This window comes from Chenopodium album, chromosome 3, assembly GCF_948465745.1.
Source record: "Chenopodium album chromosome 3, dcCheAlbu1.1, whole genome shotgun sequence".
NCBI classification, from domain to species: Eukaryota; Viridiplantae; Streptophyta; class Magnoliopsida; order Caryophyllales; family Amaranthaceae; genus Chenopodium; species Chenopodium album.
In genome coordinates, this window is record NC_137836.1 from 68,069,905 (window position 1) to 68,141,993 (window position 72,089).

At 37.8% G+C, this 72,089-nt stretch overlaps 1 protein-coding gene, 1 long non-coding RNA gene and 1 pseudogene across 2 annotated transcripts; 1 reads left to right on the forward strand and 2 right to left on the reverse strand.

Moving 5' to 3' along the window:
- Positions 1 to 35,974: 35,974 nt before the first annotated feature.
- LOC145615157 (uncharacterized) lies at positions 35,975 to 42,987 on the reverse strand. The gene is made up of 3 exons (XR_014107240.1): positions 42,326 to 42,987; positions 38,027 to 38,912; positions 35,975 to 36,149 (listed from the first exon to the last, which is right to left on the reverse strand). It is a non-coding gene; the product is annotated as an uncharacterized LOC145615157 (long non-coding RNA).
- LOC145615146 (translocator protein homolog) lies at positions 36,553 to 37,252 on the forward strand. Its single transcript, XM_081670221.1, has one exon. It carries the CDS (start codon positions 36,587 to 36,589, stop codon positions 37,148 to 37,150), a length of 564 nt encoding a protein of 187 aa, XP_081526347.1. The 5' UTR covers positions 36,553 to 36,586; the 3' UTR covers positions 37,151 to 37,252.
- A 5,399-nt stretch (positions 42,988 to 48,386) lies between the features above and the next one.
- On the reverse strand, positions 48,387 to 50,239 carry LOC145615165 (xyloglucan 6-xylosyltransferase 2 pseudogene; annotated as a pseudogene).
- Between the last annotated feature and the right edge of the window lie 21,850 nt (positions 50,240 to 72,089).

Sequence of the window (72,089 nt, forward strand, 5' to 3'; positions counted from 1 at the left end):
GCTAACTACAGGGGGCGTATGAGATAAGGGAAGCCACTATGATGAAATATGTAACCAAAGTGAAAGAGCTGGCAGCCCAGCTAGTCCTTTCCAGATAGACTTGGTCCCCAGAGCAGGAAACTCTCAGGTTGACGCCATATCTAAGTTAGCCAGCTCCACCTTACAAAGCCTCACAAGAACAATGATGGTCAAAGTGTTAGAGGAAAGCAGCATCGCTGAAAAGGAGCAGGTAAACTGCGTCAGTAGTCAAAGAGCCTGGTTCTCAGACATCTTAGAGTACAAACTTCATGGCTCGCTACCCGATGATGAAGTACAGGCTAAAAAGGTGAAGAAAGACGCAAATTGGTATGTAGTGTTGAATGGAGAGCTTAACAAGAAAGGCTTCTCAAAGCCGCTGCTGAGGTGTATTCCAGAATGGGAGCAGGAGGGCATTATGGAAGAAGCCCACTCCGGAATATGTGCCAGCCATATCGGCGGGAAAACATTGGGAGTAGAGGTCCTTAAAAGAGGGGTATATTGGCCAACTCTCACGCAAGACGCACTAGCATATGTCAAAAAATGCGACAAGTGTCAAAAATATTCACCAGTCATAAATCAGCCAGCAAACGATCTGACTCCAATCCTCAGCCCGATCCCGTTCGCTCAGTGGGGAATGGACATATTGGGACCTTTCACCACTGGGTCAGCGGGCAGGAAGTATCTCATTGTGGCAGTAGATTACTTTACAAAGTGGATAGAAGCTGAGCCCACCAAGTACATAAAGGCAACCCAGGTCAGAACATTTATATAGAAGAGCATCATCACTATATTTGGGGTGCCACGGTGCATAGTCTTTGATCATGGGTGCCAATTTGACTGTGACACCATAAAGAACTACTTGGGGGATATGGGCACCAAGTATGCAAGTGCCTCAGTCTGCCACCCGCAGAGCAATGGCCAAGCAGAGGCAGCGAACAAGCTGATCCTGAGAGCCCTACAGAAGAAGCTGGAGGAGTACAAGGGCCTGTGGGCAGACTTAGTCCTAGAGGTCTTGTGGGCAAATAGGACCACTGAGAAAGAGTCAACCGGTAAAAGCCCTTTCACCCTGGCCTACGGGGTTGATGCAGTCGTCCCTGTGGAAGTGCAAATCCCCAGCCTGAGGATACAGCACTATGAGCAGCAAGGAAATGAAAAGCGCATGCTAGAAGAGCTAGACTTCCTGCCAGAAGTAAGGCTAAAAGCAGCCCTTAAGCTGGCAGCCCAAAAGAGCAGGATCTCAAAAGCTTTCAAAAAAAGGGTCAAGCACAGGGAGCTCCTGCCAGGAGACTTAGTCCTCAAGAGGGAAGCAGCAGTTGGAAGAGGAAATCAGCATGGAAAGTTGTCAGCAAACTGGGAAGGCCCTTTCATCATCCACGAGCAGGTTGGACCAGGCGCGTTCCTCCTTGCAGATCAAGAAGGTCAGGTCTTAAGAAACAGTTTCAAAGCTGAGCCCTCATCCACTAGGGCAAGGAAACACTCAGCGGGTAAAGTTAGAAGATCACAAATTCAAGTTAAGCTGGACAGACCCAGCAACAAAAGAAAAAGTATTTAGAAAATCCACAGAGAAACATAATCTTTGGCAGCTATACACCCCAAAGATAGTAACAAAAACTACCTAGTTACAACAGATCTGGGTGAGGGAAACACAGAGGAACCACTGGAGTAGGAGGGTGACAGCCGCCATAACCTTTATTGATCATCAGTCAGAGACTCCACTCCAATAGCTTCAGCAACGTTAGGGAAGAGAGGCACCTCCAAGTTCAGCACGACCTTGTTAGGGATCTTGCAGCCAGCAGCGCGAGGGTGATCAGCGGGAAGATCGAACAAACCAGCCTCACCGGCAGCTTCAACCTTAGCCCAGAAGGCATTAAAGCGAGCCTGCTGCTCTTCACCCTCACCATAAAAGCTGCTAACGCATCGACCACAGCTTCCCATCCTCCATCATGGCGGTCATCCAGGAGCTTAGCAAAAGCAGGAGAGAACGCAAAAGACTTGAGAGCCTCTCTCCTAGCAGCCTCCAGCGCAACAGCATGCGCAGCCTGTAAATCTGCCACCTCCGCCTCTAACGTCTTCACCCTGGCCTAAGAAGTCCCCAACTGCTCCTCGGAGTCCTTCAGCTTGGTCTGAGTGAGCTGATATTCTCCCAATTGGAGCTGCAAGGCATCCGCCTTCTCCCTCAGCGGAGTCACCTCATTGGCCATAGCATCCCTCTCAGCTTGAGCCTGCTGAACCTCCAGAGTCTTCTGGGAAAGAGTTATACCCTGGTTCTGATATTCCTTCTCCACTAACAGCAAGGCATTAGACAAATCCCCCACAGACATAGCAAGCTGCAAGAAAAGCAGAAAAGAAGAGTCAACCAAAGTGGGAGTTAACAAAAGAAGTTAACAATAAAATATATATATATATATATATATATATATATATATATATATATATATATATATATATATATATATATATATATATAAAGTATAATAATAGGTAAAACAAGACAGCAGCAACAAAACAAGCAGAGAAAAGCTGAAATAAGAAAAAGAAAAGCCAAAAGCAGAGACTAACCTTCTGCAAATCATGGCAAGCAGTAGCTGCTGGAAGGCTGACTGAGCTGTGCGTAGAATCCGCAGGGAGACGAATCCCCTAAGTCAGGCGGTATCCTAGAGTACCACCCTACTGAGGGTCGTCTACAAATAAAGACTCATCAGCCCTCACATTCATCAAAGGCCGAAAGGGAGCGTTCTCAGCTCCAGAAAGACAGAGTATTGGGCGAAGATGAATGTCAATAGGGACCTCAGCAAACTCAATGGCCCCAGTAGGGCGAAAAGTCCTCCCAGCAGAGAGTGAGGACGCAGAAAGAGGATTCTCAAAAGGCATCACCCAAGAACTGATGAACGCAGCGGTTAAGCTCACTGGAGTTCTGAGTGTCTCCCCCACCAACGTTCCCACCTGGAAATCTAATGTTGGCAGACGTGGAAGCAAGAGGGTCTGGGCCAGGAGAAGTGCGAACCTTTTTCGCCTCTGGCTCATCCCTAGCAGGGGCAAAAGACACAGGATCGTCCTCCAGGTCAATCACTGGACGATCCTGCTGGAGAGAGCCCGTAGCTCGGGAGAGCCCACCCCGGGTAGCGTTTCGGAGCCGCCCCCTTAGCCCGTAGGGAAGCGGCGGAAACCTTGGAAGCTCAAGAACAGATTCATTAGGGAGCTGAAAATCAGTAGCTGCAACAGAAGGAACGGCAGTGCCTTCCCCGGCAGTAGTATCATCAGTAGAAGTAGGAAAGAGCAGAACATACTCAGTAGAGGAAACGGGTTTTTCACCCGCAGCAGTGGTCTCAATCCCCTCAAAAGGAAACTTGAGAACACTGTCAGCAAAATCATCGGCAGTAGCCATTGGTTCTTCAAAAGCTTGTTTACGTGGCCTTTTGGCAGCAGAAGTCTGAGGTGCCACCCAGCCGAAAGCCGCGACAGACTGCTTCTCAAGGGAAGCAGCATGCGCCACTAACGCCTCAGAATCTGAAGCCACCTTTTGAGAAGAAGGGCGAGTATCACGCCTGCTCCCAACAGTAGAAGACGAAGGCTCAAGCTCAGCGCGGCTGGACCCAGCACGCTCGCCAGTAGCCATGGTGCCAACAACAGCCCGTAGCTCAGTAGGAGCCAAACGCACCTTGCCCTTCAGAGAACCTGCAAACATCTCCAGCGTATCAAAGAGCTAAGGAGGGTTCAGGAATGGCAGTCAAAGGGTCCTTCCAATTATCGGCCAGCCCGAGCATGCGTTTGTCCAACTTGTCATAGCCTAAAAACACAAAATGACAAAAAGTCAAATAAGGCAAAAAAAAAAAAAAAAAAAAAAAAAAAAAAAAGAGAGGAAAAGGTAGAAAACAGAAAAAAGGCAGAAGGCAGAAAAAGCTTAACAGAATCATGTGTACGGCACAAACGCATGGCAGAAAGCTGCTCATTACCCACGATGTAAATAGAATTGGGCAGCCAGACCTTGGGAAACTTGGAGTCACCTGTCCCCGCTCCCTGCAGAGCTTCAAAAGCTTCTGTCTCACGAGCACGTTCAGAGGGAGAGATTGTGACCCCAGCCATGTTAGTGTGAATCTCTCTGAAGTTACGCGGAGCAGCAAAATTAGAAGGCACCCTCACCCAGAAGAACTTGTCAGACCAGTCCCTAAAATGCCCAAGTTTTGGGTAGGACAAGACTCTACTCTCTTTAGAAGCGACATAGTACCACCCTGACTCAGTCCCAGAGGCTGATCTTTTTAGGCTCATGAGAGACTTGAACAAATGCAGAGACTCAGGGTACCTTCGAAACCTCAAAAACCACAATAGACAAATCAGGGTATGAAGGGAGGCAGGGTGCACCAGAGATATGCAGATGTTAAAAGCACGTAGCAGCTTCTCTAAGGTGGGGTCCAAGGGGAACCTCAAGACCGAGTCTAGCTGCGAGGCTAACACAGCAATATAACCTGCGGGAGGGGCTGATAACTTCGCACCATTAGCAGGCAGAACCAGCTCGTAGCCCTCCCCAAAACCGTAAAACTTCTGCCCAACAACAGTCATGCCCAGTCTCTCAGCGTCCTTACGCCAACTGGAATCTAGCACGTAGTTCATAGGCTCATAGCACTTGTCATCAAGAAAGAATTCAGTCTTGCCCTCCTCTACGAGCTCAGCAACATAAGTGGGCTGACAGTCGAAGTATGAGCGGTCACCAGGAGACTCAGCCGTTGTACTTGATTGAACAGCTGGGGAAGGAGAAGGTGATGGAGTCCTAGTATTCCCACCGCGCACTACATAATGATCAAACCGATCCATGTCGGCCATGTCATCAAGCCAAGCAATACTGTTTAAAGGCTGAACATGGGGAATGGGGCTAACAAGAGACACGTCAGGGGTATTGGACTTAACAGCATCAGCCAACATTTTATGGCGCATTACGCGCAACCTCAGGCAAGTAAGATGGAATGAGGGAATCCCATCCAGCGTAAGCACTCGCTCACAGTAAGGATCAAAGAAGTCAGGACGGGGACTACGCTAGAAAGGGCGAAATGCACTACCCTCAGCGGGACGACTACTGCCTGACCCAGACGCAGCAGCAGGAGTCGCGACAGTACCCATCCCGCTCGCAGCGGGGGAAAGATTAGGAGGCATAACAGTTTGTAAAGGAGTAGGAGAAATAGGAGAAGTGTGCGCAAGACGCTCACCTGAAAAAGAAGATCGAGAAGAGGAAGAATCCGATCCTGTGGCCGTTTGAGGCTCACTCATGTTCTGACTATCAAAGGCGTCAGACATTATGAAATCTACAAAGGAATACAGGCCCGCAAAGGAAGGAAAAAGCAATGGGGCATGAGAAAATCAAAGAATCAGTGTAGAAACAATGAAGGAATAAGTAGAAAAAAGCCAAGAATGCAAATTCAACAATAAACGAGAAGAAATGGGAATAGCGACAATTGGGAAGAATCAAAAGGCACAATCTTGCGAAGAAAAAGTAAAAAGAAGCAAAATTGGGAAAATACAAACAACAAAAGGTACAAAGTAAGTACCTTTAAGGAAAAAGTTGCAGAAGCAACAGAGTAAAACAAAAATGGCGGAGATAAAAGCCCAAGCAAGACAAAAGTCCGAATCTGCAATTAAGAAGAACAAAGAAGGAAAAAGTTAACAAAAGAGCAAGAATTAAAGGAGAGAAAGCAAGTAAAGCGAAAGTCAGGAAAAAAATAAAGACGAAGAAGCAATAACTTACCACAGCAATGGAGGGTCAGAGACGCTTGACAGAGGAAGAGCAAATAGCGAAAATTTCAAATTGCCAAAGTAACGAAGAGGGAAGATGAAAAAATTGGAGGCGTAAAAGAAATAAGTGAAAAAGGGGTACAGTGAAACTAATATGGAGTAAATGGGCAGTTAGACACAAGGCAAAGTCAAACCGCCATGTCACTTCAGTAAAATCAAACTGACAGCCCGGATTGCCAACACGTGTCCCACTCATGCAAACGCAATTCCCGCCTCAAAAAAAGAAAAAATTACATACATATATATATATATATATCAATCAATCAATCAATCAAAGCCTTAATCCCAAAAGTGGGGTCGGCTAACATGAACCAAATTTGATTATTCCGTGTAGTCATCAACATAAATCTTTCTCCTCCATCCCTTACGATCCAAAACTTCATCCTCACGTAAATCCATGCACTTCATATCCTTCCTCACTCCTTCCAACCAAGTCATCTTTGGTCTCCCTCTTCCTCGTTTAATCCCTCCATGGTCCCACTCTTCCACTCTTCGCACCGGTGCACCCTCGGGTCTCCGTCTTACATGTCCAAACCAACGCAGACGATTTTCCCTTAATTTATCTACAATGCCCGCCACACCTACTTTCTTGCGAATAACCTCATTTCTGATTCTATCTCTTAAAGTGTTTCCACACATCCACCTTAACATGCGCATTTCCGTAACCTCCATCTTTTTAATATGCTCTTTCTTAGAAGCCCAACATTCTGTACCATAGAGCAACACTGGTCTTATGGCAGTCCTGTAGAATTTTCCCTTCAACTTTAAGGGAATGCTGCGGTCGCATAGCACTCCCGTGGCCGCTCTCCATTTAAGCCACCCTGACTTAATCCTGTGGGTCACGTCTTGATCAATGTCACCATTCTTCTGGATGATCGACCCTAGGTACTTAAAACATTCACTCATGGTCAAATCCTTTCCATCCAAACTCACCACTTCATTGCTTGTCCCCCTCTGAGTGCCAAAACGACATACCAAATATTCAGTCTTACTCCGACTTAGCTTAAACCCTCTAGATTCCAACCTTTGCCTCCATTGCTCCAACTTGACATTAACCCCATCCTTAGTCTCATCCACCAAAACGATATCATCTGCGAACAGCATACACCATGGAACCTCATCTTGAATTGGTCTAGTTAATTCGTCTAGAACCGTTGCAAAAAGAAAAGGGCTTAATGCAGACCCTTGATGCAATCCGATTGTAATAGGGAAATCTTTTGTCAACCCTCCGCATGTCCTCACATTTGTTGACACATCCCGATACATATCCTTAACTAGGTCTACATACCTTCGTGGGATACCTTTCTTCAACATTTCCCACCAAAGTATCTCTCTTGGCACCTTGTCATATGCCTTCTCTAAATCAATAAAGACCATATGAAGATCTTTCTTCTTTACCCTATAAAACTCCATCATTTGTCTTATCAAATGGATTGCCTCCATAGTAGATCTCCCAGGCATAAAACCAAATTGGTTATCTGAAATATAATAAAAAAAAATTTGAGAAGAGAGCACTTCAGCGGGAGTGATCGAAAATCCTCTTTGCAAGCTCGTCATTTCTCAGACTTCAGCGGGAGTGATCGAAAATCCTCTCTGCAAGCTCGTCATTTCTCAGACTTCAGCGGGAGTGATCGAAATTCCTCTCTGCGAGCTAGTCACTTCTTAAGTCTGGAACCAATGTCACCATACAATCAATAGGGCAACGGACTCAGCAATAGCAATGCTTGACCTCCCAATCCTCTAGGGCGCCTCAACACCTTAGAGACTTGAGGGGCTAGGAGTGTGCAGGTTATTTCAATCAAACGACCCGTTGAGTCAGGGCCGATAAGGCTACAAGCTCAGAAAAGCTAGCTTGAAAGAACCTCACGCCATCTCTTGATGGGCTAGTTGTAGGGGATAGCTCTTGCTAAGCTATTCCTTCCAGCTGGACTCAGTTGAGAAGAACATTCTTACAGTCTAAGAGTCAGCATGAGTGACCTTATACAACCTCTTGAGGGGCTAGTTGTATAGGATAGCTCCCGCTGAACTATCGCCCAGCCCCCAGGGTGCACACTCACCGCTGAATAAGCGACTAAAGGAGGGATCGTCAGCTATGGATCCAAGGGTTCTGCTGGGTAAGCTGGGTCCCGTCAACAACCTACACACGGCAGCACACGTAAACTGCCCTCAGGGGTGGCTCGAGGAACCCCCCTCCGAAGCTTAAGTTAGAGAGTGTTTAGAGAGAGAAAGTGTACTTAGAGAGATATAGAAAGTGTAATAACTTGAGTGTCTAACCTCCTTTCCGTTGTACTTTACCCTCTATTAGGCTGACTCTGCCGGGCTGACGAGCCCTCCTTTAGTCGCTTATTCAGCGGTGAGTGTGCACCCTGGGGGCTGGGCGATAGTTCAGCGGGAGCTATCCTATAAAATACTCCAAATTGCTTCGTGAGAAGGAAGAAACGCTTCTCTAAGATGGGGCGCCACGAATGGAAGAAGGTTTTCGAGTCTTATAATTTTTCCATCAAGTGGGTCGTCCCTTGATGGAAAATTAAAAAGATGGTTGGTGTTAACAAGCAACCTTTCTGCCGTCTTCCAAGCTTGTCCCGAATGACTTTTTATCATCCCTGCAGGGTAAAAAGACACTACGGCCTACTTCAAAAAATTCCTTCCGGGGATCTTCGTCGTCCTTATGGGTTCCCTGTCTCTCAGAAAGTAGACAAATTTGATGCTTATTGGAGCGCTAGACCTTTATGGGAAGTGATTACGCAAAAGGTTCCTCCTTCCTTGCCCAATGATGTGAAAAAGTGGCTTCTGAAGAAACCTTCAAAGGACATGAAGAAAAATCAGAGTAAAACTGATGTAAAGAGTCGTCTAGGTGACAAAGTGATTCCTGTTAAGAAACGCTTGGGTGAAAAAATTGAGTTCCAAACACCTACAATGCCTAAGAAGAAAAGTTCTGCGAAAGATAAAGGAAAAAGTAAAACTGACACCACAGCAAAGAAAGCTTGGGTAGAAAAGAAGCATGGGGTCCTTGCGAAGGGAGAAACTATTTACTCCAAGATTGAATGTAGGTCCTCTAAAGGATGCCTACTAGCTAAGGTTATGGATGGGGAAGAAGACGCAGACAACAACTGGAAAAGGGCTAAGAAAGAGAAAGAAGATTAAGAGCATTGCTTAATTTTCAATTATTAGACTTAGTTTTTTTTTTAAATTCAAATTTAATTTATTTATTTAAATTTCATCAATAATGTAATTTATTTTATTAATGAAATTCCAGCTTTTTAATTAAATTATTTACTTTAAATTTAATTTATTAAAGCAATAAAAATCGAAAAAATTAATTTTCTAGAAATTTTTCGAGTACGGAAGTCGAAAATTTTCCGAAAAACAACGAAATATTCCCATATATTTTACAGTAGATTGGCGTTATGATTCTGCAACAGGCGCCAGCTGCGGCAGTTTGGCGTCAGGCAACGAATGCTGTCTTCTGGCGCTAATGTTCATCGGCTGGCGCCAGAATTGCTTCTATGACGCCGATGTTTTGTCGATCTTCTATTGAATTTTTTATTAAGTCTGGGATGCGAGATTTGAAAAAAAATAAAGTGGTCGCACCCTTAAAGGGTTGTCTACGTATCCTTTCTTAAGGAATCAGGCCAACTGTAGCTCTCTTGAGTGCCCTACTCAAGTGATTATGGGTTGTACTTTTTAAGTTGGTCAAGATTTGTCATGTTTGAGAACTCATTGACATCCATGTCAGTTAATTTTGCTGCACCTCCTGACAAGATTGATTTGACAATGTAGGGTCCAGACCAATTAGGTATGAATTTTTCCCTTGGATCTAAAACATTTTTCCTTAATGCTTTTAACACCAAGTCTCCTACTTTGATGTTTCTAGTCTTGACCTTCTTATTAAAATGCCTAGCCATACGAGTTTGGTAACATTGAGTATGATGTAGAGCTTCTAGTTGTTTTTCATCAAGTAGAATTAGCTCCTCATATGTTGCCCTAGTCCATTCAACTTCATCGAGTTTGCTCTTTAATGCGATGCGTAGAGATGGAATCTCCAGTTCGACAGGTTGTACGGCATCCATTCCATAAACTAAGGAAAATGGCGTATTTCCTGTTGATGTGCGAATTGACGTGCGATAACCCCACACTACGAAGTGAAGTTTGTCAGGCCAATCCTTGTAATTTTCCGTCATTTTCTCGATGATAGTTTTTAGACTTTTATTAGCTGCTTCCACTGCTCCATTTGCCTGAGGTCTATAAGGAAAATAATGATGATGTTGAATACCATATTTCTGTAGCAATTCTTCACATTCGGCTTGAAAGTGAGTTCCATTGTCACTTATCATTTCATGTGGGACTCCATATCAACAAATGATATTTCTTTCGATAAAGAGTGCTACATGTTTTATAGTGAGTTTCGCGTACGATTGTGCTTCGACCCACTTTGTGAAGTAATCAATTGCCACTAAGATATATTCATGACCTCTTGTTCCTGGGGGAGTGATTTTGCCAATGATGTCAATTCCCCATGTAGAGAATGGCCATGGCGACGTGTAGGTGTAGAGCAAAGATGGAGGAACGTGTTGTAAATTAGCGTAGATTTGGCACTTAGGGCATTTTTTTACGTATTGATGGCAATCCCTATTCATTGTAGTCCAATAGTATCCTTCTCACATTATCTTTTAGACTAACATCTTGCCATTTACGTGAGTTCCACAAATTCCTTCGTGGACTATCCTCATTGCTCTTTGGGCATCCTTTTTTCCTACACATAAGAGAGCTCGGCCCTTATGTACCCTTTTATGTAGCTCATTATCTATGAGTACGTATTGGAAGCCAAGAGTCTTAATGCTCGTTTTGCTCTTTTGTCAGCATGGGGAGGGTATTCTCCTTTGGTGACATAATTGAGTATATCCGTATACCACGGTTCTTCTTCCCCTTCTTCTTCATCCTGGATTACTTCATCATCTTCTATAGCTTGAATATAGGCCGGTTTGTGCCTTTTTTCTATAGTTAGAGGCATTTGCTCGATTTCCGTAGGAATCCTAACCATTGAGGCTAGTCTTCCCAAGGCATCTGCAAATTGATTTTCTTCTCTAGGTAGATATGTGTATTCTACCTTCTCTAAATGATTAGTAAGGGTTTCCAGATAGGTTTGGTATGAGGCTAGACTTTCACTCCTTACTTTCCACCTTTTGGATATTTGGTTGATGATCAATGAAGAGTCTTCGAATATCCGTAACTTTTTTACTCCCAATGCCAAGGCTGTTTCAAGGCCTACCACGCATGCTTCGTATTCAGCAGCGTTGTTGGTAACGTCGAAATTAATCTTTATGCAGATTGGAACATGCTCTTCTTTAGGTTATACTAGTAATACTCCAACGCCAAATCCCTTTTGGTTTGAGGCTCCGTCGAAGTACAAGGACCAAGTATCATCTTCAGTGACCATCAAGTCTTCATCTGGAAATTCATTGTCGTGTATTGCCGTCGAGTCTTCTATTGGAAAGTCTGCTAGAAAATCCGATACCCCCGATCCTTTGATAGCTTTTTGTGGCATGAACCTTACATCGAACTGGGCTAAGTTGACTATCCATCTTGATATATGCCCATTGAGTGTAGATTTCTCGAATAAATACTTGAGTGGATCTAATCGGGAAACTACAAAGACTGTATGCACGATCATGTAATGTCTTAACTTGGTTGTGGCCCACACCAATGCGAGGCACAATTTCTCCAGTGGTGTATAGCATGCTTCATATTCGAGCATTTTCTTGCTTAGATAGTAGATCACATTTTCTTTGCCTTCTACTTCTTGCGCTAGCATGGCTCCCATTGTCTCTTTCGTAACTGTTAAGTATAGCCTAAGAGGTATACCCGAAAGTGCTGGTGCTAATATGGGATGATTTGCGAGATAGGCTTTTATCTTTTCATAGGCTTTTTGACACTCGTCATCCCATATCACTAGTACATTCTTTTTAAGCTTTTTAAAGATTGGTTCACAGTACATATTGTCGTCAATTTTGATATGAACCTGCTTATGTATTGCAACCGGCCAATAAATCCTCGAATTTGGTTCTCAGTTTTGGGCGGTGGCATTGACATGATTGCCTTGATCTTAGTTGGGTCTATCTATATTCCTCTAGAGCTTATGACATAACCCAAAAGCTTGCCTGAGGTGACTCCAAAAGCACACTTAGATGGGTTCAACCTCATATTGTATTTTCTTAGCCTTTCGAAGAACTTTCTTAAGGATACTTGATAGCCTAGGCAATCTTTTGACTTTACAATCATATCGTCCACATATACTTCAACTTCTTTATGCATCATATCATGGAGCAAGGCAGTCGCTGCACGTTGGTAAGTAGCACCCGCGTTTTTCAACCCGAATGGCATTACCGTGTAGCAGTAAGTACCCCATGGTGTTATGAAGGTTGTTTTCTTCATGTCTTCTTCTGCCATGAGAATCTGATTGTAGCTCGCGTATCAATCCATGAACGAGAGAAGTGCGTAATTTGCTGTGTTATCCACCAGAATATCGATGTGTGGTAAAGGGAAGTCGTCCTTTGGACTTGCTTTATTTAAATCTCAATAGTCGACACACATTCTTACCCTTCCATCCTTTTTCGGAAATGCGACGACGTTGGCGACCCATTCGGGGTATTTGGATACCTTGATGAAACATGCAGTTATTTGTTTTTGAACTTCCTCTTTTATTTTAAGAGCTACGTCAGATTTCATTCGACGTAACTTTTGTTTTACAGGTTTCATTCCTGGAATTAGTGGTATGGTGTGTTGAGCTATTTCTCTACTTATGACTGGCATATCTTCGTATGACCAAGCGAATACATCGATGAATTCTTTAAGCAAGTTAATTAAATCGGTTCTTTCTTGTTCATTAAGTGTTAGTCCGATTTTAACTTCTCTTTTATTAGTTGAATCATTTGAGATATCAACCGTCTTAGTTTCTTCAATTATCGGTGTTTTCTTTTCAATTGTTTCCATTGCTTTAATAAGTTCTTTATCTTTTTCATTGTTAGTTAAGCAATGCTCGTCATCTTGGGTTAATGAAGAACACAAGGAGTACGGAGAAGAAGTTATATTATTAAACTCTGAGATCCTTACATCAAAGAGTGATATGTCCTCAGGGACTTGATCACTAACTATTCTAGGGGAAGGGATAGAAGGAGGAGGTGCTATAACTAAGGACTTAGATGACTCTATAGGGAGAGACTCTGACTCTGACTCAGACGACTCTTCGAACATCGGTCCTTGCCCCGTTGTGATGGAGATCTTCCTTCCACTTGGAGTAGTCACTTTGACGGTCTTGCGCCACCCTTGTAATGATCCTTCCGCTGGAGTGATTAGCTTCGAGGGATCGAAGCTTTCGCTTTGTAGGACTATCTGAATGAGCGAGGAGTTATCCCCTTTGTATGTTGGCTCATCCTTTTCTCGCCCAAATAATAATCCCATGACATTAAAGTCAAAGCATGGGGGTGCTTTCTCCTTATGGACAGGAGTAGGGATTTCGTCTATGAAATAGCAATCTAAGAAAATTTCAAATCCCGGTTGCCTTATGCCGTTTATGACAAATGGTTCGGGAAATTCATAGCATGGATAGTCCTCTCCTTCTTTTATAAATTGTCCATTAAGGGTAAGAGGATACTGATCCATTGGGATTGCTTTCTTTTTGATGCGAGCGTCCCTACGTGCCTTCGACTTTTCCTAGGCTCGCTTAAGATCTTTCCGAGTCGGTTCGAAACCAAGTCCGAAAGTGTCTAATTTAGGGAGGCCAGGTGATTCCAGCGGTTTTGCTATTCCTTTCTTCTTTCCTAGGGTCATCCCAGGAAAATGTCCTTGCTTCTTCAGAATAGCGTTCACAATCATATTGGAGTGGGGGTCGTGGCAGAGAGGGGTCCTTTCATCCTCCTCGATTAAGGAGACCTCTTCATTAAAGCACCACAAATCTTCATCATCTTTGTCATGCTCCACATTAATTATTGGATTCTCTATAGCTTTAATTCTCATAGGTGAAGCATCGATGGTAACAGGAATTCCTCCAACTATGTCCTTTAATTGTTGGTGGAGAGATGAGGGGACGACCTTTAGGTCATGAAGCCAAGGGCGTCCCAACAATAGATAGAATGAAGCTTTAATATCTACTACTTGGAAAGTAGTAGCGTGTTCTATCGCTCCCGCCGTTATATTCATAGTAATCTTACCAAGAGCTTAACGACGAGTGTTGTCATAGGCTCTTATTCCTTGCGTTGACGGGGTTAAGTCTTCATCCCTTATGCCTAACATTCTCGCAGTTCTAAGTGGAAAGACACTAATGGCTGATCCATTGTCTACAAGAGTCATAGGGACGTTCATTCTCTTGCAAACCACTGTGAGGTTTAATGCCTTATAATGCTTGTCACCTTCTAGGGGCAAATCCTTGTCGGAAAAGGTGATCAAGTTGATGGGACTAGAGAGATCACTCGTGAGGAAATTAGCCAACCGCTCAGGAGTGGTGTCAGAATCTATCCCTATTTTATCCAAGGCATTCATTACGGCCAACCTATGTTCTCGAGACGTTGCCAGAAGCTTCCATACGTTCATTTCAACTTTGGTTTTCTTGAACTGTTTGACAAAGTCATTATCTTCTATTATATGTATGGGAACTTGCTGTGTGGTTGGCATGGGTTGTGTCAAAACAGGAGGTTGCATTATCCCAGATCTTGTGAGGACGTCTATTGATGAATCTTCTTCAACCCAAAAGTCATCCATGGCATATGACACCGAAGGTGGAGGTCCTACCATGTAGAGCTGTCAATTCGGGTAAATGGGTCGGGTTTGAGTCGGGTTAGTGCGGGTCGGGTCATCTCGGGTCGGGTCAGTACGGGTTAATGTCGGGACCTATGCGGGTCAGGTTCGGGTTGAGTCATGCTTGAGTCGGGTCACGTCGGGTCATACATCTTATCGAGTTTGGGTCGGGTTTAGGTCGGGTCAAAAAAAGGTCATGTTACATTCGGGTCGAATGAAAAACATGTCGGGTTACATTCGGGTTTTTACGGGTTTAAACGAGTTAGGGTCCTGTTCGGGTTTGAGTCGGGTTCGGTTCAAGTCAGCTATTTGCGGGTTATAGTCAAGTCGGGTCTTTATCAGGTTCGAGTCGGGTTCGGTTCAAGTCAATAATTTGCGGGTTATAATCACGTCGGGTCATTTCCTAGTCGAGGCATTCTCGGGTTCGAGTCGGGTTCGGTTCAAGTCAATAATTTTTTTTTTAATTTTTTTATTAAGCTCCAAATCAAATAGTATAATTTAAATCATTTAAAAAAATATTAAAATAAACAAGTGAATACTAAAATTTGAAAAAAGGATCAATAAAGGATTATAAGTATTTATATGGAAGTTTATTTTGAAGATAAATTTAGAAAAAAAAAATCATTTGGCTGATTTAATTAGACAAAATCACTATCATTGATTCACCTCACTCACCTCATATAGCCTCAAATACGTTTAAATTTGGGCTAGTAATAGGTTGAGTTTAAATTCAGGTTAGTAATAGGTCGAGTTTAAATTCGAGTCGGGGCAATAATAAGTCGGGTTGAATTTGGGTCGGATCAATAACAAGTCGAGTTTGTAACAGGTCGGGTATAAATTCGAGTCGGGTTAGAACGGGTCAGGTTGACCTCGGGTCGGGTTAGTAACAGGTCGGGTTGAATTCGGGTTTTGACGGGTTAAATCGGGTTTGGGTCATTCTTGGGTTCAAGTCGGGTTCGGTTCAGGTCAATAAATTACGGGTCACATTCGGGTCGGGTCCTCTCTAAGTCGGGTTATGGTCGGGTTCGGGTCTCAAATAGGGTCTAGGGTTGGTTTCAGGTCGGGTTCGGGTCACCATTTTTTTCTGGTTCAGACGGGTTAGGGTTAGGGTCGGGTTAGGGTCGGTATTTTGGTTCGGTTCAGCTTTTGACAACTCTACTACCTTGTCTTTCAAATAGACGTCTTCTTCATCGCTGTCCCAATTCCATTAATATTTGCATCCTCTTCTTATGGAACTTGGACTAGCTTCTTGTCATCAATCATTTTCTGAATTAAATTCTTGAATTTAAAACAGTTTTCGATAGTATGACCCCCTAATTGATGATATTGACAGTAAAATCTATCTGTCCTTTTTAATGATTCAAATGGTCTCGGTTCGAGAGGTTTGATCTCGCCACTCTCAAAAGCATTTTGAACATTTGTGCGTATGGAATCCCAATTGGAGTGTAGAGTTTATTAATCTTCTTGGGTTCATCGATTACTTGCAAGGTGTAGACACCCATTTGTGTCTCCCCAAAACCAAACCCAGTGATGAGTACCTTTCACGTCGAATCATAATCGAATGAAGCGCAAGTGTGGAAAGTCTAGTGTTGCGGAAAGTTTTAATTTCTTTTCTCTTCTCTCTATTTTTGAAAACTTATTTTTAAGAAAACAGCCAATCCAGTTTGGTTGGTCCATGATATGGGTCCAATAGTAGTGTAGTTGGATGGGGCTTGCAAAGAGCTTTCCAACGATATATTATAAGCCCAATTCCGATGAATATTGAGGAAATTATGGCCAATTTACTAAACTGGGCCCAGTTTGAGCTTTATATGCGGCCCAATGATCTAGGGGAGGGCCTAATATGATTTATCATTCCTAATGCAATTAGGAATGGTTTTAGTTTTCTAGAATCTTCTAGAAGGTTCTTTTCATTCCTAATTCAATTATCATTGATAAATTGACTTTTGTTGACTTTTCAGAGTTTTAATCAAAATCAAATAGCATTTTCGAAGAAAATATATGATTTTATCATCCAGTACGGTAAACTTATCGGATTTTCAAAAACGCGTTGGTATCAGGCTTGGCGCCTAACCCAAGGCCTTGGCGCCTGGAACCAGGCCTGGCGCCTGGCGCTAGTGTTGGTGCCTGGCGCCAGCTAGCCAGGGTTGGCGCCAGCTTTATTTTCTTAGCGTCAGACTCTGTTTTGTTTATTTATCTTTTTTGGCTGATTTTCTTTATAAATATCGTATTAAAAACTCCGTTTTCATTCACCAATTCCCACCAATCATCATCTACATCTATCATTCACCAATTCACAAGTTTTAATTAGCATTCTTTAATTCATTCATCTCTTTCTTTCTTTCTCAAAAACTTTGCTTTCCATACAAAATTCCGCATTCATTAGATCTAGAAACACCTAGCCATATTCGAAGTTGCCTTCGCCCTAGACGTGAAAGGTTTAATTTCTGAGGGTTTGGTCCCAAATCTCTCTTTCAATTATTTAATTTAATTGTTTGATTATTATTTTCCTTGAAGTTACTAACGTGTGTATTTTGTTATTAGAAAGAGGTACGAGGCATCAAAGTAAGTACTTTTATTGATTTATTGATATTAAGATGTAGATATCATGTTTAAATTGTTGTTATGATATTCCTAGTATCATGTCTAGGGTAATTTTAATATTAAATATGATTTCTGCGATGCCTTTTATGTTCTTCTTAATATTTATTATTGTTAGTATCATGTAAGAGTTAAAGATTTCATTTTTATTGCTTAGTGACATGCTAGGGTTTGTTATTAATCTTGTTAGTATCATGCCTAGGATCTTGCTATGTTTATTATGCTTTAATATTAACATGAACATGATTATGATTATAATTGTTATAATTTATGATGATTATGAATATTATTATTATTATTATTTTAATGATGATTATTTTATTTATGATTATTATAATTATTGTTATTATTATGTTACTTGATATTTATTGTTATTGCTAGATCACACCTTTTATACATGTTTAAAGGGAATTTGTACTTGTAATCACGCTTAATAAGGTAATTAATAATCTTGTTTAGGGTTAATTGTGATTATAATTCAAGTGATCGCCAATAATAGTTTATTTGTGCATTAAATTCAACCAACATAGAATAAACAGGTTTAGGGTTAATTCTATTGATTGCATGTTAGTCAGAAAGCGCACATGAATACGATCAGAATAAAGTAGAGGCCTATTATTAGGGCAGGTTCAACCTCTTTTAGGTTGGATTTGTACCATCATCCCCGAACCCTTATTTGGTTCATGACCTTATGGAGTTGACGATCTCTTGGATCGTTAAGGGGTGTAACCTTCACCTCGTGAACGGTTTACAAGTTCCTTAAAAACTTGTTGGCGACTCTTTTACTCTATCTTCTTCCCTTTTGGACGCCACCGTACTTTAGTGTATGATCACAGTGGGGTTCAAGCTAGTGGGATTTAAAGGCTTGAAATTATTCCCTACAGTTTTTGGCGACTCCACTGGGGAGGATTTCTATTTTAATTCCTGAATTTGTTTCGGCAATGATTTAGAATGAGTGGATGAGACTCGAAAAGTTCTAAGTATTTCATGTGCGTAATTTTGATTAATATTATTGTCATATGCATAAAAAATATCTCATTGAAAAGACCATCCGTAATGAGTTAAAAACATAGGATTTTACACGTAGGAAATTTGAGGAATGTCTTTCACAACTAGGACCGAAATAACACCGCGCGAAACTGGAAAATTTTATCGAGCACAAAAAGCTGCTGAGGCATGTGGGAAGTAGCGTCAGGGGCCAGAGCATTGGCGCCAGCATTTTAGTCGTAGCGCCAGACGCCAGTATTGGCTTCAGGCGCTACAGTTAAAAGCTGGCGCCAGTCTCTGTTTGTTGGCGCCAATTTCCCCCAATACCGAGCCAGAAATATACGTTCTAATTTTGACCGGTTTTTCGTATTGTTTGCTCGATCCTACTTCCTGATTGAATTTTTTTTCTCACTTTTCTGAAACCCATATGTGTTCTACATATGGACATAACCCTCTGGGAATTCATGCTCCATCTACCCGATTGAACGCTCCGTGCAACAAAGGGTACATCCGAGATGTTGAATTCACCAAACCATGGAAGCGAGTTTTTTCTAAAACTCGCGGTGTCCCATCCACTCGCGCCAACCCTTCACGGTTAGGCTTCCGCGCGGTGCATCCGGACAATTAACCATGGACCCTTTTTAACTAAACCATATCCCGAACTTTAGAGAACTAGAGCCATGGTTAGGTTGCGAACTCATTGCATCATATTGTGCCTACTTGACTAATTGTGCATCATTTGTTGTGCATATATATTCTATGTTTCTCTTAACCGTTTGTTGACTTGTGTTGAGACTAAATAAATTAATGACTTAGAGAACTTTGCCTAATCAATTAATTAATTAATTCATTTGAGTCAATAAAGTCTAATGTTTTAATCGGAATTGACCTAGTACGACTTTAGGCATACCCCATTTGACTAATAACACCGAAAACAGTCCCAGATCGAAGCTCCAATATTGGCGCCAAGGTCTGAGCTGTAGCGCCACACTATGGAGTGTAGCGCCTGATGACAGCTATGTTGTCTGGCGCCAAGCTCCACAGTGTAACGCCAGTCCTGTCGCTTGGCCGATAGTTCGGATTATTGGTCGAGTCATCGCCTAGGGTTTAATTAACCAGTTTACTAATTAATTCGGTTAATTTTCGCTGTCAATAAAACCTTGTCAAGTCATTAATCGAGTCTTGGTCACATAGTCTAGCCACATGGTCATGACACAAGTTTTAACATGTCACCTACACTCACTACTCTTAGCACACGCTTTGTACATACTCTTTTCACACCATGACCATATCCTAGGTTCATGCATGAGTCGGTCTTTTCCGTCATTTGAGTTGGGGGGTAAATTCTATTCCTAATTCTTCATATCCCTCCACCTCCATCTACATCATTTTTCCTCCATATTCTATTCCATTTTTTTTCTTCATTTCCTCCATCCATTGCATGTTGAATAAAGTTTGAGTCAAATAATTAACAATAAGTATCCCCAAATTCCTTTTCCACAGTACTTGGTCGAGGAGAGAGGGGCGATTAATCAAGGACAACCTCTTTATTCAAGTTTCACTTTTTGATAAACCGATTCGTCAAAAGAGGAAGGCTAAGAAGATAATGGCAACTCAAGAAGAAGTCAATGATCTAAAGAACCAACTGGCTACTGTGACTGAAACACTGAAGCTTCTCGCACTTAGGGTCGATGACCCCGTGAAGCAACAACAAATGAACCTCATGCAAGAGAGTCTAAGCAAGCTATCTAGTGACTATAAATTTCAGGGCATGAGTTCACAAGGGTTCTCGCTGGACAAGGAACTTCTTCCACATAAGTTCAACGTCACTGACATACCTAAATTCAAGGCAACAGATAACCCTTACTTCCATCTAAGAGCTTTTGAAACTATAATGAGCATTAAAGGTATCGATAAGAAGGTTTTCCCCTCTCTTTTCCCACTATCTCTTGAAACTGTTTGCCAACAATGGTTCTTCTCCCTTGAAAAGGAGAAAATCTCTACCTGGGAATCGATAGTAAACGCTTTCATTGATAGGTACAAGTGCAATATCCAAGTTGAAACCGACCATAGACAACTTGAGATGCTAAGACAAAAAGAGAATGAAGGCTTTACTTCTTTCTTTAATAAATGGAGGGAAACTTCCGCCAAGATGATTGAGGTCCCCACCGAAAAGGAGTCTGTGAGGATGTTTATCAAGAATCTTCAAGAGAAGTATTCAAAGCATTTAAAATATCAACACAATTTGAATACTTTCAAGGTCGTTTATGACATCGGAATTGAAATCAAAGATGACCTTGCAAAGCAAAAATTTACTAACAATACTAACCACGGTGGCTGGAAAGGAAAGAAGAGCGACAATCCTTCTTCTTCCGAAAATGCCCACTCTAGTAATAATGTTAGTACCTTTGACCATAATGATGTCTTAGCCGTGGACAATCAAGGATCTAAAAGGAAACCCAGGCGAGAGTTCAGACCCATTGGAATTACCTACGATGCTGCTTTTGATCGTCTCTATGATCGAGGATTAATCAAACTTATTGGCCCTACCGAGGATCCAACACCAGAAAATCGATCTTCAAGATGGAATCCGAATTCCTATTGCAAATACCATCGAGGAAACGGTCATACCACTGATGAATGATACAGGTTTCAAAATCTCATTCAAGACCTCATAGAAGCAAACAAGGTCCCATTGCCTCTAGCTAGCGAGAAGACTGGGTGATGATGAAGCGAATGACACAAGGCAGAGACGAGCTTCAACGACAAGATTTCATGACCTCTTTTTCTATTTCTTTTTCATTTTTTCCTTTCCCAATAAGTCTAGCATAGAAACTTTCTTTTCCCTTAGATTATTTTTGTAGATTCTCTATTTATTTTCTTTTAATAAAATGAGCATTTATTTCCTTACATATGATCATTGCATTAAAAAAAAATAAAAAAATAAAATAAAAAAAAAAAAAAAATCCATGTTGGATCAAGCACAAGGTATACCAATGATTTGAGGCACCCCTTGTAGCCACATTATATTACCTTTCACCCTTCAATTATACATCCTTTTTTGGTAAACCACTTTGAGCCTCGTCTAACGATAGACTCTTCTTTTTTTTAACCTACATCTACCTAACCTTGGGATGGGATGGTGTGTAGCTTATGCAATTCTAAGCTTGAGTGATTTCAAAAGATCAAAATAAAAATAAGCAAGAAAATATAAATAAAAGTGTACAAAAGGGCAAGTGTTCCAATGTCTTTGATATGAAAATATCTTCGATAAGAACACGTCTCAGATTGCGTCTCTTATCGAGTGCTCGGTACCGTGCCTGAGAAACATGAATGCCAAGTGAGTGATAGACCGCATGATCGGGATTGTCCACACTTATAAAAATAAAATAGATGCTAAAACAAAAGAAAGAGCTAAAAAAGAGTTAAAGTCCTCAAGCATAAAAATACAAAGATTCAAAAGCGAGGTTGCACACCTTGGGGGCTTATCTAGGGTCTTGAGCCTTTATCCCTTTCTTCTATTACCTTTAGCCTAACCACGTTACAACCCTTAAAAAGACCTTTTTGAGGTATACACACTTGTGCGAGGTTCGGCTAGAGCTACGTTCGGCCTGATTCCTAACTGATACGTAGGCAACCTCACATCGAGGTGCGGCCGTAATAAACATGCATTCATATTCACATTCACACACTTACACCATGATCATATCAAGGGATTTCCTATGCTCATCCCTATTCATTTAGAGCTAGACTTGGGGGCTTGATCCCTACATCATAGCTTACCTAGCCTAAGAGTCACCACCATTTGACTCTTTTAACAAATAACATCTTTCCACACACTTAGCCCTTGCGGCCTAACTTTAGTGTCACTTTCACACACCGCACAGATACATGACCAAATACTTCCCCTAGGAACCCTTTGTCATAAAATCACAACGTTGAAGCATGCCTTGTCATATCAACATCACTCATCAATCATAATTGTCATTGCATCACGAAGCATGAAGTACTTAGCCCCCGTGCCTAAGTTACCCAAATGCTTTCATCATTGAGTCAACAGTTGAGATAGCCTAGGATGGATTAATCCTTGCACCTTGAGAGATAGTATCAAATGAAATTTTACTAAGCTCATTCAACATGCATCTTCAAACTTTCGATTCTTTTTCGCGCCTTTCTTTTTCGGGAGAAAGTCGGTACCCTCCACAAAAATGACGGAAAATTTTTGTTTTTTGCATTTTTCGAGTCGCACGATCACATTACAATGCACACACGAGTCATGTACACATTGAGTCATGTCGTGTCATATCACTTTGATTTGATTCTAACACACGTGTCATTTTACTTTGAGTCGAGTCAACCTCAAGTCAGTCAATCACAGCGAGTCAAGATTATGCCTTGAGTTGTGTCGAGTCAATGAGTCAAGCAATGCTAAACCTTAGGTCAACCCTAAGATGATTAAAGAGATTGGAAAAGTTCTATAGTCAAAAATAAATACAGGTGCAGCATAATAGGGAAGACCCTACTCCAATTCTTGACGCAAGAGATATCTCAGAAATGACAGAGCTCGAAGCCTCTCAGAAAGGTGATTTCGACCTCATACAGCAATTTCGGGATCCTTGGTACGCCAGTTAGCCCCTATAAGCAATTTGACATGATTAGTAGTCGGCTCGATTACAATCGTAGTATGTGATTGACCTGACGAAAGATTGTCTCACTTAGCTTAAGCGCCTAAAACACTGGCTCATTACAATCGGTTCAAAAGCAAGCACTTAAACGACAATATTTCCAAATATGGATTGTCGCGCATTCTTCTTAAACGACAATTTTTTCAAGATTGGATTGTCATCTCTGGCAAAGTTTCTAAGCATGGATTGTCGTGCTCCTTCTTTATTGGCAAGTTTTTCCAAGTTCGGATTGTCACACATTCATCGGCTCGTTGGCAAGTTTTCCGAGATTGGATTATCATACGCCCAGTTCCCTATGGCAAAATTTCCCAAAGGATTGTCGTAGGTCTCTACTTATCATAAATTTCGGCAAAGTTCCTCAACGTGGATTGTCATTCATTTCAATAAGTGGCAAATTTTCCCGAAGTGGATTGTCGATCGACTCTTTTTTGCAAATGTTCCAAGACGCGGATTGTCAATAGTGGCAATATTTTCCCAAAAGGATTGTTGCATAGCGTTGGCAAATTTCCAAGGTGGATTGCTTTCAAGAGTTATATTTCAAGATGTGGATTGTCGATCGTAGCAAAATTCTTATGAAAGATTGTTACGAAGCATTGGCAACTTTTCCCAAAAAATTGGATTTTGGCAAATTTTCCGAGATCCGGATTGTCGCTTCATCGTGGCAACATTTCCAAGGATGGATTGTTACGTGGCATTGACAACTTTCCCTAAATCGGATTGTCATACATCATACAAGAGTTGTGTTGGCAACTATTCCCAAAGAAAAGAGGATTGTCATCACAGCAAAAGCACCGACGTACGGGTTCAAAGCAATAGAAGTGTCAACATACAGGCATAGCGAAAGCAAAGTTCAGGCGAACTTTTAAAGATCGACAGGCGTGGATCTTCGGTAATTTCCTTTGGAAAATTATCGCATCAAATGAAGGTGACTTCAAGAGAAGATATCTTCGACAGCATTCCCTAGCTTGCGAAAAGTTGTCACAAACAACTGGAGATTGTTCAAGAGAAATAATCTTCGATGGTATTCCCTAGGATGTGGAATATTATCAGTGCGGATGGAGATTGTTTCAAGAGAAATAATCTTCGATGGTATTCCCTAATATGTGGAATATTATCAATGCGGATGGAGATTGTTTCAAAAGAAATAATCTTCAATGGTATTCCCTAGGACGTGGAATATTATCAAAGCGGAAGAGGATCGTTTCAGGCGAAGCAATCTTCTAATTTGGAAGCAGTTATAGGCGTAGCGGTTTTCAAGCGGGATGGCATTCTCTAGCTTGCAGGAGGTCATCAAAACAGTAAAGCGGCACCAAATCGGTTACTTTCAAAGACGTGTGCTCGACGGTGCAAGATACGTGTTTCTTAACTCTTTTATCTGTTTAACTAATGCTAGTTTTGCAGGTATCAGCATTACAAGAGTGGTTTAGGATCGCAGAACGTTCTGAATCATTCTCCGTCCCTATCGATACTTTGACTTTTGTTTTCGAAACTTGCGTTTCTCCAAACTCAGTCAAAGTGGGGGCTTCTGTAGACACCCATTTGTGTCTACCCAAAACCAAACCCAGTGATGAGTACTTTCACGTCGAATCATAATCGAATGAAGCGAAAGTGTGGAAAGTCTAGTGTTGCGGAAAGTTTTAATTTCTTTTCTCTTCTCTCTGTTTTTGAAAACTTATTTTTAAGAAAACAGCCAATCCAGTTTGGTTGGTCCATGATATGGGTCCAATAGTAGTGTAGTTGGATGGGGTTTGCAAAGAGCTTTCCAACGATATATTATACGCCCAATTCCGATGAATATTGAGGAAATTATGGCCAATTTACTAAACTGGGCCCGGTTTGAGCTTTATATGCGGCCCAATGATCTAGGGGAGGGCCTAATATGATTTATCATTCCTAATGCAATTAGGAATGGTTTTAGTCTTTTAGAATCTTCTAGAAGGTTCTTTTCATTCCTAATTCAATTAGCATTGATAAATTGACTTTTGTTGACTTTTCAGAGTTTTAATCAAAATCAAATAGCATTTTCGAAGAAATTATATGATTTTATCCTCCAGTACGGTAAACTTATCGGATTTTCGAAAACGCGTTGGTATCAGGCTTGGCGCCTAACACCAGGCCTTGGCGCCTGGAACCAGGCCTAGCGCTAGTGTTGGTGCCTGGCGCCAGCTCTGTTTTCTGAGCGTCAGACTCTGTTTTGTTTATTTATCTTTTTTGGCTGATTTTCTCCATAAATATCGTATTAAAAACTCCGTTTTCATTCACCAATTCCCACCAATCATCATCTACATCTATCATTCACCAATTCACAAGTTTTAATTAGCATTCTTTGATTCATTCATCTCTTTCTTTCTTTCTCAAAAACTTTGATTTCCATACGAAATTCCGCATTCATTAGATCTAGAAACACCTAGCCATATTCGAAGTTGTCTTCGCCCTAGACGTGAAAGGTTTAATTTCTGAGGGTTTGGTCCCAAATCTCTCTTTCAATTATTTAATTTAATTGTTTGATTATTATTTTCCTTGAAGTTACTAACGTGTGTATTTTGTTATTAGAAAGAGGTACGAGGCATCAAAGTAAGTACTTTTATTGATTTATTGATATTATGATGTAGATATCATGTTTAAATTGTTGTTATGATATTCCTAGTATCATGTCTAGGGTAATTTTAATATTAAATATGATTCCTGCGATGCCTTTTATGTTCTTCCTAATATTTATGATTGTTAGTATCATGTTAGAGTTAAAGATTTGATTTTTATTGCTTAGTGACATGCTAGGGTTTGTTATTAATCTTGTTAGTATCATGCCTAGGATCTTGCTATGTTTATTATGCTTTAATATTAACATGAACATGATTATGATTATAATTGTTATAATTTATGATGATTATGAATATTATTATTATTATTATTTTAATGATGATTATTTTATTTATGATTATTATAATTATTGTTATTATTATGTTGCTTGATATTTATTGTTATTGCTTGATCACACCTTTTATACATGTTTAAAGGGAGAATTTGTACTTGTAATCACGCTTAATAAGATAATTAATAATCTTTTTTAGGGTTAATTGTGATTATAATTCAAGTGATCGCCAATAATAGTTTATTTGTGCATTAAATTCAACCAACATAGATTAAACAGGTTTAGGGTTAATCCTATTGATTGCATGTTAGTCAGAAAGCGCACATGAATACGATCAGAATAAAGTAGAGGCCTATTATTAGGGCAGGTTCAATCTCTTTTAGGTTGGATTTTTACCATCATCCCCGAACCCTTATTTGGTTCATGACCTTACGGAGTTGACGATCTCTTGGATCGTTAAGGGGTGTAACCTTCACTTCGTGAACGGTTTACAAGTTCCTTAAAAACTTGTTGGCGACTCTTTTACTCTATCTTCTTCCCTTTTTGACGCCACCGTACTTTAGTGTATGATCACAGTGGGGTTCATGCTAGTGGGATTTAAAGGCTTGAAATTATTCCCTACACAAGGAAAATTGTTTTCTCGTTCCCTTGCTAGCTAGAGGTAATGGGATCTTGTTGGCTTCCACAAGATCTTGAATGAGGTTTCGAAACCTGTAGCATTTATTTGTGGTATGACCGTTCCATCGATGGTACTTGCAGTAGGACTTGGGGTCCCATCTTGAAGATCACTTTTCTGGTGTTGGATCCTCAGTAGGGCCAATAGGTTTTATTAGTCCTTGATCATAGAGATGATCAAAAGTAGCATCATAGGTCGTTCCCATGGGTGTGAACTCTTTCTTGGGTTTATTTTTTGAGGGTGGAACCTCGTCATATTTCTTCTGAAGTTCTTTTACAACTTCGAGGGCTTCACGTAGCAAGTGCAATCCTTCCATCATAGACAGTGTAAGCAATTGTATGTCCTCTTTACTTGCTATTTCTAGAAGGTTATCCATGGCGTCGAAAAAAATCTCCTCCTCTTCTTCGATAGCATGGATTTCTTTGACAGGTTTGATGAGAGATGAGGGATCAACCTCGATTTCCTCATCAGAGATGGCCAAGGAATGAGCGAGAGGCGCATTATCAATACTTGGCTTCTTACTGGCACGGGGCAATGGTAGCTTGTTGTTGTCGATTAAGTCTTGGATAGCTTCTTTAAGCTTCCAACAGTTTTTGGTAAGATGGCCCCTACCTAGGTGATACTTGCAATGTGTATTGGGGTTCCAGTTAGCCGTCCTCTTCTCGACTGGTAGGTCCCCAAATGGTCCAATAGGAGTTATAAGACCTTTAGCATTTAATCGGTCAAATGTGGTGTCATAACTCATACCAATAGGAGTAAAGTTCCTCCTAAATGCTTTCTTTTGTCCTTGATTATTCATAGCAAGGACTTCACTTAGGTTAAAAGTGCTAACATTGTTTGAGTGGGTGGTTTTGGAAGAAGAAGGATTGTCGTTCTTCTTGCCTTTCCAGCCACTGTTGGAGTTATTGTTGGCAGCTTTCAACTTAGCCAGGTCATCTTCAATATTAATTCCAATGTCGTAGACGGCCTTAGAGGTATATAGATTATTCTGATATTTAAGATGCTTGGAGTACTTTTCTTGAAGGTTTTTGATGAATAACCTTACAGACTCTTTTTCACTGGGCACCTCAATCATTTTGGCTGATGTTTCTCTCCATTTGTTAAAGAAGGAGGTGAAGCCTTCATTCTCCTTCTGCTTGAGGATTTCAAGTTCCCTATAGTCGGTCTCAACTTGAATATTGCATTTGTATCTATCAACGAAAGCATTTACTATGGACTCCCAGATGGAGTTTTTTTCTTTCTCGAGAGAAAAGAACCATTGCTGGCAAACGGTTTCGAGAGATAGTGAGAACAAAGAAGGAAACACTTTCTTGTCGATACCCTTAATACTCATTATTGTTTTGAAGGCTCTTAAATGAAAGTAAGGGTTATCAGTTGCTTTGAATTTTGGGATGTCGTTTGCATTGAACTTCTGCGGAAAAAGATCCTTGTCCACCGAGACCCCTTGTGAGTTAATCCCTTGAAACTTGTAGTCGCTAGATAGCTTGCTCAGACTCTCTTGCATGAAGTCCATCTGTTGTTTTTTCACAGGATCATCAATCTTGAGGGTTAGAACCTTTAACGCCTCAGTCACGGTGACCAGTTGGTTCCTGAGCTCATTGACTTCTTCTTGAGTTGCCATTATTGTCCTAGCTTTCCTCTTACGAGCGATGGGTTTGTCGAAAAGTTGGACTTGTACAAAAAGATTGTCTTTGATTAACCGCCCTTCCTTTCTTGACCACGCGCTATAAATTAAACCATTTTTTTGTTTTTATTATTTGACTCAAATCGACCTTGACTTTACGGTTTTAAAGAGGAAAAGTAAAAAAATAGGTGCATATTTTGGCAAAAATAAGGTATATATTTTTGGGAATCAAGTATGGTATTTAATCAAATATTTTAAATTGGAGGATTAATATCCGACTTACCCCCCTAAAAAAATGACAGAAAAAAAAAACGCGCATACAAGACTCTCTTAGACATAGTCAAAAGTGTGTAGTAGTGTGTGCGTTATGTGGTGAGTGTAAGTGACATGCTTTGACTTTTGTGTAAGACCATGGGACTTAGTGCCTAGACTCAATTAATGACTTAACAAGGTATAATTAACAGTAAAAATTTACCAAATTAATTAGTAAACTGTTTAATTAGACACAAGGTGATGACTCGAGCAATAAACCGAACTGTCGTCAGAACGACAGGACTGGCGCCTCTCTTTACAGTGTAGCGCCAGACGACAGGATTGTCGCCAGGCGCTACACTCCACAGAGTGACACTACAGTTCAGACTTTGGCGCCATTGCTGGAGCGTCGATCTGAAACTGTTTTCGGTATTATTGTTTAACAGGGGGGGTGCCTAAAGTCGTACTAAGTCAATTCTGAATAAAAATTAGACTTTATTTACTCAAATTAATTAATTAATTAATTAGGCAAAGTTCTTTTAGTCATACATTAATTTATTTAATCTTAGCACAAGTCAAACAAACGATTAGGAAAAACACATAGAGAATGCACAACCAATAATGCACAATTAGTCAAGTAGGCACAATATGATGCAATGAGTTTGCAACCTAACCATGGCTCTAGTTCTCTAAAGTTCGGGATATGGTTTAGTCAAAGAGGGTCCATGGTTAATTATTAGAATGCACCGCGCAGAAGACTAACCGTGAAGGGTTGGCGCGAGTGGATGGGACACCGCGAATTTCGAAAAACTCGCTTCCATGGTTTGGTGAATTCAACATTCTCGGATGTACCCTTTGTTGCTCAGAGCGTTCAATCAGGTAGACGGAGCATGAATTCCCAGAGGGTTATATCCATATGTAGAACACATATGGGTTTCAGAAAAGTGAGAAAAACTCAATCAGGAATTAGGAACGAGCAAACAATGCTAAAAACAAGTCGAAATTAGAACGCATATTTCTGGCTTGGTATTGGAAGAACTTGGCGCCAGCTAACAGAGGCCAGCGCCACTTTTTGGCTTTAGCGCCTAGCGACAAAGGCTGTCGTCTGGCGCTAAAGTCAAAATGTATGCACTAATCTCTGTTCGCTGACGCTAGTTCCTACATGCCTCAGCAGCTTTCGGTGCTCTATAAAGTTTTCCAGTTTCGCGCAGTGTTATTTCGTTCCTAGTTGTGAAAGATATTCCTCAAATTTCCTACGTGTAAAAATCCTATGTTTTAACTCATTACGGATGGTCTTTCCAATGAGATCTTTTTTATGCATATGACAATAATGTTAATCAAAATTACGCACATGAAATACTTAGAACTTTTCGAGTCTCATCCACTCATTCTAAATCATTGCCAAAATAAGCTTCAGGAATTAAAATAAAAATCCTCCCCAATGGAGTCGCCAAAAACTGTAGGGAATATTTCAAGCGTTACCCCTAGCTTGAACCCCACTGTGATCATACACTTAAGTACGGTGGCGTCCAAAGGGAAAGAAGATAGAGCAAAAGAGTCGCCAACAAGTTTTAGTAACTTGTAAACCGGTCACATGGTGAAGGTTACACCCCTTAACGATCCAAGAGATCGTCAACTCCAATAGGTCTAAAACCATGACTGGTAGTTCGGGGATGAAGGTACAAATCCAACCTAAAAGAGATTGAACCTGCCCTAATAATAGGCCTCTACTTTATTCTGATCGTATTCATGTGCGCTTTCTAACTAACATGCAATCAATAGATTTACCCTAAACCTGTTTATCTATGTTGGTTGAATATTAATGCACAAATAAATCTATTATTGTCGATCACTTGAATTATAATCATATTAACTCTAAACAAGATTATTAATTATCTTATATAAGCGTGATTACAAGTACAAATTCCCTTTAAACATACAGAAAAGGTGTGATCAAGCAATAAATAATAAATATCAAGGAACATAATAATAATAAATAACAATAATCATAAATCATCATCATAACAATTATAATCATAATATTCATGTTAAAGCATAGTATTAATAGCAAGATCTTAGGCATGATACTAACAAGATTAATAACAAACCCTAGCATGTCACTAAACAACAAAGATCAAATATTCAACCCTAACATGATACTACCAATCATAAATATTAGGAAGAACATAGGAAGCGTCATACTTTTAATCATACTTGATATTAAAGTTACCCTAGACATGATACTATGAAGATCAAAATACCCTAACATAACACTAGGAATCATAATAACAATCTAAGCATGATTTCTACATCATAATAACAATGTAAACAATTAAAGCACTTACTTGGATGCCTCGTACCTCTTTTTAATAACAAAATACACACGTTAGTAACTTTAAGGAAAATAATAATTAAAACACCAATTAAATAATTGAAAGAGAGATTTGGGACCAAACCCTCAGAAATTAAAACCTTTCACGTCTAGGGCGAAGGCAACTTCGAACTTGGCTAGGTGTTTCTAAGTCTTGTGAATGCGGAATTTTGTAAAGAGAGGGTAGGTTTAGAAAAGAGAGAGAGAAGCTTAGAGAGAATAAGAATTAGAAAGTTGATGATTGTAGATGATTGAAAACGAAGTTTTTAGAAGGCTATTTATAGAGAAAATCAGCAAAAAAGATAGAAAATCGAACCAGAGTTCTGACGCGAAAAAACGAAGTTAGCGCCAGGCGCTAATGCTGGCGTTTGGCGCTAATTAAATTTTTGACGTGTTTTCTAAAATCAGATAGAAATTAACCGTATAGGAGGATAAAATCGTATTTTCCTCAAAAACATTCTTTTATTCTGATTAAAACTCTAAAAAGTCAACAAAAGTCAATTTATCAATGATAATTAAATTAGGAATGAAAAGAACCTTCTAGAAGAATCTAGAAGACCAAAACCATTCCTAATTGCATTAGGAATGATAAATCCATATTAGGCCCTCCTCTAGATCATTGGGCCGCATATAAGGTTCAAACCGGGCCCGGTTTAGTAATTTGGCCATAATTTCCTGCATATTCATCGGAATTTGGCTTATAATATATCGTTGGAAAGCTCTTTTCAAACCCTATCCAACCCCACTACTATTGGACCCATATCATGGACTAACCAAACTGGATTGGCTGTTTTCTTAAAATAGGTTTTCAAAAATAGAGAGAAAAGAAAAGAAATTGAAACTATCCGCAACACTAGACCTTCCACACTTTCACTTCATTCGATTATGATTCGACGTGAAAGGCACTCGTCACCAGGTTTGGTTTTGGGGAGACACAAATGGGTGTCTACACAGTTGTTTTTTGGTTTTCAGCTATAGGGTTCTTGTCTTGCTGCTTCATGGATACAATTGATTCCTCATCAGGGTCATGTCTTCTTATTAACCCTATTTCGAAATCATCATCATTATCCTGTACATCAATCACATAGTCAGTTTCATCAAAAATTATATGTACAGATTCTTCAACACACATTGTTCTTTTATAATAAGCTCTGTAAGCTTTACTGTTTGAGGCATATCCTAAGAATACAGCCTCATCACTCCTTTCCTCAAATTTTCCCAAGTTTCTCTTTCTAGTGTTGTGTACAAAGCACCTGCAACCAAATGATCTAAAGTATGAAATATTTGGTTTTCTTCCTTTTATTATCTCATAAGGTGTCTTGTTAGTTATAGCTCGAATGGAAACTCTATTTAATATGTAACATGCTGTATTTATTGCTTTTTCCCAGAAGTTCCTAGGCAGTCCACTGGAAATCATCATTGTTCTTGCCATGTCTTCCAAGCTTCAGTTTTTCCGTTCAACCACTCTATTTTGTTGTGGAGTCCTGGGGGCTGAGAAGTTGTGGTCCATTCCATATTCATTACAAAACTCATCAAATTTTGAGTTTTCGAACTCAGTTCCATGATCTGACCTCAGGTGGACTAATTGGCAACCTGTTCTTCTCTATTCTTTCCTAACAAAAGCAACAAACTGATCAAACATATTATCCTTGCTTACAAGAAAGAAAACCCAGGTATATATGGAAAAATCATCTACAATAACCATTACATACCTTTTACCACTTCTGCTTTGTATCCTCATAGGACCACACAAATCCATATGGATAAGTTCCAATGCTTTTGTGGTGCTTACCATATTCTTAGATTTAAAAGATATTCGTGTCTGCTTACCTTTAATACATGCACTGCAGACTTTGTCTTTTAGGAACTTGATGGATGGAAGTCCTTCCACAAGTTCTTTTGACCTAAGTTTATCAAGCAAAGAAAAACTAGCATGGCCAAATCGCTTATGCCATAATAAGGGATCATTCTCAATGATACTAAGATAAGTCAAGCTACTACTTGGAACTTCATTGAGATCCACAATATATGTGTTCCCTTTTCTGGTTCCTTCAAGAATAATTTTGTTAGTATCATTGTTGATGATTCTACAAAGATTAAAAGTAAAGCAAACTGAGTTACCTTTATCACAAAATTGAGAGATACTTAACAAGTTGTGTTTAAGACCCTCGACTAAAAAAACATTTTCTATAGCATGGGAACTTGATCTTCCTACTTTACCAATAGCAATATTCACCTTTCTTATTATCACCAAATGTCACAGTTCCTCCATAGTAGGCATCCAGTGAGAGAAATTTAGATTTGTCTCCAATCATGTGCTTAGAATAACTACTGTCGAGGTACCAAGTGTAGTTCCCCCTCACTAGAACCTGCATGAAAACTAAGCGTTAGTTTCTGGAACCCAGGTTTCCTTGGGTTCCACTGTTTTGGAAGAAGAGTCAGATTTCTTCATCCAGACCTGTTCAGCATGCTCAGTAATCTTAAGAATATCTTTAATTCTTTTAGGACATGTAGCTCGAAGATGTCCTGTACCACCACAACAGTAACATAATTTCTGACTGGGTAGATCCACATACTTTTTGTTTCTCCTAGACTTATTCTTATATCCTAGTCCTTCTTTATGTTTATTTTGAGCATTAGCTATCCAAGAAGGAATTCCATTATTAATTGCTTCTTTGCCTTTCCTAGCTCTGGTAAGTTCCTCTTCCAACGTTTGATTTTTTATTTTAACTTCTTCCAAATCTGATTTCAATTTTTCAAAGCTTAGGAGTTGGCTTACAAGAGGAACTTCAGAGTCAGGAAACTCTATTCCAAGTTTTAGTTGAGCTAGCTCTACATTTAACATAATATTATCATGTTTTAGTTTTTCAACTTGTTCCTTTAGAAGGACATTTTTTATCATATAAGTCAAAGAATCTAGTCTGAATATCAATTTTCATATTATCAACCCATTCACTATGTTCTTTGTGGATTTTTAAAGCTTGATCAGTTTGGAACTTTGACCTATTTAGTATTTTGCAATCATCTTGAAGTTCCAGAATAACGCTCATAAGATTTTCTTTGTTAAAATGTTTGAGTTGTCTAAAGTCATACTATACCTCAGATTCAAGTTCCTTCAGACGTGCTTCATCGTCAGTTTTAGCCATTAAACATAGGTTGGTTGTTTCTTCTAGGGATTCTCCTTCTCCTTCATCTTATGAGTTAGAGTTTCCCCAAGAAGCCATCATGGCTTTCCTGACATCCTCTTTGGAGAACGATGATTTGTAGTACTTGTTTGGCTCCTTCCCTTTATATTTCGGTTTCTCTTCCTCCTTAAGTTGAGGACAATCTCTGATGAGGTAGTCCTTGGAACCGCATCCGAAGCACTTGATCTCCTTGGAACTTAGATGTCCTCTTTTGTTCTTTTCTCCTCTCTTTCCCAGCATCCTCCTGAATCTTCGTACCAGCATGGCTTTCTCCATGTCATCATCTTCAGAGTCGCTTGATTCATAAGCCTTTAGAACAAGGCTTTTGTTCTTAGAACTTTCAGTGTTTTCTCCAAGATGAAGTTCATGAGTGAGCAGGGATCCATTGAGCTGTTCAAGATTGAACTTGGTGAAATCCTTAGATTCCTGTAGGGCAGTAACCTTGGATCTCCACCTCTCATCTTAAGGAAGACTTCTTAGAACTTTTCTGACTTGTTCATCAATGGGTATGGACCTGCCTAAAGATTCTAACTCATTGACAATGTTAGTAAATCTAGTGAACATATCATAAATGGATTCTTTGTGTAGCATTTCAAATCTTTCATATTTTGACATCAGTAAGTCAATTTTGGAACGTTTAACTTCATTTGTTCCCTCATATGTTATTTGCAATAAATCCCAAATCTGCTTTGCGGACTTACAACCCATGATTCTATTGTGCTCATGAGGTCCTTGTCCACAATGCAAGATTTTTACTGCTTGAGTATTTAACTCGTATTTTTCATAATCTTCCTTATCAAATTCAGCTAGTAGTTTAGGAATTACCTCTTTGTTTGCATTGGTTTTTGTTACCTCGAAGTCACCACTTTCAATGACTCTCCATACTTGGTAATTTTCAGCTTTTATGAATATCTCCATTCTATTCTTCTAGTATGAATAAAACTTGCCATTGAACATTGGTGGTCTTTGGGTAAAATACACTTCTTCAAGTTTTTCATGTGCATTCATCTCTTCACGAACTTCACGAACTTTACTCTACAAGGTTGCTTGTAAATTCGTGAGAACCTGCTCTGATACCAATTGTTAGTTTAAATTAACTACTACAAGAGGGGGTGAATAGTAGTAGGTTCCAATCGCGGAACTTATGCGGAAATTAACAATAAAAACGTAAACGAAACATAAAGCACACAGCAAGTTTTACGAGGAAACCATCCAGTGCCTAACTAGAAGTAAAACCTCGGCCCTATTGGGACTTATAAACAAATTCCACTATAATAGGCAACTCTCCTAGTACAACCTATTACACAGACCTTTGCTTTGCAAGTTCCACCACGGACACTTGCCTATATGATAGGACACCTCCTACCAAACCTAAGACGCTTCCTAGGACCCTTTTCTCCTTTTACCCAGGACACTTCCTAGGTGACCCAAGACACCTCTCAGATTCCTTTCACTCACTGTGCACTCACAGCTACCACTCGAATTTTAGAGAATTCAAACTCATACACTCATGTGTGAATTTAAGAGAATTCACAATCTCACCCCAAAACCAATTACAACACAAAGACACATTCTAACACATAAATGGAAAGCTACACATGAAACCCGAAATCAAAATGATAAAGCTTTAATCCTTTGGTAAACTTACTCTTAAGCACTAAGTGGTTTTCATGCTTAAAACTCTCCTTTTGCTTTGCTGAATTACTTCTGTATTTATAGAGGTTCCTCAGCTCACAAAATAAGTTTTTCGTAAATAAGATAAGTTAAAAAGAAATCTAATCTTATCTCTTTAAAACCGAAACTAAAACAGATTTAATTTCGCTTTATTTAAAAACCAAATCTTATCAAATTCGTTTTAATTAAAAGATAGAATTTTATAAAAAAGATAAAACCGAGTTAAATCAGATTTTAAGGATAAAATCAAATAAATACTTTTTCATAAAACTTATAATTATCTTTTACAAATTGATTAGTTTGCCAAGCCTTATCTGATTTCTATTAAGTTTCATACATAACAACAATGAATATGTTTACATCAACCTACAAAACAAACTTATCTTTTATACAACTATAAGTTATGAAGTCCATCTTTTTCGATTGATATCTCGATCTTTGCACTGATCCTTGGTTGTTGAGGCTTGCCCCAGCATTAGACCGGAATCAGGTCGTTACAACCCGTTTTGAAGTTCCTGTTAAGAAACTTCAGAAAGTTCCATTTCTGGAACACTTCTTCTGTCTTTACTTGTCCTCATGAATCTTCTAAAGTTCATTTGTCTCAGTTCCTACTTCAGCCAACGCTTACTGAACCTGCAAACATCACAACACTAGAAAATACTTATTAAAAGGAAGTTTGCTCAATTCTTAACATCATCATCAAAACCTCATAAGGGTCAACAATTATTTTTTTAAGGTGATCGAAGTGAACATGTCTTACTCATTACACATCCTAGAATAATACGGACGTAATAATTTTAATCGGGTGTCATCATAAAAATCTTACTTGTATTACGGGTATAATAATTAAAGTAATAATAATTTATCGTAACTTTATACAAATCTATATTGCAACGGTGGCAAATTTGCACATCACCTACGTGTCAAATCTATTATAGCATTGCTGTCATTTTTTTGTTAGTTCCCTTATTCATAAACTTTGTTCTCATCTTTTCTTCTTCTCTAGTTATTCATAGTTCATACATCTTCATACATACACCATACTTCCCACCTCAAAATTCACAAGAAAAATGGATACTCAAACTCTTAAGCAAAGGACTACTAGATACGAACCCACCACCGCGAACGACGAAAGCGTTCGAGGGGCAGGGCAGAAGATGAAGAGAACCATGGCAAAACGCGGTCTTAAATCATTGAGTATAGCACTAACAATCCCAGTGATTCTAACCCTTACAAACATCTACATGTTTGGTACAAGTGACAACTACAAGTTGTTCAACAGACCTAATTGGGTACCTCCAATATGGGCTCTGCACATGGCTTGTTTGGTTTCAGCTTCCTTATTGGGCCTTTGTGGGTGGCTCGTTTGGGCTGAAGGCGGGTTTCATAAGAACCCGAATACAGCCGGGTTATATTTTGGTCAGTTTGGGTTGAGTCTCCTTTGGGATCCCTTGATGTTTAAGCTTGGCGCGAACTGGGCTGGTTTGTTGGTTGCAGTCGGAGTTTGTTATGGTTTGTATCAGTGTTACAGGGCGTTTAAACAAGTGAGCGATATCGCCGCCGATTTAGTTCTCCCGTGCTTGGGATGGTCTGCACTTCTTGGATTTATAAGCCTTAAGTTTATGCTGAACTAAAATTATTGGTGTAATATGAATCTGTTGTTGAATGTCTGTAGATATAATGCTCTTTCCCAACCATTTTGGTGTTTTTTAAACGTGTTTCTTCTTATCTTTTTACCTTTCTTTTGCTTTATAGTTACTCGTATTTGCTTATTATGTGTGTTAATGTTTGTATGTGATTATAAAATAAAAAATAAAAATAAAAAAAAGTTTGTATGTACTTCGTATTAATTATTTTCAAGTTTGATAAAGTTTCTTAATATTACAGAAACAAAGTTTAAATATATTTGGTTGCTGCCTTTGCTGCTGTACTAATACTCAAAGAATTTCAGCATCTGCAAAACAATCTTTAAGGGGTACACTAGATTGAAACTAGAGACAAAAAATTATATTAAATGTAAGTTGTACACTTTTTGGCATTTGAGATGTTTAAAGAATATTTTCAGTTATCTAAGGCGGTCTATTTAAAAATTCATATTGATTGGGGACGTATCTCAGCCGTACCCGTCCCCGTCCCGTTTCCAGCGTACCCGTGCATCATTGGTACATAATCCATCTTTGCACGAACTCCGTATAATGTATAGATGCAAATAAGGTTAAGGCTACCATTAGAAATCCATAGAGGTCGTTTACGACAAATGACCCTAAATCTACCATATGTTACTAGTACAAGGCCACTATTGAAAATTTCCCTAAATATTCAAATCAAATGCTTGTTATCATATGGAACACATGTAAAATTCAATAATTTTTCTTAGACTCATATGGCATCAAATGACAGGAAGGCAAGCCTATATAAGATTTAAGCCAATGATTAAGCACACCATTATATAAGAATAGACCTGTGGAGGCCAAGAGCTCTGAAAATAAACAAGCTAGTTACCCACTTACCCTTCCACTTCGGACATCAGCAGTTGCAAGTGGTTTAATCCAAGCATTATCTGATCCCATTGGCTAAAGTCTCTCATGAGTCTCCCTTACCACAATACCACCTCATTTATAACACAACGAACAGGCCAGCTCTTCCAAGCAGTTTCCAACAGTGTTACACGTCCGTTTCACCCTACTGTTATACTACTAAGCAATAAAACATAAATCACTTATCTCTTGATGCGTGAACCAAAGTGACAATAGCCGCGTCGTGGAGAACCACTGACCTAAAAGACGATTCCGCGCTACCTCCCGGTGCAGTAGACTAGAAGCGGTCGCCCTCCAGGATAAGCACGGCGCCGGAGTTTATGTGCACTCACAAACCCGACTGGAACTCAAAATACTTGCCCAGAAAACAGAAGAGGAAAAACTCGAGTTTAGATAATATTTTAGAGAAGAGAGAAGACTGTTGAGTTGTGTGTTTTTGACAGGGAAAAGCAACAAGTATATATAGGCAGTAGAAGGGAGACATGAAACGTAAAATGAGGGACAAATCTGGCTAAGAAAACGACCAGATTAATTCAACCAGTCAACAACGGAAGCAAGAAACAAGGAATTAATCAGTCAGCTACAATCAAGGGATCAATAACTGACTTAATTCCGTAATCGGGCCCACGCCCGCGCATTCCCCAAGACCCAAGTCCCGAGGCCCGAGCCCGACCCGGAAATCAGTGTGGAGTAACACTTACCTCCCACTCACTCAACTAAGTAGTGTTAAAACACTACAATATAAAAACAAGGAAAAACCTTTCCCCCCAATCAGTGTGGGATTTTCCCCTTTTATTTGTTTTTCTCTCTCTCTTGTTTTTCCCTAACTTTCTTATTTTATATCAAGAACTTCCAACACCTACATCCACAGAAAACTTGAAAAATCAGTTATCATATCCAAATTAGCAATGCAATCATAAATAAAAGTTATAATATGGGAATTGGGAAAATGCCTCAAAGGCCATACTCTATATATATACTCCATAATCAAATTAAAAACACAACACCTACAATTTGAAGACAAGCATCAAATACATGTCAAATGAATTCAAGCAGCCAAACAGGGCAATTTTGATTTACAAATGATTATTAATTCCTAAATTGATTGATGAATTTTTTTTTTTATAATAAGAGAAATTAATAGAATTCGAGCACCCAGATTTCCAGAAGGCCAGAAAGATGAACATCAAGCTAATTTGAAAAATTAGTAAACAGGATGGGTTGGTGCCCATTTTCAACCAAGGTGGATGGAAAATGGATGTTTGCTACTTCTAGGAGCTTATTGGTGTATCTGGCATTTTACACATTTGTTCTATGAAACAAAGAGCTTCTCCTGCTTCGTTAACCAGCAATGGAAAGACTCTGATCTGCAACTTTAGTTGAAGCATTGGATTGTCAATAATGATGGTTTTGAGAGTAGTTATCTTTCACATTATCAGTTATACTCTTATCAGCTGTTCAACACATAAGACTTTGATTTATGATAACTACTACCAAAACTGGCCTATTTGTTCCACTGTGAACATGTGTAATTGTGTTATCATGTGAGGTGGTATTGTGGTAAGGTAGGCTCATGAGAGACTTTAACCAATGGGCGGTGTTAGTAAGGCTGGTTCCGTCGCACAGATGTTTGGGTTAAACCACTTGCAACTGTTGATGTACGAAGTGGAAGGGTAAGTGGGTAACTAGTTTGGATATTTTCAGGGCTCTTGACCTCCACTGGTCTGTGTCAAATTCAGTACAACGTTTATATCATTGTATAGTCTGGTAGACACAAACATATATTCTGGCATTTCAATGAATGATTATGATCACTGGTTTCTTGGGTCTTCTTTGTATAAATATGTTCTTTTCAGTCAGCTAGTGATAAATGCAATGCTTAATCATTGGCTTAAATCTTATATATGCTTTCCTTCTGTCATTTAATAGCATTTTTTAGACTTAGTGGTGTATTTGTAAAAATTTTCAATATGCCTTAGGAGTCTAAGAAAAATTAGTGAATGCTACCATGTGTCCCATATGAAAACACACATTTGGTATAAATTTTTGGGGAAATTCTCTATGTTGGTCCTGTGCGGGTAACATAAATTACATTATATGGAGTATTAGATTGAATGAAATTTATAGATGTGCTATTAAAATAAGTCAGTTTGATTTGTACGAGTCAAGAAATTTACTACTAAGACTGGCTTGGGTCAGTTAGGTGAATATGAATTCAAGGCTGAAAGTCCTATGCTCCAAACCAAACATGGTGAATATTGAATGTTTACTTTGCTTGATCTGATTGTTTGAAAGCGTAGGTCCTGTAAACATACTACGTAGTATCATCTAGGGTAAATTATTTCTCTTTATATCCATAATAGATGATTGCCCTCTCCCTCTCCTGTAATACTCTATTAATCAGAACTCCTGTTTGATCAGTAGGAATCCCATTGATTCAAACTCAAGTAAAACCATTCGGAATGGAGTGCAAAGCCCACTTCATTTGCTGTATAAAATGCATAGAGAGCGTAGGATGACAGGGAAATTGTAGTCAACTAGTCACCCATAAATCCATTATGCTACGTAACATAATATAAATTTCAAGTAGTGCATACCACAGTGAACTACAAAGGACTGAAAGGAGAAGTGAGGAATCTGAAGCTGAAAAATGTTGATCATGTGAGATGTGGGGAAGGTGAGGAAATGGCTGCCCATATGGCACTGTTATGCAGGGAGACTAAATTGATGTGGCGCACTGTTATAGCAGCTGTTTTGTTTTGCATCAAGTATGCTTATGACGCGGGGTTTTGTTCTTTAGAGGTGGAATCTGATTGCTTCAACCTGGTTAATATGCTATGGGGAAAGGCAAAACAACTCTCAGCAACTCAAGTGATTGTGAATGACATTTTAGCTCTGCTTCAGAATTTTTATTTTTGCTCTTTTTGTTATGTTAGTAACAAATTGGCCCATTCCATGCCCAAAGCAGCTTTTATATAATCTTCCGTTGCTCGTTTGTCAAAAAAAAAAAAAAAAAAAATCAAGTAATGGAGGTAGTTGTCTTTTGAGACAAACAAAAAATGCATCAATGCATAAATTTCTTTCACTGATTTATGAATATGAGGAAATACAATACATGCTAATTTGAGAATTATCTACAGCTTTTTTTTTTTCCTCAAAAAAAAAAATCTACAGCTTTTTTTTTTCCCTATGTATTACATTCTAAAAGACTTATTATTCCTTGACAAACAACAATACTAATAACACCTGCATATTTGCAGTAAAATATCATGTAAATGCTAGACAAATCCTGTATTACACACTGTACTACTACTCCTATATACACTCATGACTAGCATAAAAAATATATATATATATATATACACTTATGACTTTCTATTAAAATTCTCAGCAACTAGTCACCAATTAGAACCACACACGTTAATGCGTTATGCCCTATACCCCACTAAAATTATTATGAGACAATTATTCATGTTTGCTTTGCTTAATCAATGTTAAAATAGGTGAAGGTGCTAATATAGGTGAGCTGTTTTGATTAAGTATAGCAAAGTAATTAGAAGCAAGTACTCTCGGTGAAGAGAAAACAAAACTCGGTACTCTGTACTACTACCCGGTTTGCTGCCCGGTCTGGGTGGTACTCGCCCGACCGGGCGCGAGGGTAGTTCTGGGACAAAGGTCTGCCGCCCGGTCAGGGCCACACCGCCCGACCGGGCGTGAGAACGGAGAAGAATTGCGAAGGCTTGTTGTCAGTTTTGCGGCAGTTACTTCGTATTTCTTAGGAAAATTTGCGAGGAAGGTCCTTATATGAGGTTGATCTTGTGTGGAAGGTCCTTTTATGAAAAAGATGGCATGGAAGGTCCTTATATGAACTTTTGGTTGCGAGGAGGGTCCGTTGACCGAACTCCGACATTGACCAAAATTTTCCGGCCACTTAAAATCACGTACGTGCTTAGCACGTGACCACTTAACTCCCCCCTTTTTTTTCTTTCTTTCCCTTCCTTTCTCACGATTTTCCCTCTTTCCCCTCATTTCTCCCTCCTTCAAACCTTTTAAACTCCTCTGATGTGACTTGTAGCTAACCATTAATGGCGAATTAATGGTGAATTATGAGTGTGGTTGGCGATTAACTCCAAAAGGTAAGACTTTAACTTTCTCCCTCTTCTGTCATTTTCATAGTAGTAAAAAGTACCAATTTTTTTGTTCTACAAATACAATATCTTTGTTAAACTTAAAAAATGAAAAACGTAAAGCAAATTGAAAAAGAATTCTCACCTTAATTGATTCGCTTGTTGATTATAGGTTGTGTTTGCCCTTCAATTGTGATTCGAAAGATAAGAATTTAAGTTTTGTGAGCTTCAACTGCTGAATTTAGGGTTTGAAGGAGGGAGAAATGAGGGGAAAGAGGGAAAATCGTGAGAAAGGAAGGGAAAGAAAAAGAAAAATAAATAAAAAAAAAAGAGGGAGTTAAGTGGTCACGTGCTAAGCACGTGATTTTAAGTGGCCGGAAAATTTTGGTCAACGTCGGAGTTCGGTCAACGGACCCTCCTCGCAACCAAAAGTTCATATAAGGACCTTCCATGCCACCTTTTTCATAAAAGGACCTTCCACACAAGGTCGACCTCATATAAGGACCTTCCTCGCAAATTTCCCTATTTCTTAATAAGCTATTTGCTGGGGTTTGGTTGTTTGGTCAGTTACTTTGTAGTTTTTGGCCAGTCAGTTTGTGACTTTTGGCTTGATTAAATTGCTTCGAATATGTGTAATGTTAGCATATGATGAAAGTAGCAGAGAATGGAGAAGCAAGTCAGTTTCTTCGTGACTTTGTTATGACTCCATTTTCTTAGTTATGACTTATGCAAAGGTTCTCTAATTATCATTATCACATATACTTATTTGCATTGTATTGTAATCATCCTACTTGTGATTGCAACGGTTCTTCGTTGTATCTTCTGAGTAAATTTCCGTGATACCCGGTTGTAGTATAGGGTCGGAATTATATTTTTGGGAAAGTGATCCCGTTTACGCCTCGAATATTTTTATGTTTTACTTTGTTTGCTTTCTTTGTGATCCTTGTTAACCACAAATTCCCCAACAATATTTACTCCTTAATGTCCTTATATATTTATATTAGAAGAGAAACTACTTAGATTGTGTTTGGACGAAGTCAGAGATTTGTAGTTGCGTCTGAAGACAATTATGATGCAGAAGCACTATGATAGGACAAAGAGCAAAATTATATTTACATTTCATGATTACACTAGGTTTTAGGACAGATATAGCTCCTTGATCCTTCAAATAATTGTTTTGTCCAATACAAATAATATAATGGAAGGATGTAAACTACATCAGATCTTAATCCTCCATTTTTGTCTGATTGGAGAATATAGATAGGTGGGTAGCAATTTCAAAAAAAGAAATTCTTTGCTCAAAAACCTAACTTGCCATAGAGAGCTTTAGTGGTGAGGCTTATGCATATCCTCTTAATTTGGTTTCGAGTATTTATGAAACTTGAAATAACAGCTAAACATACATATGCTACACTAATTGCAGTACGTGTTATATATGAATTTTCTTAATATTCACTGCAGCTGTTGTTTAAGGTTGGGATATCTCTCTAGTATGCAAAGGAAGGAGGTTTTTCGTAGGTGGTTGAGAAACTTTCTGGCATAACCTTGCCCAATGAAAAACCAGTCCTAGTCCTGTTATGGCATACATGGGATAGAGAGTGTAGTGTTGGGCTGAGCTAGGGAAGAGGAGGGACCCTAGAGATGTCAATGTCAGTACCCCAAATATGATCATCACTTCTTGATAAACCTCTTGATAAGGCTTAGTGGTTATTGGTGATGATGGTAAGGATATTGTTGGGGGTAGAGGTGGTGATGGCGTAGACATCAATGATGGTGGTGGCTGCGATGATGAAGATGACGGTGCTGGGGGAGAGGATGACAAAGAGGTTGTGAATGGTGGAGATGGTTTTAAGCAAGCAGCATAAGCCCAAGAATATAGCAAAAGCCAAACAGTAGAGAGTAGAATGGTGTAAGGATTGGTAGAAAAGGGGGAAATTGCATGATCTCCTTGACTTTTCAACTGAAGCAAGCTAAGAAAGAAAGAAGGTAGCTATGAAGATAAAGATAGTGTTTATGGCTTTTGGATTGAACGTTTTCGGCTCAATAATAGGTGGTGGTTGTTGATGGACGTTGTTGGGAGTCATGTAAAAGTTGCAAATTACAGTCTGCTGAAAATTTGGTCGGTCTAGAGCACTTGTTTGCTCCATAATAGGTGGGGTGGTATTATGCGGGTTTAATGATTGGGGGATTTTGTAGGTTGTGTACAGATCGGGTGGGATCTTATAGGTTGTGTACCAGATTTGGAGGGAATTTTTGGGTACTTTACTGGCATACTTAACTACTCCGTACTTATTAATTCGAAAAAGTCAAGTTGAAAAATGGCAATGTTTTTGTAATTTCGAATCTTCCACAAAACCGCCAAAGGTGAAGGAAATAGCGGATGCGCTTGCAAACTCCACAAAATGACAAATCTGCACCGCCAGTGGCGGATCCACGTTGGGGGCACGTGCTACCCCAAAAAAAAAAAAAAGAATGGTTTTATGAAAAAAGTGTTCATTAAAATTAGATTACAATCCATAAGTATTTATGTTAACTACCTTCAGCATTGCTTCAGTGGTAGAGGGTTGTAAAGAGAGTCATATACTTTTTTAAGGTCAAGGGTTCGAGACCTCTTAGCAGTTTTTTTTTGGGTTATTCTATACAGTGCCCCTGAGGTATTGACTTTTCCAAGCTGTGCCCACCCATTTTCAAAATTCTACACTGTACCCTCAAGTTACCTTTAGCGTCTACGATGTAACCCTATCTTAATCCCTCCGTTAAATTTCCGTTAACTTCAAAATAAATAAATTAAAAAAAAAACAAAAAAAAACCCAAACACCTCTCTCTCCTCCCTCACGACTACCCACCACTACACCTCCACCGCACCACCACCGCACCACTGCCGCACCCCCAGCCGCACCACCAAGCCGTGCGCGCTCCTCTCTTCTCGACCCACCACCGCGCGCGTCACCCTCCTCTCTCCTCTCTCAATCGAGCCACGCTCCTCTCTCCTCGACCCACCAGCCGCACCACCGCGCGCGACAGCCCAAATTTCGTTCTTCATGCCCAAATTTTCGACCAATTGAACTATATTCTTGCAGATTTTTATTGGAAAAATCAATTAAAACAAGTTTTGTGAATTGAATCTCAATCTAATTGAACCAAAATTGATGATTTAACAATTAAAATCAAATTGGGGAAAAAAATTAGGGTTTTCTATTATTTTGAACCAAATTCTTTGATTTCAAAACAATAACAACAATTAACAACTTAATTTTGCAATTAGAATCCAATGAAATAAAAGCCCTAAACCAATTTGTCAAAATTTCACTTCGAATTCGAATTCCTCCATTGCCTTGTCCAATAGTTTTTTTGGTGGTGCACTAGGTGGTGACGCGCGGTGGTGGGTCGAGGAGAGAGGAGCGCGGCTCGGTGGTGCGGCTGGGGGTGCGGCGGTGGTGCGGCTGGAGGTGCAGCGGTGGTGCGGCTGGAGGTGTAGTGGTGGCTGGTGGGTAGTTGTGAGGGAGGAGAGAGGTGTTTATGGTTTTTTGTTGTTTTTTAATTTTTTTTTTTAAGTTAACGGAAAGTTAACTTAAGTTAACGGAGGGATTAGGGCAGGGTTACATCGTAGACACTAAAGATACTTCGGGGGTACAGTGTAGAATTTTGAAAATGGATGGGCACAACTTAGAAAAGTCAATACCTCAGGGGCACTGTATAGAAAAACCCTTTTTTTTTTAAAAAAAAAAAAAAAAAAAAAAAAAAAAAAAAAAAGACCCAAATGAATGTCCACTTTCCTCTACTTTCATCAACACAAGGATAAGCTAGTACTATGTTTCCAAGATATATTTTTTTTTCCTTTTAATTTTTACACCTTTTATAAACAATCCTTATATTAATTTCATTATATAATATTTATTGCATTATATTTGGCCGTTATTATATCTTGTTTATATTAGTATGAAAATTTGATGACATTCTTCTCAATTTCATTATATAATATTTATTGCATTTATTTGGCCATTATTATATCTTGTTTATATTAGTATGAAAATTTATCCTAAAATTAATATAAAAACATACTCCATCTATGTTTAAGTAAATGAAATGTTTTGACTTTTAACACAAATAATCTAATTCACTCTGACTAATGTTTGTGATTTATACATTAGAATATATATTCATGTGGATATTTGTTGGAATCGTCTCAACGAAAAATTTATTAATATTCAATTGTTATAATTTTTATTATTAAAGATATTTTCAGTTAAAATTTACATTAGCATACGTGCACAAGGGAAATTTATAACAAAGTTTTATGTAAATATTCATATGCAACTTTGACTTACAAAATAAAATAATAAATAGGTGAAAATTTTATCATAGTATAATCGATATCTAGAATTTAAATTGTTTGTAAAAAACATAAAAATAAAAAAATAAAAAATAAAAAAAATAAAAAAACTTGTCAAGATAAATGGTTGAATTTGATTGTTAATTATAATACGACTACACAACGCTTATATCCAAAATTAAACATAATTTGTTTGGCTGATTATATAATAATGTGTTACACCAATGTTATATTTTTTTAATTGTCCGGTGCTACTGCTACCCCTAGTTAGGATTCCTGAATCCGCCACTGTACACCGCTCAGTACAAAAGTCAAATGAATGCAGTCGACCTGTGCCTTTTGTTTAGAGAGAATTCTTTTCGTTGGGAATTAACTTAAGAGTTGTTGTGCCTATTGACAGGGGTGAGCCTAGATCAGATATCCTACACTAGATTGAAACTAGAGACATAAAACTAAATCAAAGGTAAGTTGTACACTTTTTTGGCGTTTGAGATGTTTAAAGAATATTTTCAGTTATCTAAGGCGGTCTATTTAAAAATTCATATTGTATTAATAAGAAATCTAAATATAGGTAAACCAAAGTCTTACGTGTTAATATTTGTTTAATTGAAAAAATTGGTCGAACTAATGCATCATAATTCATACATGCGAAGTGCACAATCAAATTAGTATAGTATTATATCAAAGTATTAAAAAAACCCTAGCCTCCTCTCTCTTCTCTCTCCTAAACTTTAGCCTCCATTGTCAATTTTGAAGGGGCTTTCATCGGATTTCACCGGTAAAAAGCCCCAAATTTTATTTTCTTTCAAGTTTTTTAATTTGTTCTAGGTTATAATAATGTCTCCCTCGAAAGAAAGGGTTTATCTCCTTCAAAAGACAAGATTTTTTCGATCTCCTTCGAAAGACAAGGTTTTTCGGACTCCTTCGAAAGACAAGGTTTTATTTGTGTTTAATTTGGTCTCTGGTTGTGCGGGGTTACTATTGATTATGGCTCGGATTCGAGTTACGGATAAACACAAGAATTTTCTTTCTCACAAAATTGCGAAGCGGCGACGGATCCACTCAAAAAGTTGTATGAGACAACGAACCGAGAATGTACTTCTTTCACAAAAAAAAAAAAAAAATAGTATAGTATTATAAATACCGGAACAGAGAAAATATACTACTGTATTCAAATTCAGCAAATAAAAAGCGGAACAGCTGATAAAAGCAAAACTGATAATGTGAAAGAAAACTATTACCAAAACCATCATTATTGACAATCCAATGCTTCAACTAAAGTTGCAGATCAGTCTTTCCATTGCTCGTTAACGAAGCAGGAGAAGCTCTTTGTTTCATAGAACAAATGTGTAAAATGCCAGATACACCAATAAGCTCCTAGAAGTAGCAAACATCCATTTTCCAGAATTAGTCTCAGTTTCAAGATCACCACCATTAACATGAGAGAAATCGCGCTAAGTGACAGCAAAATTCATATAATGCCTCTTAAGTCTAAACCCGGAATTGTGACAGATATATAGTCAAAAGTAGTGACCTTCAAACAGGAGCAAATTATACTAGGAACTCATCAGTGTCTGCCTACTGGCTATGAGAGGGGTGTTCATGACTAGCTTGATCAACACACATTTTGGCGTGTGTAGTGCCTAAAGCACTAAACCGCGGTGCACCCAAGTGGTAAGAGCTAGGAGCAATTTGCCCAGTGATTGATGTCAGCGCTCATCAAAAAATACCATTCCCATGATCCACTACACAAGTGTTATTGTTCACTTCCCATCTTAAACCCAATGACCGGCATAAAGGTTAACCATGACACCCTATATTTGAATACTTTCCATACCATAACAAACCATTGCAGAAAGAAAAGAAAGGCAAGAAACTCAACATGGATTATGTACATAGATTTCTGAAAGAAGCTAAACATGGATTATATACTCAGATTCCCGGTAACAAACACCGACAAGATCAGTGTTAATACATCAAATTCACTAGATATTTATCAAGCAACAACAGCTGAGAAGAGAACCAAAAAAATATGGTACTTATCTCTTTCAAGTGGTACGAGTATGGTTTCCTAAAAAGGAACAAAAGAATATTATGTACAATCCTAACAAGCACATACACAAACCCTCATACAAAAGCTATGATGTCGTACACAAACATGAAATAAGAGCTGAATGATCACAGATAAGAGAGAGGGATGACCAGCCAGCTCAAGATCATGAGGTCTTCATTGCCTGAATCCCCTGCTTATCTTTAACCTCGTCCAGTTTCAGTGTCTGATCTCGTATTTTCTTAACTCTCCTGCTAGCAAGTGACACATGAGAAAATCCATACATTTTCAAGACCTGGTTATCCCCAAAATTGAACGCTCTCTCCATCTGTTTCAAACATCTTTCCACAGGATAATCACTAATCACTCCACAAGGCTTACAACCCACGAAATGAGTCACCAATGGCCACCTATCATCACCTAAACCCGGATGATAATTCTCAAGCATCTCTTCATATTTATCAACCAAAATCCCCCAATAACCGTGCAAGTAATACGAATTCTCCAAATAAACCTTCTCACCCCACTTCTCCTTATTCTTTGCCAACAAATAAACCATAGCAGATTGATCATCCGCTTCAAAAGGAGGTCGGCCCTTCAACTCCTGAGTAAGAACCTCCCCCGCCTCAACCCTTGTCTTCCCCTTCGGCCCCATTGGAGCCCACGCGTCAAGAAGGTCCAACGACCATTGACAATTCCGAATCAAAAAACTCCCAGTATTCAACCCAATCCAATTCTTCTGTTCGAAAACCATCTCTTTCCAACCATGCATAATCAAATTATAACCCTCATACCTCTCCCATGGCAACTCAAATTCCATATCAGTAAACATAGCATCACTATCCATCCACCAAAGAAACTCGATTTCGGGGTTTCCCAACAACAGAGTCCTAATCAACGGAAATTTCGACCAAAACCCGGACATTTCAGCATCCAACAATGCCATACTATAGAAAATCTCAATCCCATGTAATCTACAATAATCAATCTTATTCTTTATCGACTTCAACAAGTAATAATCACCTACAGGACTCTCACACGGTTTTGGAGACGAACCAGTTACTAACAAAACCCTAGGTTTCTTCTTCTCCCCAATAAAATTGGGCATTTCTGGGTGTTTTTTCAACCAGTTCTCTCTCCTCCCATCCCAATTAACAACCTTAGGACCCAATTTATAAGGCAATAATCCAGAAGACGAAGATAATTCAACATCAACACCATTATCATCACCATAATAAAACTTCTTGTAATCAAAATTAGCGTAATTAAACGAATTCGAATTCGAAGAAGACGATGATTTTACCTCTTCAAGAAGATGATGAGGTTCAGCAAGCTTACGAGATGAGAAATGGTTGCGAATTTCGATGAAATCTTGCTCTGGAGTTCCGAATTTTCCGGCCCCAATTGTGCCGCGAAGAACGATGATGGTGAGAAGAAGGCAGAGGAAGGTGACATTGCAATGGCGGAAGAATCTGTAGAGCTGCCTAGCTTTGCGAACTCCTAAGCACTTCTCTAACATTTTTGGAAATTAATGGCGGAAATTCAAGGAATTAGGGACGCCATTAATGGCGGCAAATTGAGAAAATTGGGGATTTTGAAGATGAATTAGGAACCCTAGGACAGAGAAGAGAGGAGAGAAAGTGTGTTGGGAAGAGTGTCGGTGTTTTTGGATGGGAATTTTTGTGTTGTTTATTACGGAGTACAATCTGTAAGAATCATTACATTATTTTATTTAATTTTTTTTTTTTGAAAGACATAACATCTATCTATCTATCTATTAACCTATACTAAACGCGAATCCTTCCATGACACTTGTCATTATGTTGTGAAAAATTTTCCCGCCTTTTTCGTTTTTTTTTTTTTTTTTTTTTTTTTTTTTTTTGCAAAATCTTTTAGTAAACTACTTATACCTTATGTATTTTATTTCCAGTTTGACAACCATATTCCATTTATATTCAAATGAAATATTCGAGAATTTTTTTTATATACTTTATATTTTGTAATATTATTATTAAAAAAATCTATCAACCGTACATTGCACGGGATTTTAACCTAGTTACCTTTTAAAAGAGAAAATACTGAGTAATTTGTTGGACATTTTATTTATTTGGATGGTTGCATTAATTAATTGATTGAGGTAATTAGTGTTAGTGTACTTTCTAAGTTAATGAAGGTGCTACACAAATATAATAACACAAAACACATGGAGTAATTTAGTGGAGGTTATGAGGTACACATGGTGGAATTAAAGAAAAAAGGGTTAGTTGAAGGAAAGGGATTTGACCAAATATTACAACTCATACAAATATCTTTATGTATTCGTGCTTTCTACAAATTAATTTTATTTATTTATTTATGAGTGAATTTATAATACGGAATTTAAGTTTAGTTAGCCAATATTTAATAATATTAGGTTATGTTCACCTTTTTTAAATATGTTGTTACTTATTTCATATCACATCAGAAGAAATAAGTTTAGATTAGATTACATTAGATCAAGAAAAATAAGTTAGATTATTGGATCAAATCGGAAAAAATAAGTTCTGAACACACTTTAACCTTTATTTTATGTGCGATTTTTAACATTTATTTTATGTGCAAATTTTCGTCTATAAATGTACAAGTATTTAATTACGTGATAAAAACAAAAAATATTATAGAAATTACATATTTGTAAAATAATACACATTAATACAATTTTAATAAGACCACATTGTAGGAGTTTATAGGTACTACGCAGCGGAAAAATATGAATCATATTCAATCAAGTACCAATCCCAAGATCACATGCATAACACACAAGACACATAATCATACCTTTGACGCGTGAATTCCACGAAGCTATTCGACAGGCAAATCAGGGAGAGAATAGAGCCCCAAGCGTTGCTCCTCTACTTAGTCCACGAGATTCGAACGAGCCGTCCACCAATACTAGATTGGTCGAGTGATTGAGGAAAACCGCGATCACCACCTTTACAGACAACCGACCATCGCACGAACCACCACCACCGCGACACACCACCGGCGCCTAGGAGGAGGAGAGAGTCGTGAGAGAGAGAGGACTTTGAGAGGGTTGGGTTTCGTGTTTTCTAATTAGGGTTTGATCACACTGATCAGTTAATTCTTTTTTTTTTTTTGCAAACCTAGGCACCTAGTCTATTTATAATCTCATTATAATTAGACTAGGGCACGAAGCCCAAAACTTCCTTGTCCACTCCATATGGCCGGCCACCTAGAGTGATGAGGCCCGTGATGGGCCTCGTCCTCTATTGCTCGATCTAGCCCCTTTGTGTGACCTTATAGGATCCGTCCAATTGGGTTTTGGGCTATTTTACTAGTCCAAAGATCGTTAGTACCTCTAGTTATGGCAAAACGACGACCCAAATGTACGAACTTAATTATCACCATAATTTGATCCAATTATATATCTAGTAATTGCACACGACGAAGACATAACTCCTTCAATCTCCCACTTGTCTGAGACAAGGGTGCAATATTCAAATTCCTTAAGTCAATATATGTGTCGATTTGATAATATGATTGCATCACATGTCGAGATCATATTACTCTACAAATCGTTTCTTGAAGTCTGAGTTAGAATTACAAAACCAAATGATTACTGTGTAATGCATTTGAACGCGGCCACATATTTTCTGAATTCTCCCTCTTCAAGCGGCCATGACACATTTCCTAATTTAATAGGTAGAATCTATCCAATCTTGTGGTAACATGACTCCCACTCAACTTCTGAAATAACCGGGAAACACCCTTTATAATCTCCAGTTACGGCTAGACGTTTGATCTGAGTGTACCACAGTCACAACATCCATTGAATGAAATCAATGTTCCACTCATGTCAAAGGAATCCACTAATATATACGGAAGCTCTATACTTGAACTTCAAAGTAGGTCAATAGTTCGATCATGCATCATTCATGCATATCCAAGTGATTGACCGAGCATCACTATGCCCCTATAGCCCATGAAACTGCGCTATCCAATCAATCTTACATGCTAGTTCTTTTATAGAAATCATTTATGTCCACTTTAATGATCTCGAACTAGGAACTTTAAATAATATATGAATTTTGTTCACCTGTGGGGTTTCAATTCACCAGGTCATCAACCTGATGAGCCCATCAATTCATAATTATTTTGGACATTTTATTTAATTTCCAAAACCATAATTAAATACTCCCTCTGTCCCAGTTTACTTGCAACATTTTGACTGGACACGCTTGTCGATGCATATGTTTGACCGTTGATATCTTTTATTATATAATTATATAAGTTATAAAAAACTTATATTAAAAAACTATACATTAAAATAGACCCAACAACATCTTACATGATTACATTTACTTTCATATACTAGTTAAAAAAGATGGTCAAAGGGAGATGTGTGAATAGTGCAAAAAGTCAAACCGTTGCGAGTAATTTGGGACGGAGGGAGTAAGAGAAATAATAATTTCTATTTTAAACATAATTCTGCAAATTGATGCATTTCTCATGTAATATGTTTTCTCAAAACATATACAACTTAAATTACATAACTTGCTTCAATCCTAAGACTTTAATATGACTCTCATATCTTAGTCCATGGAAGGGGTTTAGTGATTTCTCACTCATAATAAAACTTTACAGAACACGACCTTCCGCTGGTCAATGATCACATAATTGAGGTGATATCTTATATCCTTTTGTTTGGATTTGTGATGTGACTCTGGTTCCTTTGTTCTTGGGCAAAGGTGACCTGTTAGTCACATGACATTCTAATCCGAACTTCCTCTCTAACTATCTTACTATAGTTTAATACACATATTCTGACATTGAGTATGCAACAGTGCTCTGCTTTGAACTCTTCAAGCTCACTGTTCTTTTCCATCCAGACACAAATATGCATTTAGATCACCATCTAGAATCATCTTGCCTGTTTGGAAAACTTGCATTCGTGTAACCTTTTGACAACTTGCTTAAATTACCATTTAACATAATAGCTAGAAGAATTCTTTTAGTGCTTCTCAAGTACTCAAGGATTTGTTCTTGGTAATTCTCCGTATGCTTATTCTGAATTTGCTTGAAAACTATTACATATGCACAAGTCACATGTAACATCTTGCTTTGTACATTTCATGGCACATATAATGAACCTTTTGCAGAAGCACAAGGTACACTATCCATATAACTCAACTCTATTAGCTTTTGAAGGCACTGAGTTTTACTGAGTATAATACCATGAAACATGGGAAGATATCCTATCTTAGAGTATTACTTCATGAACTTGTCGAGATCCTTATCAACATAAGTCTCTCGATTCATTCCAATCATTCTTCAAGATTCACTTCATGGATCTTAAATCCCAATATGTACTCAACATCTCCTAAGTCTCTCATATATAAACAATCTTTCTAACCATTGCTTGATTTATTCAAGCATTGATATATCATTTCATATGAACTGTATGTCAACTACATACTAGACTAAGAAGACCAATTGCTCCCACTAAACTTCTTGTCTCTACAAGAATTCTTTGTTCTACTAAGGAAATCAAACTATTTGATTTTCTAATCAAAACGAATGTTCCAACTCCTTAATGCTTACTTCAATCCATAAATGAATTTCTGAAGTTTGCAAAACTTTCTAGGAATTTCTGGATTTCAAAACTCTTAGGATGTATCATATACATTCTCACCATCAAGAACATTTCATGAAAGTGATTTTGATATCCATTACTAGAATAATCCGAATAGGCTTACCCAACTGATAGGTTTGACCCTATTTGTAACACTATTATGGACTAACACATTTTTACAAACATGGAGTCCATACTGGATTTCATAGCTTTAAGCCATTTCCTGAGTTGGCATTTGTCCAAAGCTTGCTTGTAGGGCATGGATTTTAACCGTTCTAATAAGAAAATTTTAGAATCCACCTTTTCTCAGAATTTCAACAAACTGCATGTTTTGATCCCAAGTAACCTACGATAGGTATGATCGACAATAGAATTATTCTCTTCAACTCTTTGAAGCCTTTCATTCTAGTGGGACGATAGAAGCCTCGCTAGTGGAATTAGCTTTTTTTGACACATGGTTTATCAAATTAGCTGATTTCATATGCCTTCGTCTCTGATGTAGTGTTATCCACATCCATTTGTTGCTCGTCTTGAATCTCATCAAGGTCTAACTTTACTCCCACTTGGCTTTGTAGGAAGACATTCTTTCTATAAACACTAGTAGAAAAATACAAAAAGGCAACCCCTAAATGGCACCGGTTCAGACCAAATCGGTGCCAAAAACCGCCCTAAAAATAGGCGGGATTTTAGACCAAGAGTAATGGCACCGGTTCAGCTCAAACCGGTGCCAAAAATACAAAGGGCACCGGTTTGAACCGATGCCACTGAACCGTCCAATATTATAAAAAAAACGGGTCAATTTTAATACCCTAAGCTTTCCTCTCACTCCGCCTCCCACTTTTTCTTCACTTCCTCACATTTCTGTGGTACACACCATCGGCCTTTATACCTCAAGCTCCCATCTTCGTGAATTTTGAAGTCTATAGCTTTTCCTTGCTTAATTTTCTCACGAATCCTGTCCAACTTTACATCCCCTTCTTGGTTCTGTCGAATCACGTCGAATATTGTTGGTTGGATACTCAGATTCGCAAGAATACCTGCTGGTACTCCCCATTCCACGACTTCTAAATTCAATTTCGCCATTTCTCTACATAACTCATTAGCTACTACTAACGAGTTTAATCCATGACTAGTTTTACGACTTAGAGCATCCGCAACCACATTTGCTTTCCCTTCGTGGTATTGTATGTCTAGATCGTAATCCGTCGTATACTCTAGCCATCTCCTTTAACGAGAGTTCAAATCCTTTTGGGTGAAAATGTACTTTAAGCTCTTGTGGTCTGTGTAAATTCTACATTTCACTCCATACAAATAATGGCGCCAAATTTTCAGTGCAAAAATGATGGCGGCTAATTCCAAATCATGAGTTGGATAGTTTACCTCGTGTGTTTTTAGCTGCCTTGATGTGTATGCAATCACCTTTCCATTTTGCATAAGCACACACCCCAAGCCGTTCTTTGATGCATCACTATATACATCATACAGTCCACTATCATCTGGAAGTGTAAGCACTGGTGCTGTAACTAATTTGTGTTTTAAGAGTTGGAACGCCTCTTCACACTTTTCATCCCATTCGAATTTCTTGTCCTTTTTCATTAGAGTAGTCATAGGTTTAGCAATCTTGGAAAAATCCTTAACAAAACGCCTATAATACCCTGCTAACCCTAAGAAACTTCTCACATCAGATACTGTTTTGGGTGTCGGCCAGCTCTTAACAGCTTCTATTTTGGTTGGGTCTACCTCTACCCCGTCCTTGGACACAAAGTGTCCTAAGAATGCTACCTTCTCCAACCAAAACTCACACTTAGAGAACTTTGCATAAAGATGATTTTCTCTCAATGTTTGCAGAATTGTCCTTAGATGTTCTGCATGCTCTGCTTTGTTCTTTGAATATACCAAAATGTCATCTATGAACACCACTACAAATTTATCCATAAATTGATGAAACACTCTATTCATCAAATCCATAAAGATTGCTGGAGCATTCGTCAATCCGAAAGGCATAACTGTAAATTCATAGTGTCCATATCTTGTCCTAAATGCCGTCTTAGGAATGTCCTCATCGGAAATTCTCAATTGGTGATATCCAGACCTCAAGTCAACTTTCGAAAACACTGTGGCACCCTTTAGTTGGTCAAACAGATCATCTATCCTTGGCAAGGGATACTTATTCTTTATGGTCACCTTATTTAATTCCCTGTAATCAATGCACAGTCTCATGCTTCCATCCTTTTTCTTCACAAATAGAACTGGTGCTCCCCAAGGGGAAGCACTTGGTCTAGTGTACCCTTTGTCCAACAAATCTTGTAACTGATCCTTGAGTTCACTCATTTCTGCAGGTGCCATTCTATATGGTGCCTTGGATATTGGGGCAGTTCCGGGTACCAAATCTATGGTAAAATCGATCGCCCTTTTAGGTGGCATCCCAGGGATCTCTTCCGGAAACACATCTAGAAATTTGTTGACCACTTCTATGTTTTCTGGATTTGCCACCTGCTCGTGGTTCATATCCCTAACGCTGCAGAAATATACTGGATGTCTCTTCTTCATGTACTTTGCTAATTTTAACACTGATATTACCCTTGGACACTTTGTTTTACCATCCATCCAGTAAGTCACTGATTCATTTCCACTTGTGATCATCTTCACTTTCTGTGATCTACAACTAATCTCAGCATTATACTTACTTAGCCAGTCCATCCCTAAGATAAGGTCAAAGTCGCTCAGCCCAAACTCAATAAGATCAGACGGAAATATCTCTCCCTCTATTTCTAAAGGCACATTTCTAAAAGTTTTGGTACAATTCACTACCCCACCTGTCGGGATGGTTATAGGTAAATCTACTGCCTCTATTATTGTTAAGAAGTCCCTAAGTTTTGAAACAATACCCTTAGAAACAAAAGAAAAAGTTGCACCAGAATCAAACAATACTTTAACAGGAATAGAGTTAATAGAAAAAGTACCAGTGATAACATCCTTCGTGGCCTTTGCTTCGTGCCTACTCAAAACATTCAGTTTTCCTGCAGTTCCTCCCTTTTGTTGGCTGTTACCATTGTGGTGTTACTGTTTCTAACCCCATTCTGTTGCGCTCCCTTATTCCCAGAAAAATTGTTGTTGTTCCCCTGGAAATTCTTCTGGTTTCCTCCTGAGTTATAGTTGTTTTGCTTATTTCCATTAGCATTCTTGGAGTAACACTCGTACTCCCTATGCCCCAGTTTGCTGCAAGTGCGACAAGCAACCAAATTGCCTTCACAATCCATCCCAGGGTGATTGTTCCTACATCTCTTGCAGTAGTAAGACCTTCCATTCTTATTATTCCCCTGGTTATTGTTTCTAGTACCTCCATTGTTGCTGCGTCCCCCTTGGCGATTATTGTTCTGGAAATTATTATTGGGGAAATTATTGTTATGGTGGTACTTCTGCTTCTTAAACCCATTCTGGTTTCCCTGTTGGTGTCCTGAAGCTTGTCCTACTTCCTTCCTTTTCTCTCTTCCTTCTATTTCAGCTAACTCTTTCTTCTTCTTTTCCTCAAGAGCATAAAGGTGTGCGGCCCTGCCATACACTTCATCTAGGGTCTCAAATACCTGCCCGCACAGCTTCAACTGCAGATCAGTAGTTAACCCACTCTCAAACTTCCTAGCTTTCGCTTTCTCCGTGGAAACGGATCCTTCAGCAAAACGAGAAAACTCAATAAACTTGGTGTAATATTCTGTAACTGTCATCTTATCCATCCTAAGGTTTGAAAATTCCTCAGCCTTCTGTTTTTGCAAAAAGCTAGGATAGAACTTGTCTATCACTTTTTCTTGGAATTTGGTCCAGTTGAACCCAGGTAACGCTCTAATGGTAGCCTCGTTTTGTTGCCACCAAAGGTCAGCTTCACCCCTCAGATAGTAGGTAGCATATCCTACTTTGGAGTTTTTAGGACACCCCACAGCTCCAAACAGTTTCTCAAATTCCCTTAACCAGTTTTCCAACACCACAGGATCAGGCTCGCCCTGATAGGTTGGTGGCTTGCTTTGCGCCACCTTTTTAAATAGCTCCCCTTGAGCATCCCCATTACCAGTTGAGTTCCTTGCAATTGTTGGGCAACCGCTGCCAATTGTCTTACTACATCATTCAAATCATTTCCACCACTACCTGAACTTCGTCCTCCTGCCATTTGGTTTCTCCTGAATATAGGACAAGGATAACTATTAGAATTGGCTAGGTTTAGCTCTCAAGACGAACACCCATATATATTTTAACAACTCTTTCGAACATTTACAGTAAAATGTGAAGCTAACAATTTGGGATAGCGATTGCTAAAATTTCCCTTAATGTAGCTTTATCAATCAATAATGATTGCTAACCAACCATCAATTAATAATGCATCACAATAAATATAAAAATAATTCCCTTGGACGTTTGGTTTATAGTTGTTTGTTGGAGATAAGTTGATTGGAATGGTGATTAGCATTTCGATAATTGCCTGAAATCAAAAAGTGCTTAAAAATCGTATTTAGAGGCTGAATTTGGCCACGAGAGGGTAGTGCTTACTACCAAAGGTAGTGAGTCTTTCTTAAAACGTTGTTTCCACTCGAAAAACACTACTTTTTCATCAAAATCGTAGGAGTTTAGAACCTGATCGGGATTAAAACAAATCAATATTAACGAACGGAATTCAAGTATTTGCGTGTTCAAATAGTGGTGTGAAATGGAATATTTGTAAAACAAAAGAATTTATAAATAAAAATTTACCAAGAAATAAATAAGGTTTATTAATTAAAATAGACTGAAGATATTAAAATAAAAAGTGTGTTCCAAAACGGATGTGGTCATGCCACTTATTTGCTAAAACTGAAGTAACAAATAAAATTTTTAAAATAAAGAATATGAACTCTTTGCGAGGAAAATCATAAGATTTAATCCTTTTGAACGTTGTCCTTTTTGTCGGTGGATTGCTTGTAGCTTGAAGGATCGAAGTTAGAATCGTTTGACTCCTCCATTGGTTCAGGTGATTCAGGTTCAGGTTCTACTGGAATAAACTCCCCTTCTTCTTCCTCATCCAATGAGATATCTATAATTATTGGAGTTGGAGGTGGATTTGGATCAGAAATGTCCATAAGTGAACTATCACCCTCTTGTTCTTCTCCATTCTCTGCTGGATTTCCCCCTGACGAAGAAGAAGAAGAAGAAGCGGAATTTTCTGGTTGTTGATTTGGAGGAGGATTGTTCTCTGCTGGGTTATCAAAGTAGTAGTCAGGGTAGGGAAGGTTTAAGCGCTGACAATAAACTTTCTCCACCCTTACGAGATATTTGGTTAAGAAAATATAGTCTGGATACCACTGGCCATAATAGTCTCTGTATTTGTGGTAATTTGGGATATCTCCTGGAAGATAGAAATCAGAGAATCTTTGTTTGACAGCAAGGTAAGGGGGCTCCTCTGGAAGACAATGTACAATCATTGACGAAATACGATCAGGGGTGTCATAAACTTTCTCCCGTAGGACATTGCTCATGTAGGAACAAAAGTATCTGATCTTTTGTACAAAATCATAGGGGTGTTCATTATTTTTCTTTACGAGAGATCCCATTTGGGTAAACTTGCTAGGAAAAATTGGCATCCTGTAGAGAAAAGGTTTAGAAAAGATTTCCTTCCCCTAAAGGAATAATTAAAAATTAAATAGATATACAAAGTTCGGTGTTCAATCATACAATCTGAAGAATCACATAAAATAATTCATATATTGCATGCTTTCATCACAACATTTAGTCATACAACATGCTTGAATATTCTAAAATAAAATTTATGCACACAGGGAAGAAATTAAATTCTAGTTTATATGCCCTTTTCTTTCCTACCCAAGCTCACCAATATATTAATAAAAGCTTTTAACACATAATTCTTACCTTAATCCTTGCTCCCTGCAAAATTAACAAACTAAAAAAAATATTTTACCCTGCTTTAAAAAAAAAAAAAAATTTTTTTAAAAAAAATTTTCGGACACTAAAAAAAAAATTCGGGTGTCCCCCTAAAAATTTCGGACAAAAATAAAGAAGAAAAAAAAAATCGGCCTTCTTAATAAAATAAAATCGGAATGAAATTGACATAGTAAAATTAAATTAGCACTTGGCCAAGTTTAAATCATAATAAAAACGTTTCATGTTAGTGGTAATTTAAAATCTCAACCTAAGCTCCCAGATACCACTTTGTAACACCCTAGAAATTCCTTTATTTTAAAATACCTGTTTTGCCCTGTATAAAACTTTAAATAGGAATATCTAAGACATTACCGCCACCGTGAAAACGGTTAAGGCAAATATCAAAGATACACAGCGGAAGACTTAAAAACCAAAACTATTTAAATAACACAATTTAAAAAAAACAACCCAACAAAACAAAGTTGCAAAACAACAAAACCAAAGTCAAATAAAACTCACCACAACTTGGAACCCTTTAAGGCCCTTATTCAAAACCGAAACAACCCAACTTTTAGTGTTAGTCCACAAGGTAATATAATGAAACATTCAATGCATAAAGCAAAACATATCCTAATGGAAGCTAGCATGATTCCCTCTTCACTCATGCCCCGTCATGAACATGCTTCAATACCTGAAAGCGTATCTCTACTTGCCCCCACTACTCTCCATTAAAATGGATCATCGTAGGGCCAAGATAAAGACATGGTCAAACACAAACAACACACACAATCAGCAAAGCTGAGTACATAGGCGTAACTAAACACACTAGCATGTATTCTCCTATCATCACACACACTTACCTCATTGCACCTGTTTACAAGCACACCCAACAAACAACAAGACACAATGACTAGACAATAATTAATTCATTTTGCCTTGATTACGCATCGAACGGGTTTCCACCTCTTAACCTCCCCCAAATAAAATTTGAGGTTAACTGGCACGGGAGCTAACCGTGCCAGCGACAAACCACACAACGGTGGCGGAATTCCTGCGCATAATAAATAATAAAAAGGAATATACAGCGTCCTGTACTCCATTGGAAGTTATGGTTAAATATAAAACCCCATAACCCCCCCCCCCCCCATTGTTCATACTCAAGGTATATACGTTCCAAGAGTTTTGGTGCGTAATCTCTTTCACTTTACGTTATTTACATATTATTAGACTTGGTGATGACTCTCAAAGCATAATAATTCAATCAACAATAATTATTCAATCAAACAAACTTACCAATTTAATTCTTGAATAATTAGTGACCACATATGATTTAATGTTGAACCCTTTTTAATTCTACCTCAGTGTCAAAGACACCTTAAACGCATAATGCGCCACAAATCCTATCCCTCGGTGTTAAACACACCTTAAGTGCACAACGGCACCGACATACAATTTATTCCTCGTGTACATAGACACATATCTAGCTCCTTCCTCATGCTTAAAGCATCAATAAAAATTATATGAACCATAATTAAATTTCTTTTCAATATTCCAAACATAATTAAACAATTAGTTTGATTAAACATGCTCTCTATCATGCCATAAGTAAATATGTAGTCCATATAATCATGCCAAAATATAATTTTCCAATCCATAAACCATCACAAATAATTCATGCTTCACAATTCAATCACCAACACCAATAATTCACAATTTAATACATAAACCTTAGCATGATACTACTTGCAATTGATTGAAATTAATCCTAGCATGATTCTACATCATCAAAATATGCTAAGTACGCGAACGTACCTTGAATACGATCTTAAACTCGTCACAACTAGTAAAAATTGCTCACTTCGAAGTCTCCTACACATTAAAATTATAATAGAGCATTAAAACCCACTCTAAACAAATTTCCAGCAATATATACTATCCTAAAATCCCTCTTAGAATAATTAGAATAAGCTGACATTATATTTAAAACACTCTAATTAAGTCCCACTTGATGGGTAATTTAAATTTCCTTCAAAAACATAATATTTAGGGTTCTACATAAAATTCCAGCACTTTATTTCTAATTAAAACTTGCTGTAATTTGGTTTCAAAGCACTTAAATTGAAGATCTAAACATTCATACATCATATACTTTCATAATTTCATAAATCAAGAACCTAGGGTTTCAAAAATTGGGGCTTTTTCAATTAAAACCAAAGCTGAAAATTAATTAACATGATTACAACATTCAAACATCAAAATTTAATCCCAAAATTCATAATTTATAATTAGATCTAAGCATAGATTAAATTAGAATAAGAAAGATTAAATCTTTTTTTTTTTTCGAGAATACCCACGGCAGCAGCAGCCACCACGGCACGACTGGGCTGCTGTCGCCTGCCGCCGCGGCTGCTGGCCGTGTGCTGGTGGTGCGCGGTGGTGTGTGGTGGTGGTCCGGCCACGTGTATGGTGGTGGTGGTGGTGGTGGCCGGCCGTGAATAGGGAAGGGGAAGAGGAAGAAAAAAAAAGAAAGAAGAGTAAAGAGAAAAGGGGAGAAGCTTACCTTTGGTTTTCTCCACTCTGGGCAAAGTTGATTTGCCTCATAAGTGGAATATTTATACCCCTTCTCTACCAACCCTTTTACCCTAAACTTTCCTCTTTTAGTTTTCCTAATCCCTTCCCTAATAAAACTTGTTAAAATTAAACTTCCTTAAAATAAAATCCCCAACTTTTAAATAAAATACTTAAATAAACTTTCCTTTTATAATAAAATACTTTAATACTTTATTAATTAAAATACTTTCCTTTTATAATATTAATTAAAATACTTTAATTAAAATAATCACAACTATTTAAATACTTTATAAAATACATACTTTAAATAAAATACGTATAAAATACGGGGTATTACAGTTAATATTTATCACAACAATCATATTGTGGTGTTAAATTGTTTATCTCAAACTGATTTTACATTTCATTTGGAAATTTTGAACATTTCAATGTTTCCAAGCTTTACTTCATTAAGTAATTATCGATATATTTACTTAAATCGTTAGTAAAAGCAATGAAATAGTTAAATCTTTGCTAATTTTGAACTTATTGGTTCACATACATCATATGTATGAGTACCAAAAGGTCATTTTAGCTTCTTTTACCCTTTCTACTAAAAGGCAACTTGGTCATTTTAACTTTTATCAAGCATGACTTCTAATTCTCAAGTGATTCATAATCATATAAGAATGAGAATCCATCCAAAACTTTGGATGTGCAAATGGTTTATGTGACCCAACCTTACTTTGTTATAAGTAAGTGTACTTTAAATCATCTAAATTATATTTTTGCGATCTACTTATATCAATATCATAAAACAAAATTAACTCATATCTAGCAAAATGAAAACAATTTATTACCTTGGTCATGGATCAACACTTGTCCAAGCTAAGTAAACCAAAATTCAGTATTCAAAACAAGAAAACCGAAATATTGTCTCATCAAAACTGGAAATTGTTCTAAAATCATGATAAACTAATCAAAATTTAAAACTATGAAGCTATCTCTGGCCACTCAAATACTTCTAGTGCACCTTCAAGCTCCATTTCCAAGCTAGCTTCACTTATTTGCAGTTCCTGCGTAACATCACTATGTTAAGCACTGCAACTTGGTATCTCATACCTAAGTGAAAGTTAAAATGTTTATAACAAGAGTGTTAGGTAACTCTTACCTGCCACTTCATCCTAGTGAGGACATCCATGTTCAAGCACTGGCTTATTCTCCTTTCAGATAATCCTCTGCATGATTCTTGAGTAAATCAACTAGTTTGACTCCAGAATCTTCATCATCTTGACAAAGTTTCTCGAGGTCAAATCCATCATGTAGAGAATGCAGAATTATATCATGAACTTGATGATCTTCATATGGTCTCCCTAACATACTCATGCGGTCAAATAGTTCAACCATCGTATCCACATGAATCTGTACTGACTGGCCTGACAAGAGTTTTCTTGAAATTATCTCGCCATTGAGCTTGTAGGTTTCAAACCTAATACTGCCAGTCCAGGAGTCGTCATTCTTGGGAACCATATTAATGATTTCCTTGACGTTTTCATCCATTTCTCCATCAACATGGGAATTCAGAATTCCATAGCAAACATCACGTAAGCACTTGAATAAGAGATAAGGTTCATAGTTCATTAATCTTTTAGCCCAATCTTCTGGAATAGAAGACAACATCATATGCGCAATTCTCTTACAATCTGAAACATTTCTCAAATGCTTCTCAAGAGTCATGCCTGGACTAAATCTGCCCTCGATTGGTAAGTCTAAACGAAATTCAAGATTTTCGTTCCTTAGAACACTTCTAAGTTCGCTTTCCCAATCATTGAAGTTGAGAAAGTTAAGCCTAGTTATCATCGTTGGAGGTAAAATATTGTCATCATTGTTACGGCTACCCATCTATGTCAAAATAAGGCAAAGTTTAATAATTATGTTTAATTTAAAATTTAAAGTACCATAAACACATTCATTTGGTAACTTTAAAACACTTTATTCAATAATTAATTGATCCCAATTGAATTTAAGTGATTCCAAGATCCTTTATTTGTCCAATAATTGACCGGACTGAGGCCCTACCATCAACTATTACATTTTCAAGGCGAGTAAACTCTTTACTGATTACAACTCTTGTAACTCTTCGTTGAATAATTAATCATCACATGCTTAATTATTACCCTTAGCTTCAAGGTTCTAAACTCTTTAGGTAACCTTGTTGAGTATAACCAATTAAAAGTGTAAAACGTGATTTACCCCCACTCCCCTAAGATATAATATGACACCCAGCTGAGGCATGACCCATCATAAAATATCAAAGGTTTCATCGGGTTTTTAATTGGAAAATCTATCTCAATATTACTAGGACCTAGATTTATTATTTTGTGATTATTTAGTGAACTCTAGCGCATCATCAATCAACATAAATAAAATCTAACATGCATAATCTACTAATGCAATAAATCATGACATAGTATGGCCCCTTAGTCCTAAGAAAACTAGAAATGAAAAAGCTCCCACTTGAATCATCATGGATCTCCATCCACCTTGTTCCTTTGGGCCTTCACTTCATGGGCTTCTTTGGTCTAACACTATTTAAATAACTATTCTATTTACTTTAAATAAAAGTTACAAAAATACTTAACGGTACGCAGACCGTATTTAGATTACAAAAATACATCACGATGCGCAGATCGTATTTAAGAATCTATGGGCCATACTAGTCTATATATAGCAACATAGTATCATATATTATAAAAGTGCCATATAATAAATCACTCAACATGATTGTCTAAACTACAACATCGAATGTTCATAATAAAATCAACGCATTTCCTAAAATATCTCATATTTTAATCATAATTAGATAATATCGTATATTATTCATGACCGTTTATTAAATATCATATATTTAATTTAGTCATGAGATAGAATCAAATCATATTTTAATCTAGAAAGATAAATCATATTTAATCTTCCATGATTATCCTAACAAATTTAGAAGATTCTATCCTAATTACTAGCCAATCAAATAATTTTAAAATCAATTATATCCTAATCTAATTATGGGATAATCACATTATTTAAATCAATTATTATCCTTTTGGAATATGCTCAGAATATCCTAATCAATCTTATCCAAAATTAACCACTTTAATTAGGATAATTACCAATTTAACAACTTTAAATATGGATAATATCAAATATAACAACTCTTGAATATTTGATTTTATCCTAAAACAAAAGATTTTATCCAAATAAAACCAACTTTATCTTTTAAAAATAAAAGATCATATTTTTAAAATATTCTATTTTATCCAAAGTAAAACTGATTTTATCCCAAAATAATTCATAATTATCTTGAAATAATTTTTAAAATAAGATAATTTTTTTTTTTTTTGAAAAACTGCAAGCCACCACCGCCGGCCACCGTGGCTGGCTGCCATCATAGCAGCCACTGCCGCAAGGCAGCAGCGGGCAGCTGCTCTGGCAGCCGTGGCAGCCGCCGTGCAACGCTTGCACGCTGCTGCCCACAGCCACCCCAGACCGCCTTCCCTCCCTCCCTCCCTCTCGGACTGCCACCCCGGTCGGCAGCCGCCGTGGCTGCGCCACCCAGCCGCGGTTGCCGACCACTTAAAACATTTTTATTTTTATTTTGTTTTGTGTGTTTTAATTTAATTAGAATAACACTTATTAAAATTAAATTAAATAAGTCCAAAAGATTAAAATTAAATCACATTTAACTTTAAAATTAGGGTTCTTCATAAAATTAATCCCAATTTAATTCTAACTTTTAAAATTAAATTAATGATCATACACAAAACACTTTTATGCATAAATCAATCCGATTAAAATTATGAATCATAAAATAAATCGAATTAAATCTAAATCAAGCACAAAAATCATATTTTAGGGCTATAAATTTCGAAAAATTCGAAAATTAGGGTTAGGAGGTTCGAAAATTTCGAACACATTAGGGCTAAAATTCGGTCTCTTCATGGATATTTTGAGCATAATTAAATCACATTTAATCAATTCCAAAAGTTTAATCACATTAAATATAATAATTGAACCATAATTAAATTAATTTCTCCCTCTTAATTGATTATAAAATTAACGTGGACATCAAATAATCGTATTATTATGATCTAGCGCGTTCATGCAAGAGGCTAACTGATACCACTGTAGGAGTTTATAGGTACTACGCAGCGGAAAAATATGAATCATATTCAATCAAGTACCAATCCCAAGATCACATGCATAACACACAAGACACATAATCATACCTTTGACGCGTGAATTCCACGAAGCTATTCGACAGGCAAATCAGGGAGAGAATAGAGCCCCAAGCGTTGCTCCTCTACTTAGTCCACGAGATTCGAACGAGCCGTCCACCAATACTAGATTGGTCGAGTGATTGAGGAAAACCGCGATCACCACCTTTACGGACAACCGACCACCGCACGAACCACCACCACCGCGACACACCACCGGCGCCTAGGAGGAGAGAGCCGTGAGAGAGAGAGGACTTTGAGAGGGTTGGGTTTCGTGTTTTCTAATTAGGGTTTGATCACACTGATCAGTTAATTCTTTTTTTTTTTTTTTGCAAACCTAGGCACCTAGTCTATTTATAATCTCACTATAATTAGACTAGGGCACGAAGCCCAAAACTTCCTTGTCCACTCCATATGGCCGTCCACCTAGAGTGATGAGGCCCGTGATGGGCCTCGTCCTCTAATGCTCGATCTAGCCTCTTTGTGTGACCTTATAGAATCCGTCCAATTGGGCTTTGGGCTATTTTACTAGTCCAAAGATCGTTAGTACCTCTAGCTATGGCAAAACGACGACCCAAATGTACGAACTTAATTATCACCATAATTTGATCCAATTATATATCTAGTAATTGCACACGACGAAGACATAACTCTTTCACACATTTGATATGGTTTTTTTTTTTTTTCGATTAGCATTTAAGGTCATAGTTTTATCCTGAACAAATAAGTTTAGAACAAATTTGAAAAACTATTTAGTATTTTTTTTTTTTGGGGGGGGGGGGATATTTAGTATTTTATTTCACCTAATTTTTGCTTATCTAATACTCGCATGATCTTAACTTTTTATTTTTATTATTATTATTTGATTGCCTAATTTGACTAATTTTGACTTGCACACTAATCTATAAGGTTTAAAAAAGAAAGTTAAACAGGATTTTATTAGATTTGTTTAATTTTGTGTATATATATAATAGGATTTTATTAGATTTGTATATATATATATATATATATATATAACTAGTTTTGTGTCCCGTGTGATACTCGGGTTGTTTATTAAATTTTGAGATAAATTTTAAATCTATATTCAAATTTCAAAATATATCTCTAGTACAAAATTATTTAGCAATTGATGTGCTTTTGTAACGATTTAAACTACGTAGTAGGCATGTAAATGACTAATAATAATATTGGTATTTTTTTAGAGTTATAATCTAATTTTTTTTAATAAAATTATAATTCGATTTATATATATGAAATAGAGTTATAATCTATTTTTTTTTAATAAACTTATAATTCAATTCATAACTATTGAAATATTGGTATTTTATCCAAAATAAAACACTCAACTAACAATTTTATTCTAAAATTCTATCCAAATTTGATTGAAAATAGAAATCTAAACTTATTAATTTATCTTATGAAATCTATCTAAGTATATCCAACGTGGCACGACACTTGGCGAAAAGTTAGAACGCCAAGTGTCGCTAACTCATGACCTGACTAAAAGTTTAGCTTTATATATAAGTTACTAGTTTTGTGCCCCATGCGATGCCCATGTTGTTTATTGAATTTTAAAATATATTTTTAATCTATATGTCAAATTTTAAAACATATCATTGATACAAAATCAGTTAGGAATTGATGTGTTTTTGTGACGATTTAAACTTGTAGACATGTAATGACTAATAATAATAATATTGGTGAAAATATTTCTTGACTCGTAACCTGAAATAATAACCCTGCCTGAAATAATTGGTGACCCGACCTTTGATTAAAATATATTATAAACAATGGATGTGGTACATTTTGAACTAATTCCTTCACTCCAGAAAAATATTATAATACAAAAAATAAATTTATATGATAATTTATGAGAGTTATAATGTAATTATTTTTTGAATAAAATTATAATTCAATTTGTACCTATGAAATATTGGTACTTTATAAAAAATAAAACTCTATATTAACAATTTTATCCTAAAATTCTATCAAAATTTGATTGAAAATAAAATTCTAAACTAACTTTTTTTATCCTACAAATTGAATCGATATAACTCTATCTTACATGGAACGACAATTGGCGAAAAGTTGGAACACCAAGTGTCGCTGCCTCATCGCCTGGCTAAAATTAGTTATGAATTTTAAGTTTTGTGCCCCGTGCGATGCTCGGGCTGTTTATTGAATTTTAAGATAAATTTATAATCTATATATCAAATTTTAAATATATCATTGATACAAAACTAGGGCCTGTTCTCATTTACTGAACTTAGCTGAATTGAACTGAACTGAACTGAATTGAGCTGAACTGAATTGAACTGAACTGAATTGAACTGAACTGAGCTTGAACTGAATTTCAACGTAAGAGAACAGACCCTTAGTTATGAATTAATGTGCTTTTATAACGATTTGTTATCTAGTAGGCATGTTATGACTAATAATAATGTTGGCGGAAATGTTCGATTTAATATATTAAAAAAATAAAAAAAAAGGAAAAATTGCGGAAAATAATACAACCTTTGGCCGGTTCTTTTTTAATAATACAACCTTTCGATTAATTATTAATATTACAACCTTTAGGGGGTGTTGAATTTTAACAGGCAAAACCGGTTGGTAACTTGTTTTTACAGATTACCATGCCACGTGTTGTTATTTTATTGGTTTTGTTACTTTAATTTGATTTAAAAAAAATTATTTAATATTTTTTATTTTAAAAATATATTAAGTAATAAAAAAACTTTATAAAAAAAATAAAAAAAAAAATCCACCACCCTTGCCACCACCTTCACCACGACACCACCATTCCTTCTCCCCCTCCCCTTCACGCAGCTAACCTCTTCCCCAGCCCAGAAACTGGACGGCCGACGTCCAGCTCACCATGACCTCCCCTCACCCGTCGCGCCACGCACCGACCTACCCCCCTATTACCACGACCTCCTCTTACCCGTCGCACCAACCATCCAAGCGAAACCCTAACCCGCGAAAATCGACCACCACAGCCCCGATTCCACCGCACTTTACCAAGCTCCACCATCAATCATCATCATTGAATCATCACCACCATTTATCCTCAACAGCAATCATCGAGCATCAAATCAAGGCCGCGATGTATGGATGCGCGCCCGCGAACAGTTCCAATTAAATTGGGGCTTAATTGAGGTTCGCATATGCGCCTGCAATGGTGTTGGAGCAACGATAGTTGAGAATTGTTGCAATTAATGTGGTCGATGTTGGATGACTGAGGGAGAAGATTTGGTGGCTGGTAAATGCAAGTTTGTGCGGTGGTGGAGCTGCTATGATGCAGGGGATAGGTGGTTTCAGGTTAGTGGTTGTTGGTGGTGATTGGTGGCGATTGGAGTCGTGGTGGCTGCTCTTCTTGTTCTTGTTGGCATGGCGAAGTTGATGGGAGTTGTTGTGGTGGTTGGCGAGGCGATTCATGGGATGATGATTGATGGTGCTTGGAGGTGGTGCTGATTGTGGCGTAGTGGTGGCAGTGAGGGAGTAGGGTCGTGGGGTTGTGAGGGAGATGCTGGGGTGGTTCGGTGCTGCTGTTGTTGGTTGGGTGGTGATGGCAGGGAAGTGAAGAAAACAGGGGAGAGGTGGTGGTGCAGGGTGGTGGCCTGGTGGGTGATTTTTATTTTTTTATTATTATTATTTTTTTTGAAAGATTTAATTAAAATTATTTTATTAAAAGTTAATTAAACAATTTTAATTAAAATTTATTTTTTTTTAAAAATTTAAACCAATTACATGACAACACGTGTCATGGGTAACCTGTCCAACAGGTTACAAGTTGTTTTGCCTGTTAAAATTCAACACCCCCTAAAGGTTGTAATATTAATAATTAATCGAAAGGTTGTATTATTAAAAAAGAATCGGCCAAAGGTTGTATTATTTTCCGCAATTTTTCCAAAAAAAAAAAATTAGCAAATAAATACATTGAATAAAATAAATGTTCAAAACCCGTTGGGTTGACCCAAACCCAAAACTTTGGGCATGGGTTGAACATTTCTTGACTCGTAGCCTGAAGTGATCCAACCGAGATGACTCATGACCTGACCCTAATTGACAGGTCTACACAGTGATAAAATTCTATTAGATTGTGAAGTATATTATTTTAACTGATTAGTATGTATTACATATGTATGTTTTACACTTTAAACTACTTCCTTCGCTCCGAAAAATATTATGATATAAAAAATAAATTTATATTATAATTTTTGAAAATAATAATCTAATAGTTTTTGTAAATAAAATTATAATTCAATTGTATTTTATCGAAAATAAAACTCTAAAATAGCAATTTTATCTTAAAATTCTATCCAAATAGAATTCTAAACTTTCAATTTCGCAAAGTTGGAACGTCAAGTGTCGTTGTCTCGTGACCTGACTAAAAGTTTAGCTTTATATATTAGTTATATGATATGATAAGATTTTATTAGATTTGTATAATTGTGTATATATATAATAGGATTTTATTAGATTTTATATTTATTTCATCACGATATTAAAGATATTTATGTACTGATAAAAAATCTCACATACAACAATTAATTATGTTTAAGAGTTATTTTGTCCAATCTAATAAAAAAAATAAATCATACGGAGTATGATTTTGAAATAAGGTGAACTAAACATTGTCTTAGTGAGTCCTTACTAATTAAGGAGTGTTGCACAAAAAAAAAAAAAAAAAAAAAAAAAGCCATGCTCATAACTTTATTTACTCCATATATATAATAAAATATATACTTAATAATCTCGCTAGTAATTTAATCAAACTCTAACTCTATTATATTATTTATCTATTACCTTTCTTTATTTTGCTTACTGTAATAGAGTAATATACACAACAAGGTACTGAACTTTGCTATTTGTATCAGATAAGGGACTGAACTTCTAAATGTATCAGGCAAGGTACTCTCAGGCAAGGTACTAAACTTTGAACCTACTGCAATCGGTTTAAGCATAAGGAAAAAAAAAAAAAGGAAAGTTTAATATTCTGACAGAATTTAATGAAGGTACTGAACTTTGGCAATTTTTCCAAAAATAAGTAGTCGTTACAATTTACACAAAAAACTTGAGATTCTATAAATATTTGGCTCCATTTTTTGCCATTCCACAGCACCAGAATCACATCATCTGCATTGAAAAAAAATTCACAAAATAATTAAGTTG

Bases quoted from the DNA above. Each gene is read 5' to 3' on its own strand.
- LOC145615146 (XM_081670221.1), top strand. From the start codon at position 36,587: ATGGATACTCAAACTCTTAAGCAAAGGACTACTAGATACGAACCCACC.